This window comes from Lithobates pipiens, unplaced genomic scaffold (genome assembly GCF_037356315.1).
Source record: "Lithobates pipiens isolate NorthernLeopardFrog02 unplaced genomic scaffold, aLitPip1_a1.2 Scaffold_8, whole genome shotgun sequence".
In the NCBI taxonomy this organism is placed as follows: domain Eukaryota; kingdom Metazoa; phylum Chordata; class Amphibia; order Anura; family Ranidae; genus Lithobates; species Lithobates pipiens.
The window spans coordinates 134,973,801-135,033,907 of NW_027507903.1; the positions used below are offsets into that span (position 1 = coordinate 134,973,801).

Here is a 60,107-nt window from a genome sequence, read left to right on the forward strand (position 1 = left end):
TCTAAACACAATGTCCATGCAGTAAAAGTGGTGCCATAGGCAAATAACAGAAAATAGGATTTTTGTACTCAGCGTAAAATCCTTTTCTCTGTAATTCACCGACCGACACAGCTCCTCTCTGTAACTACATGGGTTGTATAGCCTGCCATTAGGCGAAACTAGGCAAAATTGTTACACAATACACAGAACTTTAATCCCGCCCCGGGGGGGGGGGGGGGGGCAGGCCCCAAGCCATCAACCCTCCTCCTGCTGCTGCTAGCAGCTTCAGTATGTCAACATGCAGTATAACGTAGAAAAAGGAGGGGCGGGTGCTGTGTCGGTCAGTGAATTACAGGGAAAAGGATTTTACGGTGAGTACAAAAATCCTATTTTCTCTTATATTCACCGACCGACACAGCTCCTCTCTGTAACTACGTGGGACGTCCCCAAGCAGTGCCAAACCAGGGGTGGGAAAAACAGCATTAAAAATTTCATCCACCATGGCAAGTGGGAACTAGTGAAACTAAACCCACAAAAAAAACAGCAGTGTGTGGAAACTCCATCACAAAACCGGGCATCCTCAACAGGAGTCATCCCCCAGACCGCAACCTTGCGGAAGTAATGCAGCAGTGCAATAACGAAACAGTACTGTGTTTTTATCGTAAAACCAGGCAAAAAACACAATAGCAACTACACGGCCGCCTGCAAAACTTTGCGGCCAAAACCAGCATCAGCCGATGCACTGAAGTCTACCTTGTAAAACTTGACAGACGACCAGGTCGCCGCCTTACACACCTGAGCATCAGACGCTTGGTGTCGGCAGGCCCAAGATGTCCCGATTGCTCTTGTAGAGTGGGCCGTGACTGGAAAGGGAGGCACTTGCCCCTTCAAGGCATGGGCTTGGACTACACTCTGTCTGATCCACCTGGAAATGGTGGCCGGCGAGACCGCCATACCCTTCTTAGGACCAGCCACCGAAACAGTGAGTCTGGTCTGAGTGACAGACAAATACACCTTCAGAGCCCTAATCACATCGAGAGCGTGAAGGGTCACCTCTTTGGGGTGCTTCGGCTTAGGACACAACGATGGTAATACAATGACCTCATTGATATGAAATGCCGAGACCACTTTAGATAGAAAGGACGGTTGCGGACGCAACACCACCTTATCCCTGTGGATGACCAGATAAGGCGACTTGCAGGACAATGCCGCCAGTTCCGAAACCCTCCTGGCCGATGTGATGGCCACTAGAAAGACCACCTTCTGTGAAAGGGTCAACAGAGGAAGCTCCCCGATATACTCAAACGGCGGCTTCTGAAGCGCCGACAACACCAGGTTCAAATCCCATGGAGGCAACGGAGGGACTACATGGCGCACCCCCTGAACAAAAGTACTCACTAGTGAGTGAGACGCTAGGGGTCACTGAAAAAAAAGACAGCCAAAGCTGAAATTTGCCCCTTCATGGTGCTCAACGCCAAACTCTGGTCTACACCTTGCTTAAGAAACAGCAGGATCCTGGAAATAGGGAAGGAGCGCGGATGCCACCCTTTCTCCTCACATATGGAGATATAGGCCTGGAAGAAGATTTCCACGCTCTCAGCATAGTCAGAATCACCGAGTGCGACCGACCCTGGTTCCTCAAATACCTGGCTTTCAACAGCCAGGCCGTTAAAGCCAGCGATGGTAAAGCAGGGTGAAAGATTGGACCTTGAGATAGGAAGTCCTCTCTCAACGGCAGCCGCCAGGGAGCGTCTGCCACCAGGTCTGCGTACCAGGCCCGCTGAGGCCAATCAGGATTACTGGAATCCCCTCGGCTTGCACTCTGCGAAGCAGACGTGGCAACAGTTTCAGCGGAGGAAAGGCAGTGATGACCACTTACGGTTAATCAGTAGTTTGACCGCGGATCTGAGAGTCTGCAATTTGAGGGGAGAAAGACCATCGCTTCCCTGGAATCCAATGGTAAACCCAGGTACTCCAGATGCTGGGTCGGCACAACCACCGACTTCTTTAGGTTCAACAGCCACCCAAATTCTTGCAGAGTCTGCATGGTGATTGCCACATCCTCCTCTAATTCTGAGGCGGAAGAAGCTCTCAGGAGATCGTCCAGGTAACACGCAATCGCGATCACGCCTTGTCGCAGCAACGCCAATACTGGAGCCTGTACTTTGGTAAAGACTCGGGGGGCTGATGCCAAGCCAAAGGGAAGAGCCACAAACTGGTAATGGGCTTCCCCGACTGCCAAACACAGAAATTTTTGATGCCGAAAGCATATGGGTATGTGCAGGTACGCATCCTGGATGTCCAAAGACGCCAGGGAGTCCCCTTGATGGAGTGCAGCGACTACTGAGCAGACTGATTCCATTCTGAACCTCTGCGCTTTTACAAAGTGATTGAGGGCTTTTAAGTCCAAGATTGGACGTACCCCTTCCTTCTTGGGAACCACAAACAGATTTGAATAGTACCCCTGGAAGCGTTCTCAGTCCGGAACTGGTACAATCACCAAACACCCCCTGATTCAGCAAGTCCCTTACTGCCCCTAACAGGGCCTCCCGGCGAACCGGGGATACGGGTATGCTGGAGGGGAAGAATCTGTTTGGCGGCCAAGAGAGAAACTCTATCTTGTAACCTGCGGAAATCAGATCACAGACCCATTGGTCTGATAACCGGGAGGTCCAACGGGCTGCAAACTCCCGAAGACGACCCCCCACTCGAGACACGGGTGGGGGCAAACCTTCATGTGGTAGCACTTTTGTTCGCAGGCTTGCAGTTCCTTAGCCTTCCTGGGCTGTGGGAGTAGTGTACTCTTACCACCTGTGGCGTTTTTAATAATGTCATCCAATGAGGCTCCAAAGAGCCGTTCGCCAAGAAAGGGAAGATCAGCAGGGGTCTCCAGCCGCAGCAGGGTCCGAGTCTGCATCAGAGCTCTCCCCAGAGGATGGGGGGGGGCAGGGGCCTCTTATGTGCACCTTTCCTGCCACGTGCCGCCTCTATCTTAGCAACATAGGAGTCAAGGAACGCCGTCAGGGTGTCCATGCGCACCGCACTAACCGCAGGTGACCCGGTTGCTATAGCCTGGATTTCGGGGGAAGAAACACCAGTTCCTGAAGCCATGCTGACCCTCTCCTGTCTGCCACCTGCAAGGGTACTTAGGACAGTGAAGGTCCCACCCTCCTGCTGCCGTCGCGTGGCGGGGGTGTACTTAGCGCTAGACTCACCACCCTGGGACGTTCTGTGAATGCCAACAATAGTGCCTGTAGTCCCTAGGAGGTTCCCAGATGCAGAGAGGAGAAAAAACTGTGTCAGCAGCAGCAGCTCTAACAACGATCTGCAGAACAGCTTCAGCATTCAGCACAGAGCCATCCAGTGTCCCACACACACAGTGGATATAGGAAGTAACAAGAGAAAGCATGTGTCATGCTGTCACAAGAGGCCAGCGGTGAAGAAAGCATTCAGGCTTTCACAAAATGGCCGCCAATGTAATCAATAGGAATCCTAAGGAAAATAGCTGCTGAAGCTCCCCAAGGGAATCTATAGTTATCCCAAATCCAAGATGGCCGCTGGAATGGCGCCATGCGGTGAAGAGAGCAAAAATAAAAATGAGCTGCCTGCTGACAGACAACCTCCACAAAAACTGCTTTTTTGGGACCCCCAGACCTGGACCAGGACTGACCAGCCACCGCACAGAGCCCCCACAGGTGAGAAACAGCGACCCCACACACACACACTGCCCGCATGCAGACATCCCCCTCAGAGGGGGAAGGGAGGGGTGATAGGGACTTGGGAGAGAAGATAAGGAGGTGAGGTGGCCCCCGAATCGACCCCCCAGGGAATGCCCAGCTGCTCCCCCCACCAAAGCAGGGAGAGCCGTACTTACCAGTCCTGAAGAGCTGGGAGACATTCCATCACAGACCTACACCTGCGCAGTTGCAGGGTAGCTGTTGACCTCGGTATACTGTGATCCAGACAGCAGTAGCCCTGTCATATGTATACCCCGGAGCATTGAAGCTCACCGACCACCTCTGGAGCATGAGGTATGTCGTGGCCTGCCGAGCTGTAGCTGCGCCCTGCTCCCGCTCAATGGCCGGACTGGGGAGACTACAAGGATATCATTAACCAGCCTGTCACCCAGCCGGCAGTTGATAGAAGATATCAGGATCTCTCATCTTGCGCCAAAAGCAGCAAATCTGCAGTAAAAATATGGACCGAGAAGCCTGCAGGGTTTCCTAGGTCATTCTCCTTGCTAGGCAAAATAAAAACTGAAGCTGCTAGCAGCAGGGGGAGGGTTGATAGCACGGGGCCTGCCCCCCAATCCCCCCCCCCCCCCCGGGCAGGATTAAAGTTCTGTGTATTGTGTAACAATTTTGCCTAGTTTCTCCTAATGGCAGGCTATACAACCCATGTAGTTACAGAGAGGAGCTGTGTCGGTCGGTGAATATAAGAGAAATCATGTTTAAGCCATGTATATAAGAATACCTCTTTTTAAACTGCTGTGTGCTTTTTTCTTTTTTTCTTCTTCAGGCCTGGTTCACACCTATGCAGGTTGAGGTTGATGCACTTTGCCAGTGCATTTGTTTCACACACATTTTGCATTTTTTGGGATGTATCTGTTGTCTTGCAGCAGAAATGCATGCAACAACATAAGCACCGCATTTTATAAAATGGATATAAAAAACAGTCTACACCCCTATTAAAATGTAAATTTTCTGAAAAAAAAAAAAAATGAGACAAAGTAAATCATTTAAGAATTTTTTTTTCCACATTTAATGTGACCTATAAACTGTACAACTCAATTAAACAAACTGGACGTCCCTCCAAAATTGATGAAAAGACAAGAAGAAAACTGGTCAGGGAGGCTGCCAAGAGGCCTACAGCAACATTTAAGGAGCTGCAAGGATATCTAGCAAGTATTGGCTGTGTGGTACATGTTACAACAATCTCCCATATTCTTCATTTGTCTGGGCTATGGGGTATGTAGACGGAAGCCTTTTTTTTTTTTAACGAAGAAAAACATCCAAGCCCGGCTAAATTTTGCAAACCTACCTCTGAAGTCTCTCAAAAGCATGTGGGAAAATGCGTTCGGAGCTGATGAAGCCAAGGTTAAACATTTTGGCCATAATTCCAAAAGATGTTTGGCGCAAAAAACCAACACTGCACATCCCCAAAAGAACACCATACCCATTGTGAAGCATGGTGGTGTCAGCATCATGATGCTTTCTTCAGTTGAAACAAGGGCTTTCTTCAGCTGGAGTAAGGTAGAGAGAATTATGAACCGTTCTAAATACCAGTCAATATTGGCACAAAACCTTCAGGCTTCTGCTAGAAAGCTGACCATGAAGAGGAACTTCATCTTTTAGCATGACAACGACCCAAAGCATTGATCCAGATCAACAAAAGGATGGCTTCACCTGAAGAAGATTAAAGTTTTAGAATGGCCCAGCCAGAACCCAGACCTGAATCCGATTGAAAATCTGTGGAGTGATCTGAAAAGGGCTGTGCACAGGAGATGCCCTCACAATCTGACAGATTTGGAGAGTTTTTGCAGAGAAGAGAGGGCAAATATTGCCAAGTCAAAATGTGCCATGCTGATACTCATAGCCAAAAAGACTGAGCGTTGTAATAAAATCAAAAGATGCTTCAACAAAGTATTAGTTTAAGGGTGTGCAGACTTATGCAACCATACTATTTTATTTTTAATTCCCTCCACCTAAAAGATTTAAGTTTGTTGTTCAACTGAGTTGTACAGTTTATAGGTCACATTAAAATGGTGGAACGTTCTGAAACTATTTCTTTGTCTCATTTTTATACATTACAGAAACCTGACATTTTAACAGGGGTGTGTACACTTTTTATATCCACTGTATACAGCCATAGCCAAAAGGTTTCAGAACGACACAAATATTATTTCACAAAATCTGATGCTTAAGTATTTTTTTTAGATCTTTTTGTCAGATGTCACTATGGTATACTGAAATATAATTACAAGCATTCTATAAATGTCAAAGGCTTTTATTGATAATTACATTAAGTTTATGCAAAGAGTCAATATTTGCAGTGTTGACCCTTCTTTTTCAAGAGCTCTGCAATTTGCTCTGGTATGCTGTCAATCAACTTCTGGACCAGTTCCTGACTGATGGCAGCCCATTCTTGCATAATCAATGCTTGATGTTTGTCAGAATATGTGTTGTTTTTTTTCCCTTTGTTCACCAGTCTCTTGAGGATTGACCACAAGTTCTCAATGGGATTAAGGTCTGCAATGTTTCCTGGCCATGGACCAAAAATATTGACAGTATGTTCCCCAAATTACTTATCACTTTTGCCTTATGGCAAGGTGCTCCATCATTTGTCAGCAAACTGTTCTTGGATGGTTGGGAAAAGTTGCTCTCGGGGGATGTTTTTGTACCATTCTTTATTCATGGCAAAATTGTGAGTGAGCCCACTCCCTCGGCTGAGAAGCAACCCCACACATGAATGGTCACAAGATGCTTTACTGTTGGCATGACACAGAACAGATGGTAGCGATCACCCTTTCTGCCAGAGGTTTTTACCGGATGCTCCAAACAATCAGAAAGGGGATTCATCAGAAAAATAATTACTTTACCCCAGTCCTCAGCAGTCCAATCCCTGTACCTTTTGCAGACTATCTGTCCGTCCCTGATGTTTTTCCTGGAGAGAAGTGGCTTGTCTGCCACCCTTCTTGACACCAGGCCATCCTCCAAGTCTTTTCCTCACTATGCGTGCAGATGCACTCACAACTGCCATTCCTGAGCAAGCTCTGCACTGGTGGTGTCCCGATGCGGCAGCTGAATCAACTATAGCAGGGATATGCAATTAGCGGACCTTCAGATGTTGAAAAACTACAAGTCCCATCATGCCTCTGCCTCTGGGTGTCATGCTTGTGGCTGTCAGAGTCTTGTTATGCCTCATGGGACTTGTAGTTCTGCAACAGCTGGAGGTCCGCTAATTGCATATCCCTGAACTATAGGATACGGTCCTGGTACTTGCTGGACTTTCTTGTCTTCTGCACAAGTGCAGTGGAAATGTTTTTATGGGATTAATTTAATTTTCATGGCAGAGAGACTATGCAATTAATTGCAATTCATCAAATTACTCTTCATAATATTCTGGAGCATATACAAATTGGCATTACATTGAGGCAGCAGACTGTGAAAATTAATATTTGTGTCATTCTCAAAACTTTTGGCCACGGCTGTAATAGGACACTACAAGTGCAACAAAAAATGCTGCAGCATTTAATACCAAAAAGGAAGGTGGCATTTACAGGGGAACAGTTAATATAACATGTTCAGAAAAGAGGGCAGGGCAAGCTCATTTGACCTTTGTATCAATTTATACATTTCAAATTAATATATAAAATTACAACAGATCCTCTGTTAAAAGTTACAACAGGGCCAGTAAGTACAAAACATTTTTTATTTATATAAAAAGACACAATCTTGCTGTACAGCATGGTCATCAGGAATCTTCCTTCTCCTGGAAGCTGTAAAAGGAATAAAAAAAAATAAAAAAAAGGAAGATATGAGAATTTAAGTTCATACAAACTTCTTCATGAAGGCCTTGTTCATACCATGAGCAGAGAACTGAGTTTTTCTGCACCAAGAAAAAACCCTCACATGACATCAAAACTGTGGTGTGAGCACAGACCATAGAAAAAACTGTTTACTTGTGTCTTTGCAGAGATCTATGTAAAAAAAATATGCATGTCTCTGTACATGGCATGAACAAGCCCAATATATTCTATACAAATGTAATCTGCACATTTTTCCATCAGTTTTTTGTACATATGGTGTGAACAAGGTCTAAGGAAAAGGATAGTAACCTGCAGCAGATGTTTTCCATGAAATGAAATAGTATTGGATGCTGAAAGTTATTGTACTTTTTTTTTTTTTTTTTTTAACCACTTCAATACAGGGCGTTTATACACCTTCCTACCCAGACGAATTTTGAGATTTCAGCGCTGTCGCACTTTGAATGACAATTGCACGTTCATGCTACACCGTACTCAAACTACATTTTTATCATTTTTTTTTACACAAATAGAGCTTTCTTTTGGTGAGATTTGATCACCTCTGGGATTTTTATTTTCTGCTAAACAAATAAAAAATTTTGAAAAAAAAAAAAAAGTTTTTTTTTGTTTCAGTTAGTTACAAAAATAAAGTAAGTTTTCTCCTTCACTGATGGGCACTGACAGGGCTGCAGTGACAGGCACTGATGGGCATCAATGAAGTGGCACTGATATGCGACACAGATTGACATGGATAGGCGGCACGGATGGGCACTGATAGGCGGCACGGATGGGCATTGTAGTGTACAGTATTGTAGGGATGGATGCCAATCAGTGCCAAACAATAATGCATGGTAATCAGTGATGCCCATTGTGGGCACTGATTGGCATCCATTATGGGCACTGACTGGAATCCCTGGTGGTCTAGGCATACCTGGTGCTGCGCATCCCTGGTGGTCCAGTGAGGGCATCCTCGGGGGTCAGAAGAGCAGCCGATCGGCTCTCCTCTACTCACGTCTGACAGACGCGAGTGAGGAAAAGCCAATCACCGGCTCTTCCTATTTGGACACGGCTGATCACATGGTAAAGAGTCTCTGTTAGAGATCGTAGTTGCAGTGTGTCAGACTGACACCCCGCAACAACGCTCGCCGCAATGCGCGCCCCCATAGCCTGATCACGTCATATGACGTCCGGTCAGGATATTAAAACCATTTTGTCACCGTCATTTTGCTATATGGCAGGCGGCAAGTGGTTAAATAACATTTTCTCAACCCATCAAAAATGCAAAAACAAAAGAAACTAGGACTAAATTTCCCAAAAAAATATACAAATATAGATGACTACCATCAGAGACCTAAATACAGTACTAATGAACAATTTCAAGTCAATTATTCAAGTATGGATTTCAAGGGGAACCCCCACGACAAAAAAAAAACAAAAAAAAAAAAAAACGGTGTGGGGATTCCCCTCGCCCCCAGATCTATATCAGACCCTTATCCGAGCTCACAGCCCAGCAGGTCAGGAAACGGAGTGGGGGGGGATGAGCAAGAAACCCCCCCCCAGAACCGTACCAGACCGCATGCCCTCAACATGGGAGGTGGGTGCTTTGGGGCAGGGTGGCCCTGCGCCCCCCCACCCCAAAGCACCTTGTCCCCATGTTGATTAGGACAAGGGCCTCTTCCTGACAACCCTGGCCGTTGGTTGTTGAGGTGTGGGGGGCTTATCAGAATCTGGAAGCCCCTTTTAACATAGGGTGGGGGTGGCAGGATCTGGAGTCCCCTATCTGAATGAGTATGGGGTACACTGTACCCCTAACCATTCAACCAAAAAAAAAATAAAGAAGCAGGACACAGGTTTTTAAATTAATTTATTAAAGGCAGCTCCAGCGTCTCTTCCGATTTCTTCTCCCCTCTCCGGCCTTTCTGCCTCCTCCGCTGCCATCCTCTGCTGCTTCTTCTCCACTCTCCACTGATGTCTTCTGCCTCTGTCAGGTCTTCTCCGCTGTCTTTTCGCTCTTTACCTCCATCTTTTTTCAGGGCATGATGGGGCAGTGACGTCATAAGGCAGGGCCTCTGGGTGACGTCACCCAGTGGCCCTGCTCCATGCTACTATAAGTAGTAGCACACCCAGAATTAAAGCAGGAGAGAGCGTTGAGTCAACATCAGAAGACGACAACAGAAAAGACCCAGCAAAAGAGCCAAAAGACAGCAGAGAAGACCCGGCAGAAGCAGAAGACATCTAAGAGAGGGAGAGGGAGAAGACCCGGAGAGGGCTAGAAGATATCAGCGGAGAAGAACCAGCAGAGGCAGAAGAGCTGGAGAGGAGAGAAGAAATCGTAAGACGCCGGAGCTGCCTTAATTACTTTAAAACCTGTGACCTGTGTTTTATTTTTGACACTTGTACCCCATACTCATTCACATAGGGTGGGGAGCCAGGATCTGGGAGCCCCCTTGCTCATCCACACCCAGTTTCCTGATCTGCCAGGCTGTGTGGTCGCATAAAGGTCTGGTATGGATTTTGCAGGGACCCTACGGCGTTTTTCAGCGTGGAGGTTCCCCTTAAAATCTATGCCAGACCGAAGGGTCTGGTATGGTCATGGAGGGGTAACTCATGCCGTCTTTTGAGTTATTTGCCGTGGAGTTTTCCCTAAAAATTCATACCAGACACCGTGCCTGGTATTGTTAGGGATTAAAGTCGGATCCCTGTTAACTGAAGTCGGATGGATGACGGACTTCAAGTCGCATCCACAATCGTACAACTGTCGTGTCATACCAATGTGAACCCGGCCTAAAAACTAAAAAAAGCCGATTGTTTTCTATGCACAACTGTACCAGATTCCATGTGCTCCTGTTTTAGTAAACCTCTCCTCTGTGTCCAGACAGGATCTGTTTTCCTCAAACAAAATGCTAAGAAAATGCATATTGTGTATACTGGAAAGGGGGAGAACTGATTTTTTTTTTTTGTAAACCACTAGAGTGCAGCAAAGGAAAAGTAATCTAACCAAATTTGTATCTGACAAATGTAGTCGTCCTTATCTGGAATTGAAGATTACAACACAAAATATCTGACATATGTACAAAAAGAACAGCATAAGCAGAACTGCACAGGAGGAAGTTGCCTTTGTGTGAAAACAAGAAGAGGAAGTCAATTCAGAAGAATGTTTGGCGAGTGGCAATCTTAAATGGGCAGGACAGAGAAATCTGTTACAGGCCAATACAGCTAAAAAGATAAGTTCACTTTCAGGAGCATGTTACATGTTGCACTCATATTTAGAGTGTGTAATGTATAACATGCTCCAGCTAATGATCAGGGGTGCAACGTTTTCCAGGCTCCTGCTGAAAAAATAAATAAATGCACTTTTTTCCCTGTAGAAATATTTGCATTTATAATTTTTCTTAAAAATGCGAACTTGGCTTTTAACCACTTGTCAACCACATACTTGTAAATATATGGCAGCAAGGTGGCTCTCCTACCCAGTAGGTGATACAGCACTTTCAGGTCTGGGGCACGTGCTGCTGAGTGGCAGGTACAGCGGACTCGATATCCGACAGCACCCGCCGATGCTTCGACACAGAGACAGAACAATGGTCTGCCTATGTAAACAAGGCAAACCGTCGTTCTGTCCGTAAAGAATACATTGATCCTGCATCTCTGCTAAGTAGGGGCACAGATCCATGTCTTTCAATAGTACAAGCACCTCCCCACAGTAGTAAATCACTGATCAGGCACACAGGTAACCCTTTCATTGCCCCTGTTAACCCCGTCCCTCCCAATGTCAGTGCATATTTTTTTTTTTTTTAGCACTGATCACTGTATTAGGGTCACTGTTCCCCAAAAACTGTCAGTGTCCCGAATGCCCACCGCAATATCGCAGTCTCACTACAAGTTGCTGATCACCACCATTACAATAATATATATATATATATATATATATATATATATATATATACACACACACACACACACACACACACACACACACACACACACACACACACACACACTCTTATTGGGATTTTTATTACCAAAAATATGTAGCAGAAAACATATTGAACTAAATGGATGAGGAGGTGCAATTTTCTTTTTTTCAAATTTTTTTTTTATTGGATATGTTTTATAGCAGAAAGTAAAAAAAAAAAAAAAAATACATTTTAATTGTTTTGTGGTTTACAGCACAAAAATTTGAAACTGCAGAGGTGATCAAATAACACAAAAGGGAAGCTCGATTTGTGGTGTGTGTGTGTGTGTGTGTGATCCACAACTCTACCCCCAGCTACATCACTAACCTCATCTAAATAGATCATCCAAAACTGTCCTCTTGGCTCCTCCTAAGACCTCCTCCTCTCCAGCACCCTCAACACCTCGCCTCATGCTCCACTACTTCTCCAATCATCTGGAAATCATCTGAAAGGTCTCATAGGCAGGGCCCTCCTAGCCATACGTATTGTATAAAATTGTACGATCTCCGTTTATTTTCTAAAGTGCTGTGCAAACTGTTGCCGCTATATAAATCTTGTATTAGAAGATTACATTTTAGCTATTATTTCTGTGTCAATTTGTGTCTTTCCTCCTCCCCCCCAGCATGCAACATAAAAATGAAGCAAGCAGGCAGCAATATATACAATACGCAAAAATCATGTATATATGTCCCCACTTACCGACACTGCACACAGGTATAGAAGACAGTTTGACCTTCATCGGCTGAACGCATTTGTCTTGTGTAATAAACCATTTTTTCATACCCACAGCGTGAGCAACGCCTGTCAATCTGAAAAAAAAAAAAAAAAAAAAAAAGCTGAATATGTCCAAAACAGAACAGTTATGAGGACTTTACAGTATGCAGAGAGAAATTAGGGAATACTCTGAGGGTCTGGCCTAAATCTGTACGGCTCCACAGAAGCAATAGCGGTTCAAAAATACACCTGCCCCACATTTTATTTCCACAGTTCACATTTACAATGTTCTTTATTCTTCTGCCCCATATATACACAAGGGAGTTCTCTAGGTGCCTGTAAAAAGTTTTGTTCATTTCAGACACTTTTTTTTGCCAAGCACTGGGTGGTAAAGGGTTAAATACTACAGGTGCTTTCATACGGTGTAATACTTATTTCTTACTCCAGTAGGGTCCTTGCACTGGTGCAACCGGTCCCCGCAAAGCCTCCTCCCTAAAGAGCTCCTAACCACAGTCGAACGCCCATGTCCTGCATATGCAATGCAGGTCCATACGCCATACAGACCTAATAGTGGGGGAGTGTGTATATCTGAAAAGCAACTGATTGCTTCCAAACACCTGACACCAACGATTGGGTACTACTCCTCCCAGGGACGCCGCTGGATGGGGCACTACTCCTCCCCTAATGCCAAAGATGCACGATTTACTCCCAATAGACACAGTCAACCCTCTAAGTCTGTAGGATAGTAAACTTGCCCTTTGTTTACAAAGTTTGGAGACCCCTCTAGGGTGTCTGTTTTTAGAAAACCTATAAAATGTTTTTGGGGTGTTATGCATAAAATTATTATTTTTTTAATTATTTTTTAAAACGTGCAAAAAAAAATAAAAAAAAAATAAAAAAAAAAAACAGGTTTGCCCGCAGGTGTGCGAAATTAGGAAGCAGCTCCCTATGGTAGAACACTGACAAGAGGAGCTGGCGGGGGACCCAAGAGGAGGATTGGAAGCGGTTCTGTGCAAAACCATAAAAAATAAAAAATAAAAAAAAAATGTATAGGTTCACAATCATTAACATATCATCCCAACTACCTAGTGTAGTGTACCCACACAAAATATAGCTTATGGTTTTTTTTCAGGGAAAGCTGGGCTTTCATTTGGTGGGCTCCTGTTTTTTTATTTTATTTTATTTGTATTCATTAATCAAAGGAAAAACAGGCACAAAACATTTTAAATGATTTATTTTTCTCTACACACGTTTACACTTTTTTGCCTCTGCAAAAGGAGAAAATATGTAATGCATAATTTTTTTATCCAATCAAAAAGGAGAAAACACAGGGGTGGGCTATACAGTGACTGATTACTATGATAGCTCTGTTTGGCTATCACAGAGATCAAGAGATCGTGAACCAGGCCTCCTGGTTCCCGATTATTAGTAGGAGACATGGAGCTCTCGGTAAGAGATCAGATCACCTGTTAAAATGTCAAGTTTCTGCGATGTAAATAAAAAATAAAAATAAAAAAAAATAATCAATAAGACAAAGAAATCATTTCAGAACTTTTTCCACCTTTAATGTGACCTATAAACTGTACAACTCAGTTGAACAACAAACTGAAATCTTTTAGTTAGAGGGAAGTAAAAATAAAACAATATGGTTGCATAAGTGTGCACACCCTTAAAACTAATACTTTTGTTGAAGCACCTTTTGATTTTATTACAGCACTCTTTTTGGGTATGAGTCTAGCAGATCTTCACTCTTTGCAAAAACACTCCTGCCAGATTATGAGGGCATCTCTTGTGCACAGCCCTCTGCAAATCACCCCACAGATTTTCAATAGGATTTAAAGCTGCCACAACGTGTCAACGTAATAGACTACGAAAATGTGTTGACATGCGTAAAAGGCGTAGACGGGTCACACTCGTCTCATCTCGCAGGTAATGGCGGCTACTGCTCCAGGGAATGGAGAAAGTTCCAGTCTAGCACGAAAAGCTTGACCATGACTTTCAAAAGTATGGGAATTCTTTAAACAGAGGCCAGATAAAATGGTCCTTTGTTCCCTTTGCAAAACCAAAATGGCGTACCACAGCAGCACAACTGCGATGCAAGAACACCTCAGAAGAAAACATCCTGCGCTCTCCGACCTCAAACGGACGAGCCATCTTTGCAAGTACTTTTTAGTTTTGGGAGTAATTACTACAATTGTGTTTTGGTCAAGATTAACCAATATGTGCTAGTAATTACAGATACATCATTTATTAGTGCACGCTCAGGGGTACCCATTTGTTGCTGTGCTGTGTGCTTTGCTAATTACTTTTTTGTAATGGCCATCTCACGTTTTTTTTAAATGTTTCACAAGGCACTTTGCAGTCCTCAGTGTCTTGCTGAGCTGGAGATCCCTCAGGGCATGGTTGACAACTGCAATCTGACCAGCACACCTGAGAGAAGAGATGCCATGCTTTTCTTCCAAAATACGCAGAGCAGTGACAACATTTGCACTGCAGCATTATGCAGTTACAACATTGGCCATGGATATCTCAAACTTTTTCTAATAGATGAAATACAATATTATAATCATTCATAATTAAACATAGTTATTAATCACATTCAGTTCATAATATTAAGCAGATTTACTACCCTACCCGTACCCTCTTTGAAATACATTACATTATTAGCATTGAGCATTCATAGATTTCATGTTGGTTAAACCTGGTTCCTACTTCCTAATGTTATTATTGTGTTTTTTCTCAGGAAGAGGCAAAGCTGTGTACAGGAGTTCTTCTTCCATAAAAAGGATGTCACTGTTTGCACACCCTAAATGGCCATTACACATACCAATAGCATACTCAACATGATTGTAAAAGATATGAGACCTCTATTGTAGACGGTCAAGGATTTCGTGAGATGATCAACACGTTTTACCCAGGATACACACTTCCCTCCAGGTCCCATTTCACTAAGCTGATGGAAAAGAAATATGAGGAGAATTTTGAAAGATTGAAAGCGTCACTCAAAGATGTGAAATCAAAAATAGCTCTCACTACAGACGCATGGACCAGCATTGCCACAGAGGCATACTTGGGTGTCACATGCCACTTCATCAATGAAGACTGGACTCTAACATCGTATAATCTGACCACTATGCCACTTGAAGATCGTCACACAGCTGAAAACATTGCTAACTGGGTGGAAAAGGCAGCTGAAAAGTTTGAGATATCCATGGCCAATGTAAATGTAGTTGTCCATGATAACGCTGCAAACGTTGTCGCTGCTCTGCGTATTTTGGAAGAAAAACATGACATCTCTTCTCTCAGGTGTGCTGGTCATACATTGCAGTTAGTTGTCAACCATGCCCTGAGGGAACCCCAGATCAGCAAGACACTGAGGGCTGCAAAGGGCCTTGTGGAACATTTTTAAAAAAGTGAGCTGGCCACTACAAAGCAACAACAAATGGGTACCCCTGAGCATGCACGAATGATGTATCCGTAAGATGGAACAGTACATTACACATGATCAGCCGCCTGCTTGAACAGAGGTGACCTGTGACTGCAACTCTTTCCGATCCTGATGTCACACCATGAGGGAAGGGCTTCCTGGATTTAAAACATGATCAGTGGAGCTTACTTGAGGAAGTGGAACAAGTCCTGAAGCCATTTGAGTGTGCTACTGTTTTCTTGAGTGGAGAGAGTCCTATGACTGCTTCCGCTCTACCTCCTCTGATAAAGGGCCTCCAAAAATCCATACAGAGCACAATTTGCGAGACAGCAGCAGTCAAAGCTTTCCAAAGTGTTGCTGCACAGGAGATGACATCAAGATGTGAGCGGGAAACTAAATTCAGAGATGATGGTTGAGAAAATATATTTATGTCTTATTGCAGCAGCCCTGGACCCCAGATTCCGCAAACTAAAATTCCTGCCAGCAGAGGACAGTTTAAAAGTTCACCTCAAGGTCCAAGCTCTTGCAGTGAAAAGAAGATATGAGGAAGAGCAAACGCAACATCGATGTGAGGAACAACGGTCAACCAGTGCAGACATGACATTTTCAGAGAAGAGGCAAGTGTCTGTTGGACACTTTGCTCGGTTCAGATTCAGATGTCAACCACAGTAATGGTGAGGATAACACGCCTGGTCACATCTAAAATCAAGAAACCCACAGTGAAGTTGTGAGGAATGAGATACACATTCATTTTATTGAGCAGGCTATTCCAAAGGAAGAAAATCCACTGAAATGGTGGAAGGAAAATGAAGAGGTTTCCCATCTTGGCCATGCTGGCAAAGAGTTACTTGTCTGTGCCTGCAACATCAACCCCATCTGAAAGGCTTTTCTCCGTGACTAAAAAAAAGAAGAAGAGCAAGCCTAACTTCAGAGCATGTCGATATGCCAACCTTCCTCAATTGTAATGCTATATAATATAGCATTGCAATGGAGTAAGTAACAGAGGCCCTCAACCTTTTGCACTGTTCATGTTGGGCTGTATTTATGTTGAGATGGCTGCCTTCAGGTAATCTTTGCACTGTATTGGCCATTATTTTTGCACAGTGTTGAGCAGTGCTTTTGTTGGGCCTGGCTCCTTGAAAACTTACCTTACAGGTATGTTTCACATTACAATTACAAGTAACACACCACAAAAATACTGCTCAACACTCTACAATAACACTATTTAATGATTACAAAGTGTTATTGTATGTTGACCAGCATTTTTGTGGTGTTACTTTATAAACAACACTTTAGGGCAACAGGCATAATGCCATATAAATTCTGCCTAAGGCCGCGTACACACGGGCGGACTGTTCACCCAACTTTGTTTGTCAAACAGTTTCGGCAAACAGTCCGCTCAAAATTAGCATGGACGGACATGGCCACACACGGCACTTTTTGAGCGGACTGTTTCAGCGAACTGTTTGCCAAACAGTTCGCTCAACTTTTGAAATGAACGGACTCGCCCACGTAAGGCGGAGGCAAATCCGCCCATTTCGAGCGCGTGTACAGGTAGGCGGGGCCCGCGAAGGAGACGTCGCGGGCTCCGCCGCCTGGAATGGACTTAAAGGGGAACCCCAACGCCGAAAAAAATCGGCGTGGGGTCCCCCCAAAGTCCACAACAGACCCTTGTCCGAGCACGCTACCCGGCCGGCCAGGAAAGGGGGGCGAGCGAGCGCGCCCCCCCTCCTGAGCCGTACCAGGCCGCGTGCCCTCAACATGGGGGGGTGCCTTGGGGAAGGGGGGCCACGCGGCCCCCCCACCCCAAAGCACCTTGTCCCCATGTTGATGAGGACAAGGGCCTCTTCCCGACAACCCTGGCCGTTGGTTGTCGGGGTCTGCGGGCAGGGGGCTTATCGGAATCCGGGAGCCCCCTTTAAGAAGGGGGCTCCCGGATACCGGCCCCCCACCCTATGTGAATGAGTATGGGGTACAATGTACCCCTACCCATTCACCTGTAAAATAAAAGTACCCAAAAAAAAAAAACACAACACACGAGAAAAAATATTTTATTGCACAGCTCCGGGGGTCTTCTCGCCGGACTCCTCCGCTATCTTCGTGTAGCTCTTTTGCTAGCGGAGGAGTCCGGCTTTCTTCCTCCCCGCCGCCGGCCTCTTCTCCCGACTTCGGGGGTCTTGTCCCCCTCTTCGGTTCTTCTGCCGGGCCACCGCGCCTTCTTGTAGCTCTTTTGCAGGCGGTGGCCCGGTCTTCTGTCGCCGCTGCCTTCCGTTCTTCTGTCGCCGCCTTCGGTTCTTCTGCCGGGCCACCGCGCCTTCTTGTAGCTCTTTTACAGGCGGTGGCCCGGTCTTCTGTCGCCGTCGCCGCCTTCCGTTCTTCTTCTTCTTCTTCTTGTTCTTCTTCTTCCCCAGGAGATGTTGACACGTCGCTCTCTCCGGCCGGAATGCCAGAGCCGCGCTGTGCGGTCACTTATATAGTGACAATGGGGCGGTGTCACATGGTATATGTCACATGGGTTGGTCACATGGGTTGATGTCACATGGGGACTATGACATCGTAAGGGGGCGGGGTCACCATGTGACCAACCCATGTGACATATACCATGTGACACCGCCCCATTGTCACTATATAAGTGACCGCACAGCGCGGCTCTGGCATTCCGGCCGGAGAGAGCGACATGTCAACATCTCCTGGGGAAGAAGAAGAAGAACAAGAAGAAGAAGAAGAACGGAAGGCGGCGACGGCGACAGCGACAGCGGCGACAGAAGACCGGGCCACCGCCTGTAAAAGAGCTACAAGAAGGCGCGGTGGCCCGGCAGAAGAACCGAAGGCGGCGACAGAAGAACGGAAGGCAGCGGCGACAGAAGACCGGGCCACCGCCTGCAAAAGAGCTACAAGAAGGCGCGGTGGCCCGGCAGAAGAACCGAAGAGGGGGACAAGACCCCCGAAGTCGGGAGAAGAGGCCGGCGGCGGGGAGGAAGAAAGCCGGCGAGAAGACCCCCGAAGACGGAAGACCCCCGGAGCTGTGCAATAAAATATTTTTTCTCTGTGTTGTGTTTTTTTTTGTACTTTATTTCACAGGTGAATGGGTAGGGGTACATTGTACCCCATACTCATTCACATAGGGTGGGGGGCCGGTATCCGGGGGCCCCCTTCTTAAAGGGGGCTCCCGGATTCCGATAAGCCCCCCGCCCGCAGACCACGACAACCAACGGCCAGGGTTGTCGGGAAGAGGCCCTTGTCCTCATCAACATGGGGACAAGGTGCTTTGGGGTGGGGGGGCCGCGCGGCCCCCCCTTCCCCAAGGCACCCCCCCATGTTGAGGGCACGCGGCCTGGTACGGCTCAGGAGGGGGGGCGCGCTCGCTCGCCCCCCTTTCCTGGCCGGCCGGGTAGCGTGCTCGGACAAGGGTCTGTTGTGGACTTTGGGGGAACCCCCACGCCGATTTTTTTCGGCGTTGGGGTTCCCCTTTAAGCCCATTCCAGGCGGCGGTTGCAACTGTGTTTGAGCGAACAGTCCGCCCGTGTGTAGGCTACTTTCGAAATGAGCAAACTGTTCCCGCTCGGAGGAAAGTCTGCTCATTTCGAGCGCGTGTGAAGGTAGGCGGGGCCCGCGACGGAGACGTCGCGGGCCCCGCCTACCTTCACACGCGCTCGAAATGAGCAGACTTTCCTCCGAGCGGGAACAGTTTGCTCATTTCGAAAGTAGCCTACACACGGGAGGACTGTTCGCTCAAACACAGTTTCAGCGGACAGTTTTTCGGAATTTCCGAAAGACTTTGTCCGTCAAACTGTCCGCTGAAACTGTCCGCTGAAAGCCCACACACGAGCGGACTGTCCGCCCAAACACTGTTCAGCGGACAAGGTTGGGCGAACAGTCCGCCCGTGTGTACGCGGCCTAACACTTTGCAAAAGATGCATTCTGAAGGCATTATGTGGTTTAAAGTAGTAAGGTTACCACATAATGCCTTTTGAATGCATCTTTTGCAAAGTTAGGCAGAATTTATATGGCATTTTCATGCCTCATGCCCTAAAGTGTTACATTTTATTTTTTGGCACTTTATTTTTGTATATGTCTTTCATGTGTTTTTGCACACAATGTTGAGCAGCAGTGCTTTTGTTGCATTTATATGGCATTTTTGAATGCTTCCGGCTCTGAATTAATGGCAATGCCATTATGGCATTATTCGTTCCTGATGCTAAAGTTTTGTTTACATTTTATTTTTGGCACCTTTGTATACTGTAAAAACTTCAACCACATTGAAGTATTTTTTGGAATTTTTTTTATAAAAGTTGAAATATTATATTAGAAGTTTTACTTATTTTTGTAACGTTATCCAAAGGATTAATTAGCTAATCACAAAAAGAACACACTAGATTAAGTAAAAATAAAATTATTGTTATAGTCGATGACTAATCAAAAAAAAAAAAAAAAAAAATTGATAGATTTGTCGACAGGCAAACTAATCGTTAGTTGCAGCTCGAATAGGATTCAGATTTGGTCTTTGGCTGGGCCATTCCAAATCTTTAATCTTTTTCTGGTGAATCCATTCCTTTGTTGATTTGGATGTATGCTTTGGGTCGTTGTCATTCTGAAAAATGAAGTTCCTCTTTATGTTCCGTTTACTAGCAGAAGCCTGAAGGTTTTGTGCCAATATTGACTAGTATTTGGAACTGTTCATAATTCCCTCTACCTTGACCAAGGCCTCTGTTCCAGCTGAAGAAAAACAGCCCTGCCACTACCATGCTTCACGGTGGGTATGGTGTTCTTTTGGTGATGTGCAATGTTGTTTTTGCGGCAAACATATCTTTTGGAATTATGGCCAAAAAGTTCAACCTTGGTTTCATCAGACCATAACACATTTTCCACATGCTTATGGGAGACTTCAGATGTGTTTTTTGCTAGGCTTGGATATTTTTTTACATCACAAAAAAAAACCTGACATTTTAACAGTGGTGTGTAGACTTTATATCCATTTTATGTGACCCCACAGAAGAACCAGTTTCGTGGGGACACATAGTGGGAAAATTATTTGATCCCCTGCAGATTTCGTTTGCCCACTTACAAAGAAATTAACGGTCTGTATTTTTTATCATAGGTGTATTTTAAAATGAGACAGAATATCAACCAGAATTCCAGAAAAACACACATGATACAAATGTTAAAAAAAATTGAGTTACAGGTCAGTGAGTAAAGTATTTGATCCCCATGCAACCAACAAGTAATCTGGCTCCCAGACTGCTTACAGTATGTGCTCATGTGGTACACAGATTAGTCCTGTCAATGTAAGAAGGTGCTCCTAACAACAACTCATTATGTGTATAAAAAAAAAAAAAACCCACACATACACACAACCTGTCCACAGAATCTTTCTTCCATTCAAACCTCAACACCATGGGCAAGACCAAAGAGCAGAAGAAAAAAAAAAAAAAAAAATATGAAAAAAAATAATTATACAATGTTAAAAAATGGAGTTGCAGTTCAGCACGTAAAATAAGTATTTGATCCCCAAGCAAAACATGTACTTAGTACTTGGTGGAGAAACCCTTGTTGGCAAGCACAGGAGGCAAGACGTTTGTGGTAGTTGGTTACCAGATTTGCACACATCTCAGGAGGGATTTTGGTCCACTCTTTTACAAATCGTCTCTAAATTCTTAAGTTTTCTTGGCTGACGCTTGGCACCTCGAAGTTTTTGCTCCCTTCATACATTTTATAGGATTACCGTATATACTCGAGTATAAGCCGAGATTTTCAGCCCCTTTTTTTTTAGGGCTGAAAGTGCCCCCCTCGGCTTATACTCGAGTCACCGCCGTCTGCCTACACGATCAGCATGTCGTGCAGACAGACGGCGGCCATTCCACTATTCAAAAGCCGCGCCTCCCTGTCTGATAGGCGGAACACTCAATTTCCCAGCAGTCAGTGGTCCGCCTATCACGGACATCCGCTCATCCTCATACTACGGACGAGGATGAGAGGATGTCCGTGATAGGCGGAACACTGACTGCTGGGAAATTGAGTGTTCCGCCTATCACAGACGGAGGCGCGGCTTTTGAACAGTGGAATGGCCGCCGTCTGTTACAGACGAGAAGAGGTGCGGCGATCCTGGCATGTTTTTACATGCAGATCGCTGCAGAAGGACAAAGGCACAGGACACAGGTAGGACGGACACACAGGGATGGACGGACACACATGTCTCACCCTCGGCTTATACACGAGTCAATACGTTTTCTCATTTTTTTTGTGGTAAATTAGGGGCCTCGGCTTATATTCGGATCGACCTATACTCGAGTATATACGGTAAGATCTGGAGACTGGCTAAGCCACTCTGATCTTATTGTGATTCTTAAGCCACTCCTTTGTTGCCTAGGTGGTATGTTTTGGGTCATTTTCATGCTGGAAGACACATCATCAGTGTTCTGACTGCGGGAAGAAGGTTCTCATCCAAGAATTTACAATACATGGCCCCATCCATTGGCTCCTCAATGTGGCAAAGTCAGCCTGTACCTTTAGCAGAGAAACAGCCCCAAAGCATAATGTTTACACCCATGCTTGACTGTAGGGATGGTGTTCTTAGTGTTATTGTCAGCATTATTATACCTCCAAACACGGCGAGTCAAGTTAATGCCAAAGAGCTCAATTTTGGTCTCATCTGACCACAGCACTTTCTCCCAATCCTGCTCTGAATCATTTAGATGTGTTCATTGGCAAACTTCAGACGGGCCTTTACACGTGCCTTCTCAGAGAGGGGGACCTTGTGGGTGCTGCAGAAACTCAATCCATGGCGGCATATTGCATTACCAATGGTTTATTTGCGGACTGTAGTCCAAACTGCCTTGAGGCCATTCACAAGCTCCTCCTGTAGTTCTCGGTTGATCCCTCACTTTTCTCATGATCATCCTTACCCCATGAGGCAAAATCTTGTCTGGAGCTCCAGACCAAGGGCGATTGATGGTCATTTTGCATTTCTTTCATTTGTGAAAAATTGTACCAACAGTTGTCTCCTTCTCAACAAACTTCTTGCTGATGGTCTGAAAGCCCATTCCAGCCTTATGCTGGTCTACAGTCATCCCTGACATCCTTTGACAGCCCTTTGGCCTTGCTCATGATGGTGAGGTTTGAATGGAAGAAAGATTCTGTGGGCACGTGTCTTTTATACACATAACCAGTTGTCGTTAGGAGCACCTTACATTGACAGCACTAATCTGTATACCACATACTGCAAGCAGTCTGTGGGAGCCAGAATTATTGTTGGTTGCTTGGGGATCAAATACTTATTTTACTCACTGAACTGCAACTCAATTTATAACATTTGTATCATGTGTTTTTTCTGGATTTTTGGTTGATGTTCTGTCCCTATCATTTAAAATACACCTATGACAAAAAATTATAGACCATTCACGTCTTTGTAAGTGGGAAAACTTACAAAATCTGCAGTTGATCAAATAATTATTTTCCCCATTGTGTGTGTATACGCGAAGGCGTTAAGCTTACATAAAATAATTGAGTGATAAAATGTGGGACTGATTATTTCTACTTCTTTTAATAGATTGATGATTGTATCCATGGTATGTGCACAGTGAGAAAAAAATAAAAAGTGTGAAAGGATGGAAAAAGTGAATCACACAGATCATCGTATATATCCCTTCTGTACCGAGCACCTTGACAATTATGGCCCCAGTGGCATTTGTAAACTGGGAGTGCTGCTGCTAATTAAACACTTGAAGACTACAAAGATCTACAATCTGTAGTGGGCAGTATAGCATGCGTGTACATGAGCAGAGTTGTGCATTAAGCACTCAGGGTGATCGTCTTACCAGGGGTCCATTTAAGGCTCCAGTCTCTTCCGTCTCACTTGACAGTGCAATGGTGTCCAGTTTGTTAAACATTACAGATGTCTGAACATACTTTCCCAGGAAATCTATAGGAGAAATGGTGTATTGTTGTCAGATTACAAAAATAAAGTTTCAGGTCTGTAGAGGACTACAGTGATGTAAAGTGAAAGGAAATCTTTTGAAAGAGAAGCACCACTATGCAAGGGTCAAATGCTCATTATTTCTGGGGGGTAGAGGAACTGGGCTCAATTACTTACTCTATTCCCTGTTCCAGCTTTGTCCTCCCAAAACGGGGCGTTTAACAGAACAGAAACGAAGGTCAGTCTCTCAACGTGGACACCTTTTCTGGTGACAAGAGTGGAATTCCTTTTTTTTTTTTTTTAAAGAGATTTCCTTACATTTTCAGGACAAGTAGTAAAGAGAAACCTCCGAAACAGGACACAGACAGGAAATAATAGACTTTTGACCAATCAGGAATTTTTTATTTTATTTTTTTTTAAATAGACTCCCCACCCCAACAGCAATAAACATGCAGCACAGGCTGCAGGGCTCAAGTTTGCTGTCCCTCACAGTACTACCTTTCACCACAAGATGTCCTCAGTCTTCATTCACTCTGGCAGACTGAGGGTATGAGAGGAAAAAGAGCAAGGGGATGAGATTTGATATAAAGTAAAAGGTAATTATAAAATTAGTTGGTAAATATATAAGGGTTTAGATCAGGGGTCTCAAACTGGTGGCCCTCCAGTACATACATAAAAAGGAGATACAGAAATGTAACATTGGTAACAAAAAATAAGGATTTTTAGGGACTTTATTGAAATCATGTCCTGGTAAAGGTACATGTAATTCCATCCCTAGGGACTTTGAGTGAAACCATGGCCTGGTAAGGTCCTGCGTTTCCATCCCAGTTCATTGAGAAAAAAGAGAGGAGAAAAAGGGGGCGGGACTTCGTATGGAGTAAGAAATAGTTGTAAAGTTAATTGGTGAGTATATAGGAATTGAATTGATTGTAACAATAAAATACACATAGAAACCAGGTACAGAGCTCCTGATGAGTGGCTCAAAAGCCACGAAACGCGTAGAGCTACAAACTGCCGTGTCCCTACCATCACTTATTTGAGTCTCAATTTATTATTGTATCATTTTTAATTACTGACCCAGGGAGGCAATAGGTCTTGCAGGTTTTACTGTGTCAAACATTTTATTTAATTCTTTCTTTGGTGAATTTTGGAATTTGATTGTTAATTCAGTATGAGTAATTGATGTTATCAATAAGCTTAAATATTGTACCTTATGATATTGATGTTACATCTCTGTACCTGGTTTCTATGTGTATTTTATTGTTACAATCAATTAAATTCCTATATACTCACCAATTAACTTTACAACTATTTCTTACTCCATACGAAGTCCCGCCCCCTTTTTCTCCTCTCTTTTTTCTCAGACTGAGGGTATACTATGATTTCAAGGTGTCATGGGGACATCACCACAGCACCTTTCATTCACAATGTACTGATTATTATTAGACAGGATTTATATAGCACCAACAGTTTGCGCAATGATTTACAATATAAAGGGAGACAGTACAGCAACAATACAAATAAATACAATAGGGTAGGGAGGGCCCTGATCCTGGGAGCTTACAATTATTAGTATTATACAGGATAGAACCAAACAGTTTGCTCAGCACTTTACAATCTAATGGGGAGGGACAAGGGGTACAAAGGGTTAATAATGGTGAGGGAAGAACTGATGGCAGAAATAAAAGATTCAGTTGTTAGCTGAAGGCAGGATAGGCTTCCTTGAAAAAGATGAGTTTTTGGGGACTGCCTAAAAGTGGACAGAGTAGGAGATAGCCAAATAGATTGGGGTAGGGAGTTCCAGAGGATGGGAGAGGCTCAGGAGAAGCCAGGGAGATGAGCATGGGAGGAGACAATTACTGCGCAAATACTGTGCGGGATAAAGAATTGCAACGACCACTGTTTTATTTCCTAGGTTCTCTGCTAAAAAAAGAAAAAACAAAAAAAACAAAACACAATGTTTGGGGGTTCTGAGTAATTTTCTAGCAAAAAAATATGATTTTAGCAAGTGGATAAAGGCAGAGTTATAAATGGCTTTGTAAGTTGTTGTTAGCCACTTACCTACAGGGCACTTACACCCCCTTCCTGCCCAGGCCATTTTTCAGCGGTCGCAATTTATATTGGAAATTGCGCAGTCATGCTACACTGTACCCAGATGAAATTTTTATCATTTTCTTCACACAAATAGCGCTTGGTGGTGTTTAATCACTGCTGGGTTTTTTATTTTTTACAAAACTTAGTTTCTGTCAGTAAATTTTGTAATTAAGTAATTTTTCTCCTTCACCGATGTGCACTGATGAGGTGGCACTGATAGGCTGAACTGGTGGGCATTCATGAGGTGTAGGGCTGAAACAACTAATCGATTAATCGACAACTAATCGATTATGAAATTAATCGATTACCATTTTCATAATCGAATAATCGGCCACTAACATAATGGGGTTAACAAACTATAATTAGCACTTTATAGTACAAAAAGAGCAAATCGCTACTGTAAATATTACTTTCACTGTCCCATAGTACAACATTAACCCCTTACAGTAGCGATTATTTGCTCTTTTTGTACTACCGTGTTTCCCCGATAGTAAGACACCCCCGATTGTAAGACGTATCGGGAGTTTCAGAGGGGTCGGCTAATATAAGCCGTACCCCGAAAGTAAGACATATGTCTTACTTTCGGGGAAACACTGGGGTATTGCCGCCTCCAGTGGCATACTAAGAGTGGGGCGGGGGGTGCGGGCCGCACCGGGTGCCACACCCTGGGGGGGGGGGGTGCCAGGCCAGCGCCCTCCCCCTCCGACTGAAGAGACAGCGCCGTTCTAATCAGTCTCGGGCAGCGGCTGTCACTCACAGCCGAGCAGAGTGAAGCCGCCTCCCCCTCCTCTTGTATGGCTACACAGTGCTGTCCATGAAGGAGAAGGAGGGGGAGGCGGCTTCACTGAAGCCGCCTCCCCCTCCTCCTCCATACACAGCACTGTGTAGCCATACAAGAGGAGGGGGAGGTGGCTTCACTCTGCTCGGCTGTGAGTGACAGCCGCTGCCCGAGACTGATCAGAACGGTGCGACGCAACCACAGAGAAGGGGATTATTGCGCCAGGTCCCGGATCACTGCCGACAGGTGTCACTGGCTCTGTGTCCTCCCGGTACAGGTCAGTGCTGGTCATACAGAGAGAGACCAAGGAGGGGGAGGGGGAGGGGGGGTGTGAAGAGATTCTCTGCAGCTCTTATTATGTAACCGCAAGATGCAGCTGAGGAGGACTACAAGTCCCAACATACCGGGCTGTGTGGGCTTACAGTTCTCCTCTGCTGAGCATAGCAGCTTTGTATGCTTGGACTTGTAGTCCTCCATAGTGCAGCCTTGCATGCTGGGACTTGTAGGCCTCCTCTGTAGTACAGTGCAGCCTTGCATGCTGGGACTTGTAGTCCTCTGTAATGCAGTGCAGCCTTGCTTGCTGGGACTTGTAGTCCTCTTCTGTAGCGCAGTGCAGCTCTGCATGCTGGGATTTTTTTCCAATACAAGACATACCCCGAAAGTAAGACATAGTGGGGCTTTTGGGGATAAAAAGAAAGTAAGACACTGTCTTACTTTCGGGGAAACACGGTAATTTTAGTTTAACCCCATTATGTTACTAAACATATCAGACCTGGGTCACACCTCTGTTTTTTGGTGCTTTTTTTTTTTCAGAAACACAATACAGTTCATTTACATGGTTTCCTATGGGACACATTCACATCCATGATTTTTTCAGATGCTGCGTATTTGGAAAAGACAAGGACTTTTTTTTTTTTTAACGCAAAATGGTGCTATTTTGTTTTTTTTGGTTCAATATATTTCAATGGAGAAGCTGCAGAAAAGCATGCAATAATGAGTTTTTGTGGCAATTTGTGTTTTTTAATCTGCCCAACAACAAATTGGCCAAAAAAATATGTAAAAATGCAAATTGCAGCAAAAAAAATTTTTTTTTTAAGGTTATTAACCAATTATTTGATTAATCGAAACCATAATCGGCCAACTAATCGATTATGAAAATAATCGTTAGTTGCAGCCCTAATGAGGTGGCACTGATGGGCATTGCTGGGTGGCACTGATGGGCATGACTGATAGCCAGCACAGACTGGCATCACTAATGGGCACTGATTGGTGGCACTTATGGGCAGTGGTGGGCACCAATTGCTGGCACTGGTGGGCCCTGATTTGTGGCACTGGTGTCAGATCAGTGGTGATGATCAGTACCCCGATTACATGTATAGATGTCTCCTGTGAGGATATGCCGATTACCGGCATCTCCGTGTTTACAATGTGACCAGCTGTGATTGGACACAACTGATCACATGGTTAAAGAGCCGCAGACGTGGCTCTTTACAGAGATCGAGGTCACACTGTGTCCTAGCAACATGGCGCGGCTGCTGTGGGATGTCGTCATAGGACGTCGTACCAGAACGAGAGCCGCACTGCCCCGCCGCCATTTGACCGACTGCTGCTGTTATACGTCGGCTGTTTCAAGATATCGTTGTGGCAGCAACTAGCTGTCATAATCCCCTTCTTCAGCGGGCAGTCCGCGATTAAAGCAGTCTCTGTGGCGGAATCGCTGCAAAGTCACTTTTATCGGCGGCGGGGTGATCGGGTCCTGCCACCCTGTTAGGTATGGAGATGAGTGAGGGGAAGATGGCCCCCACCCATTTCCATACTGCAGGGTGGAAGCGACGTCAAAACGTCACTACCGCTCATAGCTCTTAAAGCAATGTTTTTGTTTTTTTCCAAATGACATTTAATTTTTTTTTTTTTTATTATTGCTTTTTGCCCCCAGATCTCATATTTAAGAGGACCTCTCATGCCTTTTTTCTATTACAAGGGATGTTTACATTCCTTGTATTAGGAATAAAAAGGGACACTTATTTTATTTTTTAAAGAGCAGTGTAAAAATAAAAAGGTAAAATAAATAAGAAAACAACATTTTAAACGATCCCCGTCCCACAAGCTTGCGTGCAGAAGTGAAAGCATATATGAATAGCACCCCCGCAAATGAAAACGGTGTTCAAACCACACATGTGAGGTATTTCTGTAATCGTAAGCACAAGAGCAATAATTCTAGCTCTAGACCTCCTCTAACTCAAAACATGCAACTGGTAGGCCGCGTACACACGCACGGACTGTTCGCCCAACTTTGTCCGTCCAACAGTTTCGGCAAACAGTCCGCTCAAAATTAGCATGGACGGACATGGCCACACACGACGAACGAACAGTTTGCTGAAACCGTGCGCGATGACGTGAACGGCACGTACGACGGGACGAAAAATACGACGTCCTATACACTGCATTATAGCTTTCGGCGTGAAAATCCTTTCTGAGCATGCGCGCAACTTTGTTTGACGAACAAGCCTACACACGGGCGGACTGTTCGCTCAAACAAGGTTTCAGCGGACAGTTTTTCGGAATTTCCGAAAAACCTTGTCCGTCCAACTGTCCGCTGAAACTGTCCGCTGAAAGCCCACACACGAGCGGACTGTCCGCCCAAACACTGTTCAGCGGACAAAGTTGGGCGAACAGTCCGCCCGTGTGTACGCGGCCGTAGAATTTTTTTTAAACGTCGCCTATGGAGATTTTTAAGGGTAAGTTTGTCGCAATTCCACGAGTGGGCGCAGCTTTGAAGCGTGATATGTTGGGTATCAATTTACTCAGCATAACATTTTTCACAATATTAAATATATATATATATATATATAAATAATGGGCTAACATTACAGTTGTCTTATTTTATTCATTAAAAAAATAATTTTTCCCCAAAAAAGTGACAAAAATTAATGCAACGAGCGCCATTTTATTCTCTAGGGTGTTAGAAAAAAATATATATAAATTAATGTTTGGGGGCTCTAAGTAATTTTCTAGAAAAAAAAAAAAAATTTATATAATATATATATATAGATAGATAGATAGATAGATAGATAGATAGATAGATAGATAGATAGATAGATAGATAGATAGATAGATAGATAGATAGATAGATAGATAGATAGATTTTAACTTCTAAACAAGTTTAAAAAACAAAGGCCCAGTCCTTAAGTGGTTAATGTGCTTCTTGAGCCACTCCTTTGTTGCCTTGGCCGTGTGTTTTGGGTTATTATGCTGGAATACCCATCCACAACCCAATTTCAATGCCCTGGCTGAGGGAAGGAGGTTCTCACCCAATATTTGATGGTACACTGCCCCGTCCCTTGTCCCTTTGATGTGGTGAAGTTGTCCTGTCCCCTTAGCAGAAAAATACCCCCAAAGCATAATGTTTCCACCTCCATGTTTGACGGTGGTGATGGTGTTCCTGGGGTCATAGGCAGCATTCATCCTCCTAGCAGAGCGAGTTGAGTTGACTATCCAAAATAAAATAAGAAAAAGTTTTTCTACTTTAAGCATAGAGTTTTTTTTGACCATTAGACCCATATAGGACCTGTAGCAGACTGTGCATGTGAGGGATCAAAGGAGCGGCATCAGGAGCTGGCTGTGCAGACAAGGAAGACACAGCCAGGTCCCCATATCAAGAGGGTGGTGCATGATGGGTCATGTGGTAGGTAGGAAAAGGGCAACGCAGGACTCACTAGGCTTGTAGGCATGTTTATCCCGCATACAGCATCCAAGGCAAAACGGGCCATACAATATTCAATTTTATTTCCTTTAGCCAGGGGTTAAAGGAAAGAAAATCACTCAATTCCCCCATTAACACAGACATTGTTGATGGGGGAAATTGCTCCCGTTGATAGGGTTGCCACCTCATCCTTTTAACCTGGAACACATATCATTTACACAGGTTCTGAGGCTAATTTAATGCAGATAAAGCAGAAGAGTTTAACCACTTGTTTACTGGCCACATTTAGCCCATTTCTACCCAGGCCAATTTTCAACATTCAGCCCTGTCCCTCTTTGAATGACAATTGCACGGTCATGCTACGCTGTACCCATATGAAATTTTTATCATTTTTTTTTCACACAAATAGAGCTTTCTTTTGGTGGTATTTAATCACCACTGGGTCGTTTTTATTTTTTGCTAAAAAGACTAGAAATTGAGGAAAATAAATAAAACTGTTTTCATAGTTATAAAATTTTGCAAACAGAAAATTTTTCTCCTTTAATGTGTGCTCATGAGGCAGCACTGATAGGCTGCACTGATGTGTACCAATAAGGCGGCACTGATCAGGAGACACCGATGAGGCCTGGTCACTGAGCACTGAGAGGTGGCACTGGTGGGACCGATGTCCCTTTTACAGAAGCTGGTAATCGGCTTTATTTTTTTTTCTCCTCAAAAAGAAAAACCGATTACCGCCTCGTGTTTACATCATGTGGTAAATGGCCAGGAATGCCCCTTTACCTCGATCTGTGATCAGCAACGTCCCAAAGACTCTGATCACAGAGGGTTCGCGGGCAGCAGGAGGACGTCCAGGAAAGACCCTCCTGGCAATCTATTCCCACGCTGTAGCCGTCTTTCGGCTATAGCACGGGTGCTCAACCTGTGGCCCTCAGCTTTTGCAGAACTACAAGTCCCATGAGGCATTACGAACCACTGACAGTTACAAGTATGACTCCCAAGAGGCATGATGGGACTTGTAGTTCCACAACAGCTGGAGGGCAATAGGTTGAGCACCCATGGGCTATAGCAAGAACACCATGTGGTTAAAAAAATTAAAAAAAATGGAACTTCCACTTTAAGCACTCCTCGCCCCCTTACATGCCATATAATTTTTTTGGGGGGGTGAAACGGGTACCTAGTTTTGACAGGTACCCAGCTCCCACATGCGCTCTCTCTCCACCTAGGCGACCACAGGTCCCAGAAGATTGCCCAGCTACTGAGAAGGCACATGTAAGCTGTCACAGCCAGGTGCCCACATTTGCCATGCCGGCGCGGAGAGGGGGGGGGGGGGAGAGGAGCGAGGTGGCCGCATCGCTGGATCGTGGGACAGGCGAGTGCTTATTAAAATCAGCTGCTACACTTTTTGTAGCTGCTGACTTTTAATAAACTTAAAAATTTGTGGAACTGCACTTTAAACACTTCAATACCAGGCACTTTTACCCCCTTCCTGACCAGGTCAATTTTCAGCTTTTAGCGCTGTCGCACTTTGAGGGACAATTGCACGGTCATGCAACGCTGCACCCAGATGAAATTTGTATATTTTGAGACAGATAGAGCTTTCTTTTGGTGGTATTTAATCACCTCTGGGTTTTTTATTCTTTGCTAAACAAATGAAAAAAATAAAAAAAAAAGTTTCTTAGTTTCTGTTATAACATTTTGTAAATAAGTATTTTTTCTCCTTCACTGACTGCCATCTCCCCTGTGAGGAAACCAGGCTTATCTGCTCTTCTCACTCACTGCCAGTTTGAGGAGAGAAAAGCTGATAAGAAACCGCCATTTTCTATTTACACAGTTGATCACATGGTAACGAGCCTGTGTCACAGGCTCTTTACCGAGATCGGTGATGTGGTGCGTCCGAGGGACACACTGCAACACGGATCGGCGTGCACGAGGGGCCTGTTCTAAAGGATGTCATATGATGTTCAGTCAGAAAGGTAAAGCCCCCACTCTGCCTATAGCAGAATCATGGCCGCACGAGGGCTTTTACACCTTAATAAGCCACAGAACCTGTGTAATTAATACGTGTTCAGTGGCAACCTACCCATTGCATTATTGTGCTCTGAAAGCAGCAGGTTTCCCAGCTGTCAGAATGCAATGATTGCTGCTGCTATGGAAATGAAAGCTCATGATTCCTCTTTCAGGTGGACTTTGGATAAAGGATGAGTGAGGAAGAGAGATGAGCAGACATCCCAATCCTTCCGCGAGGTACGAGTCTCCCGCATTTCGGCTTCGGCTCCCTCACACCCGCAAGTGTCACGCGATGTCCTGGCTGCAATCCTGGGTGGGTGAGTGCAGGGTGCCCACATGTCCTGGATTGCCCGGGACTGTCCTGCAATAGAGATGTCTGTCCTGGGTCTCGGGCGCCTTCATTCCAGGACAATACAGTGTCCAGGAATGACATAGCGGACACAGCCAGTGCAGCCATTGGGCATCATACACTGACACAGACCTACCTGCAGATACAGACTGGGATGGGGTGGGCAGAGGAGGGACTGCGGCTAGGGGTCTCTCTCTTATCTGCCCCCCGTGTCAGCACTCCCCTCTCTATCATCTCCACCCAGCTGTCAGCCGTCCTCTGTCAGTCGCTTTCTCTCAGCCACCATCTGTCAGTCCCCCCCATCTCTGTCAGTCCTCTCTCTCTCCACACCACCCTCTCTCAGCCCCCCTGCCTGTCCACCACCCTATCGCTGAGCCCCCTCTATCAGTCCCCTCCCTCTCTCAGCCCCCCCGTCAGTCGCCCCCCCCCCTCTCTCAGCCCCACTTACTAGTTTCAAGCAGAAACACTGCACATACTGACACCTACCACCATGAACACTTCAAATCACTGAAGTGGTCATGGTGGTTAGAGTGTTCCTTTAATATCTTTAAGTAAAGCTGTGTATACTGATTGCATTTCATTTGATTATCACCTAGTTGTGTTAAATTGGTGGGGGTTAAAACTCCCTGAAATGAGGTCGGGATGAGTGAGGAAGGTGAGACGAGGGGGGAAGAGGGGGAGGGTTTGAGCAAAAAGAGGGAGGGAGTTTGAGTTTAGAGAGGGAGGATGGGCAGCGAAGAAAGGGGAGAGTGATGAGTTTGGGGGGGGGGGGGGAAGGACGAGGGAAGAAAGGTGAGTGAAGAAGGGTGGGTGGTTGAAAAAGGGCGATGAGTTTGGGGGGGGGGGGGGGCGAGTAAGGAAGAAAGAGGAGAAGAAGGGGCGAGATGGGTGGAGAAGAAGGGTGAGATGAGTGAAGAAAGGAGGAGGAGGAGAGAAGAAGAAAGGAGGAGGAGGAGAGAAGAAGAAAGGAGGAGGAGGAGAGAAGAAGAAAGGAGGAGGAGGAGAGAAGAAGAAAGGAGGAGGAGGAGAGAAGAAGAAAGGAGGAGGAGGAGAGAAGAAGAAAGGAGGAGGAGGAGAGAAGAAGAAAGGAGGAGGAGGAGAGAAGAAGAAAGGAGGAGGAGGAGAGAAGAAGAAAGGAGGAGGGAGGAGAGAAGAAGAAAGGAGGAGGAGGAGAGAAGAAGAAAGGAGGAGGGAGGAGAGAAGAAGAAAGGAGGAGGAGGAGAGAAGAAGAAAGGAGGAGGAGGAGAGAAGAAGAAAGGAGGAGGAGGAGAGAAGAAGAAAGGAGGAGGAGGAGAGAAGAAGAAAGGAGGAGGAGGAGAGAAGAAGAAAGGAGGAGGAGGAGAGAAGAAGAAAGGAGGAGAGAAGAAGAAAGGAGGAGGAGAGAAGAAGAAAGGAGGAGGAGAGAAGAAGAAAGGAGGAGGAGAGAAGAAGAAAGGAGGAGGAGAGAAGAAGAAAGGAGGAGGAGAGAAGAAGAAAGGAGGAGGAGAGAAGAAGAAAGGAGGAGAGAAGAAGAAAGGAGGAGGAGAGAAGAAGGGTGAGATGAGTGAAGAAGAAAGAGGAGAGAAGAAGGGTGAGATGAGTGAAGAAGAAAGAGGAGAGAAGAAGGGTGAGATGAGTGAAGAAGAAAGAGGAGAGAAGAAGGGTGAGATGAGTGAAGAAGAAAGAGGAGAGAAGAAGGGTGAGATGAGTGAAGAAGAAAGAGGAGAGAAGAAGGGTGAGATGAGTGAAGAAGAAAGAGGAGAGAAGAAGGGTGAGATGAGTGAAGAAGAAAGAGGAGAGAAGAAGGGTGAGATGAGTGAAGAAGAAAGAGGAGAGAAGAAGGGTGAGATGAGTGAAGAAGAAAGAGGAGAGAAGAAGGGTGAGATGAGTGAAGAAGAAAGAGGAGAGAAGAAGGGTGAGATGAGTGAAGAAGAAAGAGGAGAGAAGAAGGGTGAGATGAGTGAAGAAGAAAGAGGAGAGAAGAAGGGTGAGATGAGTGAAGAAGAAAGAGGAGTGAAGAAGGGTGAGATGAGTGAAGAAGGGTGAGATGAGTGAAGAAGGGTGAGATGAGTGAAGAAGAAAGAGAAGGGAGAGACGAATGAAGAAGAAGAAAGGATGAGAGAACAATGGAGAGGAGTCCAGCTTGTCCTCCTTACCTGTCACTTGTGTGCGGTGGGAACAGCAGGGACAGATGACTGTGTCCGCAATACCAGGAGGGGGCAGCACCGAGCCGCAATCCGAGCAGAAGTCAGACTCCGAGCTGAAACACGTGCGTGTTGAGTCCATCCTATGGGGGAGGGGAGAGTACAGACATGTGATCGGGGTGTGAGGACAGGACACCCGGGGAGAGAAGCGCTATAAGCGGCCTCTCCGCACCTCCTATGGCGCACACACACCCCGGACCCAGCATGACATAACATCGGACACCTCGTTGTCTCACTTGGTGGATGACATCATCTTCCATATACCGATCACTCACATTCTACTTACCCGCTGCCCTCACCTCAATAACACCCGCACTATCGCACACCACCACTTGCTGCAACTATTTCAAGTCCTGCTCTCCTACCGATAACCATAGAGTCCTACAGCCATGTGCTCACAACGCCCTCTGCTGGCTACAGCCCGCCACAACCGCCCGTGGCTGAATTCCAGTAGTAATAATACAGAAATGTGGGTGTTATCTGCAGAAGTTTTTCGTGTATTTAAAACCAAAAATATAGAGAAAGCTTTGTTTTTATTTTAGTAAGGGAGGGTTATAACCCTGTCAGTGTTTTTCCCCATCTGTATCCAATTTGTGAGATTTCCATTCACTTCCTGTCCCATAGCCAAAACAGGAAGTGAGGAAATCCTGGGGTGTCACCAGAATTAGTGTCCCTTTTCGAAGATTTTCCCTCTACTTCTGTTCTGGTGTTAACCCAAAATGTGGGATTTTCTTTTACTGTCAATGATAATAGTAAACAGGATAAATAGAGAGGGAGAATCTCTGTAATAGGAGCACAGGCAGCATTATAAACCCGACAGGGTGTTCTAATCCCTCTACACTCTATGCAAAGCTAAACAAAAAAAGTGTTGCCATTAGTTGTAGTTTCACCACTTAGTGACTGCCCACCCGCAATGTACAGCAGACAGCCGCTGTAGGCAAAGCAATGTATCCGTACATTGCTGCCTACTTTCAGGATTTAGGGCACGCGTGTGCGGACCCACTGCCCGTTGCGATTGCACACAGTGGGAGCCTGACAGCAAGTCCCAGTCAATGATTCACAGCCGGGACCTGCTGATCGGCTGTGTGCAATCACAGCCCAGAGCTCTGTGTTGACAATCAGCACAGAGGGGTTTATTTACTAAAGCTGGAGAGTGCAAAATCAGTCTCACTTCTGCATAGAAACCAATCAGCTTCCAGGTTTTATTGCCAAACCTAATTGAACAAGCTGAGGTTAGAAGCTGATTGGTTTCTCTGCAGGAGTGAGACAGATTTTGTACTCTCCAGCTTTAGTAAATAAACCCCAGAGTTCTGTAAAGTCCATACAAAAAACAAACACACAAAAATTTCATATTATAGGAACTACCATAGACCCAAAATAAAATCATACAAAACACCTTTTTCTTTAGCATCCATTGTGGGACACAGGCGATCATAGATTGATGGGTAATACCATGGCCTGCAGGAGGTTTGGAACACTGTGGCAAACAAGGACACTGTCAGCCTGATATAACCCCATCCCACTCACAGCATGCCCTGTTTTTTTTGCTATTGTCCTAGAAGGATGGACATGGATATCTTTACTCTGTTCTGAGTGGTGTGGTTTGTGATAATTCAGATATCCTCCTCCTGTACAACACTTGCTGCAGACTACAGTTGTGCTCATAAGTTTACATACCCTGGCAGAATTTATGATTTCTTGGCCATTTTCAGAGAATTTGAATGATAACACAAAAACTTTTCTTTCACTCATGGTTAGTGTTTGGCTGAAGCCATTTATTATCAATCAACTGTGTTCACTCTTTTTAAATCATAATGGCAACAGAAACTACCCAAATTACCCTGATCAAAAGTTTACATACCCTGGTGATTTTGGCCCGATAACATGCACACAAGTTCACACAAAGGAGTTTGAATGGCAAGTAAAGGTAACTATCCTCATCTGTGATCTGTTTGCTTATAATTAGTTTGTGTGTATAAAAGGTCAGTGAGTTTCTGGACTCCCGACAGACCCTTACATCTTTCATCCAGTGCTGCACTGACGTTTCTGGATTCTGAGTCATGGGGAAAGCAAAAGAATTGTCAAAGAATCTGCGGGAAAAGGTAGTTGAACTGTATAAAACAGGAAAGGGATATAAAAAGATATCCAAGGAATCGAGAATGCCAATCAGTAGTGTTCAAACTCTAATCAAGAAGTGGAAAATGAGGGGTTCTGTTGAAACCAAACCATGGTCAGGTAGACCAACTAAAGTTGAAACCAAACCATGGTCAGGTAGACCAACTAAAATTTGAGCCACAACTGCAAAGAAAAACCCACAAATAACTTCAGATGAAATACAGGACTATCTGAAAACATGTGGTGTGGCTGTTTCAAGATCAAGAACTGGGGTATATAAACTTTTGATCAGGGTCATTTGGGTAGTTTCTGTTGTCATTATGATTTAAAAAGAGTAAACACAGTTGATTGATAATAAATGGCTTCAGCCAAACACCAACCACGAGTGAAAGAAACGTTTTTGTGTTATCATTCATATTCTCAGAAAAATGGCCAAGAAATCACAAATTCTGCTAGGGTATGTAAACTTATGAGCACAACTGTATCTCTTCTTCTCCATCCAGCACAATTCTTCAGGCGCAGCTAGCACATGGCTAGGCCCAAATCTGGTTCCATGGTGTAGCAAATAAAGTTATGGTGCTAGCTACCCTCTTTGATGGACTACTTATCCCAATTAGCCCGTTGCAGTCCCTGACAGCTCTCCCAGCTGCAGCAGCCTGACTTCACTGCCAGTAACATCACAGTCTTTTCTGCTGGCTCTGCATCCATCTCCTGACTGCACACTCCCAGCTCTCACGACTGTGCCTGCCACTTACCGACAACTGGTGAATCCCTCCTGGAGACTTGCCCGGCAGTATTTCCCGCTGTCCTCTCCTAAATTTGTCCAGGACACCCCTTGGGTTGTGTGGGGTTCCTGTTCAGCTTCGAGCCCCTGGCCCAAGGTCATCCCTCCCAGACTGGGGGAGCTTCCTCACAGGCTCCAACAGCCTAATACTCCATCTCCAGTTCTTCCACCCGAACAACTCCTCCCAGCTGGACTGACTGGGTATTTTAAGGAGACCTGACCCCTGCCAATCCAGGTTGGGGATTGGTCAGGGCTCCTCAGAACACCCCAGACAGCTCCGCCTTTCTTCCACTCCTTTCTTCTAGAATCCTCTAGAAGCAGAAGAGAGGTAACCGAAAGGTGTAGCTAGCTGTGGGTCCCCATCCTACTCTAAACCACTCCCAGCCCACAGGTCAAAACAAACAGGCCTAGCTTTCAGCTAGGCCTGCCTAAATTTACCTGCACTGACCAAAAATCTCAACTCTAGCATCTACCTAAGTAGAGGGTACTACACACGTATCTTCAGCGGTAGCTTTGAGGCAGTACCTAGGTGCCACTGGACTGGATGATAACAAGGCTAGCCTGAGATGTGACCTACAGGCACTGGGCTCTGCATTGAGGTGATTTCCAGATCTAAGTGCACTGTGGTAATTAGGAATTGAGGAAGCACCTTCCCTTTGCTGCTCCTGTTTGCAGATGACACATAGATTATACTTGGTTGGTCTCTGCTACTCACCTGCAGTGACCTGGTCACCTATGGTGCCTTGAACCACTTCTCCTACCATCAGCTGGTTTGTGAGTCTTCAACACTTAGCCCAGTACTCTGAGCTACATTGCCCTTGCCTTGAAATTCAACAAGTCTGATCCTAGGCACATGGGGAACAGTGCCATTGTACTTGGTGCCTCTTTTTGGCATAACCAGCTCTAAGTTCTATCCCGGGAGTAGGGATGAGCTTCATGTTCGAGTCGAACATACGTTCGACTCGAACATCGGCTGTTCGCCCGGTCTGCAAATTCCGAACGTTATGGGCCGTTCGCGCCAAATTCGTGTGGCGCTCACGGCCCACAATGCACTGCATCATCGCAGTGCATTGCTGGCTCATGATTGGCCAAGCATGCACTGTGACCCCGCATGCTTGGCCAATCACAGCGCCAGCAGCAAGGAGAGCCATGATTGGCCACAGGCAGGATGCCTGTGGCCAATCATAGCTCAGGCTGTGTAGTACACGCCCCACACTATATAAGGCCGCCAGCGCGGCGGCCTTGTGTAGTGTGTTGGCGTCTGAAGCAGTTAGTGGGTGTTCTGTGTACCTTCAACACAGTATACACCGATCGTTATCGGCCGATTTTCGATCTTGCTCTTCTGTAGTGGTTGTTGTCTGCGTGCCCTGACCGCAGTATACACCGCTATATTCACCTCACCTATATAGCTAGTGATCTATCTTTTATAATAGAGCTTGCAGTCAGTAGTGTTAGGAGCTTGTGCGTGCTCTGTACCCAGTACACACCGCTATATCCACCTACATAGCTCTTCTCTATTTGAGCCCACTTGCCATCTGCAGGAGTTATTGGAAGTTGTATGTGCCTCCAGCACAGCACAGTATACATCGGTATATACCCCTTTATCTCTGGTGTTCTATAATAAAGGCATCTGCAGGAGTTAGTGGGTGTTTTGTGCCTCCAGCACAATATAAACCTGTATCTACCCTTTATTGCTGTTCTCTAATAGAGCCATCTGCAGGGCTTAGTGCGTGTTTTGTGACTCCATTACAGTATACCCCTTTATCTCTGGTGTTCTATAATAAAGGCATCTGCAGGAGTTAGTGGGTGTTGTGTGCCTCCAGCACAATATACACTACCCAACTGCTGTTTTACCCAACTCCCTTCAGGCCATTACCATGTCTGGAAGGCCAGCAAGGAGAGGCAGACAGGCGCGAGCCGATAAAAGAGGGCAAGCAGGCTCTGTGTCTAGAGACAACAGTGCTGGTCCTGGACACGGTGCATTGTCATCAGCACGTGGCCATAGGACACGCTTGTCCTTCTTTTCGGCAGCTGGACATGTTGAACCGCAACATGCCAACGACTTGGTAGAGTGGATGACCAAGCCCTCTTTATCCTCCTCATCCTCTCCCACCCAGTCTCAGGGTACTAGCAAAGCAGCTGCCAATGCATCGTCTTCCCTCCTCTCAATGTCATCATCAGTGACTCCTTCCCTAGACCCACCACGTCCTCCTGAGGAGTCTCCTGAACTCTTTGAGCACAGTGTTGGGTACATGCTCCAGGAGGATGCCCAGTGTTTTGTAGGCTCTGATGATGACACTCAGCTAGAGGAAGCCAGTAGCGTGAATGCAGAGAGAGGGGATGCTCAAGAAGGACAGCAATCTGGCAGTCATGTTCCACAAGCTGCAGCATATTGCCAGGTTTGCTACTGCGATGAAGAGGGAGGGGATGATGAGGGCACTGACTCCACGTGGGTGCCTGGTAGGAGAGAGGAGGAGGAGGCACATGTCCAACGAGGCAGGATGCCCTCCGGGGGCCAGCTTAGGGGCAGCACACAGACTGAATCACACCGCAGAGCTCCGCCTGTGCAGGGCGCTGCCTCTGCGCGTTATTCTAAAAGTTCTTTGATGTGGGCCTTTTTTGAGACGAGTGCATCAGATCGCACCGCTGCTATTTGCAACATATGTCTCAAGCGTATCTCGCGTGCCCAAAACATCAGCCGCTTGGGCACCACATGCTTGACCAGACATATGTTGACCTGCCATGCAGCTCGTTGGCAAGCCTACCTCAAAGACCCACACCAAAGAACAAAGCGGACCTCTCCTTGCTCCTCATCAGCTGGCATCTCCAACCCCACTAGACCTTCAGTCCTCTCTGAAACCTGCTCTGAGAGGAATGAAGGTGTAGAATTAGGTGTGTCACAGCCAAGTGCTTCCGAGCACTCTGCTAGCGGTACACCCACGATTATAGCAGGCAAATGTCCCTGCCCCAGCTGCTGGACCGGCGAAAGAAGTTCACTCCCAGCCATCCACATGCCCAGCGGTTGAATGCTAGCTTGGCTAAATTGCTAGTACTTCAGCTGCTGCCTTTTCAGTTGGTAGACTCGGCCCCCTTCCGTGAGTTTGTACAATGTGCGGTTCCTCAGTGGCAGGTCCCCAAACGCCACTTTTTCTCACAGAAGGCGATTCCGGCTCTCTACCGGCATGTGGAAGGCAATGTCCTTGCCTCGCTGGACAGGGCGGTCAGCCGTAAGGTGCATATTACCGCTGACTCATGGTCCAGCAGGCATGGACAGGGACGTTACCTGTCTTTCACGGCCTACTGGGTCACTCTTCTGGCAGCTGGGAAGGATGCAGGACAAGGTGCAGTAGTGTTGGAGGTTGTTCCGCCGCCACGCCTCCAAAATGCTACTATTGGTTGTAACACACCTCTCTCCTCCACCCCCTCCTCTTCTTCTTCCTCCATGGCCTCTTCCAGTGCTCTGTCCTCAGAACCAGCGGTGCTCCGTAGGCGTTCCAGTGGCTACGCAAGTACGCAGGCAAAACGATGCCATGCCGTGCTTGCGCTGGTTTGTTTGGGGGACAGGAGCCACACTGGGGCGGATGTTTTGTCAGCTCTGCAGGGGCAGGCCGAGAGGTGGTTGACGCCATGCCAGCTTAAGCCAGGAATGGTGGTTTGTGACAATGGCACCAACCTCCTCTCCGCCCTCCGACAGGGACAGCTGACCCATGTGCCCTGTGTAGCTCACGTCCTTAACCTGGTGGTGCAGTGGTTCTTGGGCAGGTACCCGGGCTTACAGGATGTCCTGAAGCAGGCCAGGAAAGTATGTGTGCATTTCCGCCGATCATTTAATGCCTGTGCTCGGCTGGCTGAGCTCCAAAAGGAGTTGAACCTGCCCAAGAACCGCCTTATATGTGACATGCCCACCAGGTGGAACTCAACGTTGGCCATGCTGCAGCGGCTGCACACGCAGCAGAGGGCCATCAATGAGTACCTGTGCGACTACGGCACCAGGACAGGGTCAGGGTAGCTCGGTTTTTTCTCACACGCCAGTGGGGCATGATCAGGGATGCATGCACTGTCCTGTCACCGTTTGAGGAGGCCACAAGGATGGTGAGCAGTGACAGTGCATGCATCAGTGACACTGTACCTCTTGTCCACCTCTTGGAGCATACGCTGCGTGGAATAATGGACAGGGCACTTGAGGCAGAACAGAGGCAGGAAGAGGAGGACTTCCTTGCCTCTCAAGGCCCCCTTTATCCAGACAGTGTTCCTGCTGTGCCACCCATCACACAGGAGGAGGATGATTGTGTCAGCATGGAGGTGGAGGCTGGCACTTTGCATCAGCAGCAGCAGTCTTGTAGGGATGATTTACAGTCCCAAGAAACACGTGGACTTGTACGTGGCTGGGAGGAGGTAGCTGCGGATCATGTTGCCCTTAGTGACCCAGAGGACTCTGGACTGAATGCCTCAGCTAACCTACGCTGCATGGCCTCCCTGATCCTGCAAAGCCTGCGGAAGGATCCTCGTATTCTTCGGATCAAGGAGAGGGACCATTACTGGCTGGCCACTCTCTTTGATCCACGGTACAAGGGTAAGGTTGCCGACCTTATCTTGCCATCGCAGAGGGAGCAGAGGATGAGACATCTCCGGGAGGCCTTGCAGAAAGGTCTGTGCAACGCGTTCCCAGAGACCGGGAGGTTACAAACTCCTGGTCCTGGACAATGTGTTGCTGAGGCATCGGTCAGAAGGAGCGGTGGAGAAGGTGGCCGTCTGACTGATGCTTTCAGACAATTTTTTAGTCCGCAGCCCCAAGGTATGATCGGTTCCAGCAACCATCGCCAGCGTCTGATTTACATGGTGCAGGAATACCTAGGGGCAAGGTCAGACTTGGACACCTTTCCCACCGAAAATCCTTTGGCTTACTGGGTCTTGAGGATGGATCACTGGCCAGAGTTGCACAATTGCACAGTATGCAATTGAGCTACTGGCCTGTCCTGCATCCAGCTTTCTTTCGGAACGCACCTTCAGTGCTGCTGGTGGCTTTGTTACCGATCACAGGGTGCGCCTGTCCACTGAATCAGTTGATCAACTGACCTTCATCAAGATGAATCAGTCTTGGATCACCCACAGCTACCAAGCACCCGAAGCTGATGTAACCGAATAATTTTTTTTGAAATATCACATCCCTTCAAGACTGCCTATGCTGATGCTGAGTGACTGTCCTGTTATGTTGATTGTCTATCCTCTTCCTCCTCCGCTTATATGTTGGAAGAACATTTCTGGTTCTGGGTGATGCCATCAGCCCAATTTTTCTGCCCCTGTTTAACAGGGGCATTTAAGTACAATTTTTGATGCAATGCTTTGCAGCAGGGCTAATTCCTGCAATAAAACTAGAGTATATGGGAGAGGTTGCAGTGTGGTGGCACCAGTGCCTAAGGCCCAATTTTTCTGCCCCTGTTTAACAGGGGCGTTTAATTACAATTTTTGATGCAATGCTTTGCAGCAGGGCTAATTCCTGCAATAAAACTAGAGTATATGGGAGAGGTTGCAGTGTCGTGGCACCAGCACCAGTGCCTAAGGTCCAATTTTTCTGCCCCTGTTTAACGGGGACATGTAATTACAATTCTTGATATAATATTTCACAGGAGGGCCCATTCCTGTGCCCACCCAGAGTAACTGTGAGGACTTATAGTGTTGTGGCACCAGCACCACAACCACCAAAGGTCAATTTTTCTACCACTGTTCAACAATGGCATGTAATTACAATTCTTGATATAATCGTTCACAGCAGGGCGCTCCAGCGCCCACAAAGAGTCACTTTCAGGGCTTACAATGTTGTGGCAAAACCAACACCTTGTTCCGCCATTTCTGCAGAGCATATAGGGCAGGCCCCTACTTTCAAACATCCAACTTACAAACATCTCCTACTTGCAAACGGAAGGAGACAACAGCAAGTGAGATCAAAAAAGATGGACGACAAAACAAATTATCCAGGGGTGATAACCCTTCCCTATGTTTCCCAAAAAGCTTAAAAATAGTTTTTTTGACTGGAGATGCACTTTAAAAATGTACCAGTTGAAAATTACAAACAGATTCAACTTAACACAACAAACCTACACAGTCCCTGTCTTGTTTGCACCGCCTGTATACTGCTGTTCTGAGTATATAGGGCCTGGGGGCCACACGCATTTCCTTTTTTTAATATGGGTACGGGGTTCCCCTTAATATGCGTACAAGTCCCAAAGGGGCTGGTAATGGGCAGGGAGGGCTACCCATGCCATTTTTCTCAATGATTTTCAACCATATTGCAGGAACCAGATATAACATTAAAACCGCAAGCAGTTTTAAATGATGTTATTTCCGTTTAATGTCATTTTGTGCAGGGACTGTTCTAAACACGGGAAACACGTGGCACTTCACAGGCATACTACAGACACCCCCCAGGCACCATATTTAAAGGAATATTTCACTTTTTTTTTCACTTTAATTGTCATTAAAATCAGTGCTCCTCCCAAAACGGCCATTTTTAAAAACATTTTAGGCATTGACCCATGTCCTCTGGGGCAGGAGCCTGGTCCCCAAACCCTTTTTAGGACAGTATCTTGCATATTAGCCGTTAAAATTAGCACTTTTAATTTTGAACGTTCGAGTCCCATAGACTTCAATGGGGTTCTAAAGTTCGTACGAATTTGGGGTCCGTTCGAAAGTTCTGGTGCGAACCGAACCGGGGGGGGTGTTCGGCTCATCTCTACCCGGGAGTATTTAACCGCAGTCATGTAGGATTTTATAGGCCAAATTGCAACTTTGACCACAGAATTCATAAGTATACTTCAACACCCTTCCATCCAGAATCATTATCTGATCTGCCTGAGGCCTTAACAGCTTTTGAGCTATCAGCTGCCCTATCTGCTGTTGAGTCTCTGTCAGACTTGAGTCGGATCAAAATTTGGTGGTTCAAAAGGAACCAGCTGAATTTCAATCCATGTGTGGGCAGGCTGGTTGTACTAAACTTGGTCTGTTGATCGATTTTAGTACAACTGGCCTGTTGTGTTTATTTTGCTCGGTCACTGCTGTCAGGTATAGCGACCGGCAGTGATCATTGTATTCTGACAACAGGACCTCCTACTGTTAAAATACAATAGCGCAGCTGAGGGATTCCCACTAGCACAGTCACCTGTGGTTAAAGGAAAGAAACTTGCATATAGTGTGGCCTGCCTATGTTACACCTGAGGAATTGCAGAACACGGCTATCCATTACTCCCAGGCTAAAAGTGACCATCTTGGCTCTTACTGATGCATTTTACACCACTTTAAAACTAGAGGATTGTCAGGGCTGGCTTAGCCCTTCCTTCTCTGGGCTGGTTGCTCAGCTGTCAACTAATTGCCAGCTCCCATCTCTCTCCACAGTTACCAGCTGTTCCTTATCCAGCTCGTCTCCTCTCTGTGCAGGCATCCGCCTCGAGTACTACCTCTATAAGAGGTATGTCTGGTTCCACGCCACTTCCCCAGCGTTTTAGGGGCGATCCAGTTCAATGCAGAGGGTTTCTCAATCAGGTTGAGATATACTTTGAGTTGCTGCCCCAGGCGTTTCCCATGGATAGACGCAAAGTAGGTTTTGTGATATCTTTGCTTTCTGAGAGAGCCCTGGCCTGGGCTAACCCTCTATGGGAGATGCAAAAACCTGTTGTCTTGAGTTACCCTGAGTTTGTGGCCTCTTTTAAAAGGGTATTTGACGTTCCTGCACGGTCCGCTTCTGCTGCCAAGTGCCTCATGTCCATCAAACAGAGTACGAGAACTGTTGCCGACTACGCAATTGAATTCCGTACTCTGGCAGCAGAGGTTGCTTGGAACAATGAGGCCCTCGTGGCTGCTTTTTCTCATGGTCTCTCGGATTCCATCAAGGATGAGATAGCCGAGATATACCCACTGAGCTGGAGAACTTGATCTTGTTTGTCATCCTCATTGACTCCAGACTCAGAGAAAGAGACTTTCTCTTAAGGAGCGCTTGCGGAAGCCTCCTGTACGTTTGCCTCCAAGCTTTGTAGTCCCACCCATGCCTCCCTCACCTCCCATGCCTCCTGGTACAGAGTCGGTCAGTGAAGAGGAACCCATGCACCTGGGCTTCACGTGTCTCTCTGCGGATGAGAGAGCCTTTAGGAGGAGGGAGAGATTGTGCCTTTATTGTGGCCAGGCAGGTCACTTTATAAAGTCTTGTCCTACCCATCCAGGGAATGCCTGAACCTTGAGGTCCTGTCATGGACAGACCTTAGGTGGTGTTGTTTCGTCCCCAGTTATCCAGAAGGATAAGCCCCTGGTTTCGGTCACCCTTTCTTGGGCTAAGTCGTCCATCGTGATACAGGCTCTAATCGTCTCTGGGGCTGCAGGCCTGTTCATTGATGCTGCATTTGTTTCGCAGCACTCTATTCCGCTGCAGCTGCGTGACACTCCACTTGCCATTGAGGCTCTTGACGGGAGACCTTTACAGCCAGTCAATTTGACTCATGAGACGATTCCATTGTCCATGGCCGTAGGGGCTCTTCACCATGAGATAATCCAATTCCAAGTTATTTCCTCACCCAGGTTTCCACTGGTTATTGGTTATCCTTGGTTACAGAGGCACAACCCCTCTTTTGATTGGCTCGTGCTGAGGTTCTCTACTGGTCACCACAATGCAGTGAGACATGCTTCCTGAAGATATCCAAGGTCCTGTGCACCTCTTCACTCCCCTCCCTGCCTGAGGAGTACCGCTATTTTAGCGATGTCTTTGATAAAGGTCAAGCTGGTAGTTTCCCCCCACACCGGTCTTATGATTGCGCAATTAACCTTCAACCTGGTGCCATACCTCCTCGTGTCCAGGTTTACCCTTTGTCGGTCTTGGAGGATAAGGACATGGAGGAGTAAGTTGCTGACGCACTTTCACAAGGTTTCATCCGCAAATCCTCGTCTCCTGCTGGTGCTGGTTTCTTCTTTGTGAAGAAGAAGAGTGGTGAACTGAGAACTTGTATAGATTATAGGGGTCTCAATCGTGTCACGATTAAGAATGCCTACCCGATTCCATTGATTACAGAGCTATTTGACCACCTCAAGGGAGCAATGGTTTTCACAAAGCTTGACTTGAGAGGGGCATACAATCTCGTGCGCATTAAGGAAGGCGACGAGTGGAAAACTGCGTTTAATACCAGAACAGGCCATTATGAATACCTGGTAATGCCTTTTGGCCTTTGTAATGCCTCGGCAGTTTTTCAGGAATTTATTAACGATGTCCTCTGAGATTTGTTGCAGTTATGTGTGGTGGTTTATCTCGATGATATCCTCATATTTTCCAAGTCCCTGGAGAGCCACCACACAGATGTCTGTCGTGTGCTTCAGAAACGAAGAGAGAACAATCTCTATTGTAAACTGGAGAAGTGCGAGTTCCATCATGAACAGGTTACATTCCTGGGCTATGTAATTTCCACTGCTGGTTTTTCAATGGACCCAGGGAAACTTTCGGCAGTCCTACAGTGGTCTCGACCCATGGGTTTACATTCTCTGCAGCGTTTCCTGGGTTTCGCCAACTACTATCGAAGTTTATTCGTAACTTCTCATCTCTGGTCAAGCCCCTGACTGATATGACCGGAAAGGACGGTAACCCACAGAGTTGGTCTCCAGGTTCCATTAAGGACTCTCAAGGCTGCCTTTGTTTCTGCTCCTGTGTTGGCACATCCTGATCCTACGTTGCCTTTTATCCTAGAACTTGATGCATCTGAGACTGCGGTTGGCGCCCTTCTTTCTCAACATCCTAACTCTGAGAGTGCTATGCATCCATGTGGCTACTTTTCCAAGAAATTGTCACCTGCTGAGTGCAATTATGAGATTGGTGACAGAAAGCTGTTGATGATCATTTTAGCCCTGAAAGAATGGAGACATCTCATTGAAGGTACCACTGTGCCTGTTCTTATTCTTACTGACCATAAGAATCTTACATTCTTGTCTGAGGCTAAGCGACTCTCTTCCAGAAGGGCGCGATGGGCTCTTTTCTTGTCGAGCTTTAATTACATTGTCTCATTCTTACCCGGTACTAAGAATGTTAGGGCTGATGCCTTGTCACGACAATTTTCCTCCACTTCCAAGTCGGAGTCGGTTCGGTTCCTATGATTCCTCCTGATCGTATCTTGGCTATGGTTCGCACTAGTCTTACTTCTCCTTTGGGTGACAAAATTCTTGCTGCTCAGGTCCATGCTCCTCCTGAGAAACCTTGTGACCACTGCTTTGTCCCAGAGAGTCTCCGTACTGCTGTGCTCCAAACTTACCATTCTCGCAAGGCAGCTGGCCATCCTGGGAAGAATCAACTCTTTTGGGCCATTTCCCAACAATTCTGGTGGCCTAGTCTATGGGCTGATGTTACTGCCTTCGTAGCTGCCTGTCTTGTGTGTGCTCAGAGTAAGACTCCACGACACCTTCCAGTGGGCCTCCTACAACCCATACCCAGTGGAGAGAGGCCCTGGACTCACCTGTCAATGGATTTCATTACCTCTAAGGAACTGGCTTCCATTTTTGCTCGGGAGATCTTTTGCTTACATGGGCTACCCAAGGTGATTGTCTCAAACAGGGGCAGTCAGTTTGTTTCCCGGTTCTGGCGAGCCTTTTGTGCACAGTTGGGAATCCAGCTTGCGTTCTCTTCTGCGTATCACCCGCAGTCTAATGGGGCTGCAGAGCGAGCCAATCAGTCCTTGGAGCAATTCCTGCGTTGCTATATTTCTGACCACCATAACAACTGGTCAGACCTATTACCATGGGCAGAATTTGCTCACAACAGTGCCTTGAATTCTGCCTCCCGATTGTCTCCATTTATGGCGAATTATAGTTTCCAACCCTCCATGTTGCCTTACTCATTTGTTCCGCAGAGTATTCCTGCGTTAGAGGAGCATCTCCGTGGTGTTCTTTCCACTTGGATACAAGTCCAGGAGGCTTTGCGTCATGCTAATGATAGGTACAGACTCCATGCTGACCGCAGACGCCTGCCTGCGCCTTCCTACCAGGTTGGAGACAGGGTCTGGCTGTCATCTCGCAACCTCTGGCTTTGTTCCCTCACTGAAGTTTGCACCTCGGTTTATTGGGCCTTTCTGTATCCTTCACAGGATTAACCCAGTGGCTTATGCGTTGGACCTTCCTTCTAGTATGCGCATCTCAAATTTGTTTCATGTCTCCTTATTGAAACCGTTGGTCTGCAACTGATTTACCACCTCAGTGCCACGTCCTCACCCTATTCAGGTTGAGAACCATGAGGTACAATCCATTGTTGACTCCCGTAGGTTCCGTGGGCGCATACAGTACCTGGTGCATTGGAAGGGGTATGGTCCGGAGGAACGTTCCTGGGTTTCATTCTCGGACGTACATGCCCCTGCCCTCCTCTGCGAGTTCCATAGACGTTTACCCCTCAAGCCCGGTGGCCCTCCGAGGGAGAGGGGTCATTGAGGAGGGGGTACTGTCAGGGCTGGCTTAGCCCTTCCTTCTCTGGGCTGGCTGTTCAGCTGTCAGCTAATTGCCAGCTCCCATCTCTCTCCACAGTTACCAGCTGTTTCTTATGCAGCTTGTCTGACCTGCCTACTTAAAGCTGTCCAGCTCACTTCATATCTGCCTTCGCCTTGGTCACATCACAAAAAAACATCTCCTGTGGTTCTGTTCAAAGACTGGATTGCTGACATCCCTTCTGGCTCCTTATCCTGCTTGCTGTTGCTCTACTTGGATCCCTGACTTCTGGCCTGGCTGTTTACCTGATCTGGTTATTGCACCCTGGACTGGCTGACTACTCGATCCAGTTACTGGACTCTGGCTATGCTTTGACTACGCTTTCTCTATTTACCTTTTATATTTGTATTTAATAAACATGTGTGATTTAATTGTACTTCTGTCTCGCTCTGATTCATGGTTTCTGACAAGGATCAACATTTTACCAGTGCTGTTCCCAATCTAGACACTTTTAGGAGCCCTAAGACCCCCAAGGCCTTTGCAGTCCACCCACTGTTTTCTCTGGCAGGCCCTGCCTTTCAACCTGCCTTGGCCGTGATGAAGGTTTGCTAATTTGTAGCTGAATTGGCTAAAGTTATGAGAAGGATTTGAGTCTCATTCTAAGCTGATCTCTTGCCTAGTGAGCATTTTGGATATCATGTCTGCAGCCTTAAGCCTTATACACATGATCCAATTGTTGGCAGGGGATTGTCTGTTGACAGACTGTTGTCCTAAAATCTGACCGTTAGTACACTCCTTTTGACAATTGTTGTCCAACTTTCTGCCAAGGAATATTGGATGACATGCTAGTAAATTTTCGGCGGACAACGGTTGGCTGTCAGATTTTCTGATGGTCAGTACACAAATCTGTCACACAAAAGTTTAAAATACAAACACGCATGCTCAGGATGAATGCTCGCCAAACACAAAATTAGCAGAAGGGCTAAATTTCCTTGTAGTACGTCACTGCATTTATGTTTGTTGCAAGAAAATTGTGTACTGTTAGTATACAAGACAAGATCCAAGCACACGCCCTTAAGACAAAAATATGACACTCAGTTGGCCAACAATTGGATCGTGTGTACGAGGCTTTACTCTAGTGTATGGATAGGTTGTTCAATGTTTCTCTTTTCATTTCCCACATAAGGCTTGTGTCAGTGAACAAAAAAAAAAAAAAAAAGACCTTTTGGCTGAAGTATTGGGCTGCAGATCCAGCATTCAGAAAGAGTCTATTGCGCATGCCCTTTGAGGGACAAGTCTCTTCTGTGCTGCCCTGGAGACCCTTATCAAGGATGTCACTGGGGGTAAGAGTACCCACCTATCCCAGCAAAATAAGCTTAGGGCCCAGGTTGGGAAGAGTCACTCTTCCTCTAAGGCCAAGGATAGTTCCAACTTCCTTCCGTTACTCCCAGAACTCAACCTCCAAAGCCAAGTCCAAGCCTGGCATCTAGGCTAACCACAAACCCTGGACTCCCCAATCCTTAAATAAACCTTCAGCATGAAGAGTTACCTCCGCTTTCCAAAGTGGGTGAATGTCTGTTAGCCTTGGTAGACATCTGAAAAGCCAGCATCAATTATGCCTAGGTATGAGGTAGTTTCCAGGGACCTCAAGCTAGATCTCAGCTGTCAGCCTCCTTCTCAGTTTATGTCTTTCAATCTGCCTGTGTCACTGCAAAGATTAGCAGATCTCCATGTAGCCCTTGTGGGTCTTCTGGAACAAGCGGTCAATGTTCCCATATCTGTGGTGGAACAGTACCAGGGGTTCTACTCAAGCCTGTTCGCTATCTCCAAACTTAAAGGGGGAATCCACCCCATCTTGGATCTCAAGGTCCAAAATTTCTTCTTTCAGGCCCAGACACTGTGCACAGAATCGACCAGGTCTGTTATAGCCTCTTAACAGGAAGACTTTCTAGCCACTGTGAATATCAAGAATGTGCACCTGCATGTCCTCAGTCTTGCAGTGCTTCTGTGATTCCTTTGTTTTGCTGTGGCCCTTCAATTCTTTCAGTTTGTGCCTGACATTTTACTTGTGCTCTGCACCACAAGTGTTAACAAAGAATCTGGCCCCCATGCTAGCTTTACTGTATTCCCAGGTCATTATCATTGTGAGATATCTGGATGAACTTTTAAGGGAGCTTTAAGCACAGGTTCTGTCCAATAATGTAGCTTGAATCTTGCAAAGGTTAGCCTGGGCAGTGAACCTTTAGAAATTAGCATTCTTCCACGCCATCTGGATCTTCTGTCTCAAGGGCCAGTTTACCATCTTGCTTCATGGTTGCTGGATTTTATGACACGTCTGTGGAAGTCCAGGTTCTAAGAGACAGACCTGAATCAGTGATTCCCATGATTTTGAAGCCTAGGGAGTGTACTTTGCAAGGTCTTCCATTGTATATGGAAGGCTTATTTCACGTGGTGTGAGGCAAGAAACTCATCCCAGGAAATTCTCAGAGGGACGAAACCTGTTCTTTTTGCATGTGGGCCTGGATCAGCAACAGGCCTTAAAGCGGAGTTCCGCCAAAAAAAAAAAAAATTAAAGTCAGGAGCTACAAATACTGCAGCTGCTGACTTTTAATATTAGGACATGTACTCGACCAGAGCACCGCAGTGTCCTCACCCAAAGCCGCTCTGTCCCTTGGCTCTCATGTGCAGGCGCCGGCATCTTCAGTAAGGGAAACAGGAAGTGAAGCCTTGTGGCTTCACATCCTGGTTCCCTACTGCGCATGCGTGAGTAGCGCTGCACGTCCTTACTGGTCCCTGCTGTCTTCTGGTACCTGTGTGTCTCTCAAAAGACAGCGGGGGGGGGGGGGGGCGGAGGAAGGGCTGGACATGGCAATATTTTGCCATGGAATCTGCGGCGATCTGGAAGCCGGAAGTGGGAGCTAATTCCTGTATTACAGTTTATGAATTTCTGTGTCAAAGAATGGTAAAGATACAACTCATTAAACATAGGAAATATGGAGGGACAGGCTTCATTGATCTTTATATTGACTAGACTTGACCAAATCAAATATTGGATGAAACCTTTCCCTCATATTTTGTGGCTGAATATTGAACAGTCTCTAGTGCTCACACACAATCTTTTTAATTGCCTACTAGCTGATCTTTGAAAACCTTATACATTAAAGCCTTTTCCTCTTACGGTGCAAGTATCCTTCATTGCATGGAGAATTTTAAACACAACCTCCAAGACACAAGTCCAATTGTATCATATAGCTATACCACTTCCGATACTGGAGTTCCTTATTCCAGATTTCTCAATCTCATTCTGGCAATCCAAATGAATCTCTACTATGAAAGATCTTTATACAGATTGCTCCCTCAAAAGCTTTGAGGACCTCATGATAGAGTTTGGCCTGCCAACCCCTGAGTGTTTTAAAATATATACAAATTGTCCAACTTCTCCCCACTAATGCTAAACAATTTTGTGTCTTACCTACTCGAACTCTACATTCTATATCTTTCACAGCAAAACCTCCTTTACAAAGTCCACTCCCTTAAATAAATAGGAGTTAGATCTTCCATCTTTGTTCACAGACTCACAATAGCTCCTTGTTTTTAATTCAATATGTAAATCTAATAAATGTATTGAACACTGGGAGCTGATTCAAAAAAATCACTCGATGATAGTATGCAACCCTATACCGCTTGGCCAAATTCTACCATGCACAGTCCCCTCTATGCTGAAGAGCATGCAGTTCCAAATGAACGTTAGTTCATATATTTTGGCACTGTAAACCCATCAACAGTTTCTGAAGGAAAATATTTTTAATTATTTTTGAAGTTGCTGGTATAATTAATTCTCATCCAGCTTTGGCCATCTTAAACCTAGATATTTCCTACCCAATTTCATACAATTGTCACTCCTATTCTTCTAGTGGCTATGATTACTATTACTAGTCCGTGGAAGCAAGACCAAACTCCTAACCCTTCCAAAACTGTTTAGACAGTCAAAACACATTTTATATTTGAAAGAACGTTAGCCATCATATGAGACAAACTCTCATTTTACTCTTGGAGATCATAGGCCCAATAGACTAAACAAGATTCATGTAATCTGCTACTTTATAACGATCCTCATGTGCTGCAACCCATTACTACTCCTATTGTTAGTATACTGTACTGTATATATCTCTTCTTTTTGTTTTATTGTTTGTATTTGTCATGACCCTTCTTTTTCACCACTATGTGCTGTTTGTATTTTGCTACTTTTAAAATTCAATAAAAACTCAATGTTAAGAAAAAGAACAATAAAGACATTTTGTTCATACTGTAAAATGAATTTCTTTTGACCAGTGTCAAAATCTCACTGTAGGCAGCACTGTATCCTGACTATGAAAAATTGTGTCAGTTTATTTATACAAGTACAAAAATTGCATTATTGTTAATGAAATCAATTAAAACATCAAAACAACCCTGACTGAATGGACTAATGGGGTACCCCTACTTCACATATCAAAATATTTTTTTAAGGAAAAATCTAAGTACCGTATTGTAGTAGGAATAGTAATGCATCCATTTCTTTTCACTCTTGGCATTCACTGAAATATATATGAAAATCTCTTGCATCTACTAAACAAACTAGTTTTCAATTAGGAACACACCTGTAAACTAAAATTCCTCATTATTATTCACCTCCCATTGACTTTAATGGAGTTAGCGGCAAAATTCATTAATTTATCTTTATAGATTTGCTGAACTCTTGGAGAATCAAACTTTGCTGGATTTCCCAAATCGCCATCCCTACCCAGCGTCAGTGGGAATTTACAAAATATCAAGAGATGCCCATTTCCTAACTCATGCAGATGTCTTCCCCATGAGAATCTGTAGCAACATTTTTGCTGTCATGCCATGCTTATCCCCTGGTCCAAAAGGCCCCAGGAGCAGTCAGATTATCTGCCACCTTAGCCAAATTACCCCCTGCCACATTCCAGTGCCCCTGTTTTTCAGGGCTGTACAAAGGAAGCGGGGAAAGGCTGCATTGTGTACCAGGGTAGCATGCACACTTTTTAATACATTCCTGCCCAAACCCAAGGGTAGTGAGCTTGTCTTAGCCACAGATACTATTATCACAGGGCCCCACAGGGGCAATATCCAACTCTCCCTTGTGTGGGGACACTACTATGACAATATGGTACTGCACCAATTACAAAACAGGGGTTATTGTAAAGAACTGCTAACTAGCTAATACTTCTCTCTCCCAATCTCTCTCCCTAATCAGACTCCAGCTTGTGGCACAGCAATCAAACCATATTTTATAGGTACAAGGAAGCCGTGGCCCTTAAGCCCTTCCCACTATCATGCTTGGTCACACCCACTTTCTGCTGCAGCGTGCATAGCCACAGGTTACAGTCTCCCTGAAATGTCCCTCATTCTTGTCATGGTTATGCAGTGATCTTCCTGTGTTTGCTTACCTCCCCTCATGTCTTCAGACTAAGAGGCCAGCCACTTCCACCTGGTGGTTTTTATAACCTCTCCTCTAAGCATGGCTCCACCCCAGGCCCTATCAGGGAGCCCTATATTAACCTGTGCACTGCAGGCCATCGGTGCTGATCAACCATTGTGTATTCCTTGGTGTGTTAGCTTCCTGTTTCCTGCCGTGTGCTCTGCTACTGTTTTCCGTTAACGACTTTGGCGTGTCTTGACTATCCTTGTTTGCCTGTGATCCTGACCTTTTGGCGTGTACCCGACTATTCTTGTCTGCTTGTGGCCCCGAACTTGGCTTTGTCCCTCACCATCCCTATCCTCCTGTTGCCTACTGTGGGTGTGAGCTGGGGGACCCTGGGGGTCGCGACCTGGAGCCAGTTGCAGCCAAGTCCATCCTCACCACCAGAGGCGCTGGTGAACACCTGCTGGCTCTTAGACTCCGCGCCCCAGGGAATCTTACACTCTAACCCCAGTAGGATCTGTCCCCCGTCTGCAGCAGTCAACCGTAGGGTCCACAACCTTGCGGTGTACTCCTGATCCCTACGGTGTGCACCTGTCACCTCGCCTTAAGGTGACCTGACAGTTTGATCAGCCATGGACCCAGCTGATGTGCCGCTTCCTGCAGATGATCCATTGCAGAGCTTAGTTTGGCGACTTGAGACCCAAGAATCGCAACAGACCCAGGTGATGTTATTCCTTCAGGATTTGCCATCCCGTTTTGAACAGGTTCAGGCCTCATTAGGACCCCCAGTTCAACAACCGCAACCGCTATCTGCTGCTGCACCTATCGCATCAGTCGCAGCCACACATTCATTACTACTACCAGCTCCGGTCCGTTTCTCTGGGGACTCCAAGGCTTGCAGGGGGTTCCTTAGCCAGTGCACTATTCATTTTGAACTTCAGCCCCAAAACTTCCTGTCCGATCGGGCAAAAGTCGCATATATCATATCCCTCCTGTCCGGGGAGGCGTTAGCTTGGGCCGCCCCTCTGTGGGAACTGGATGATCCAGTGGTTTCTAGCCTGTCTGATTTCTTGAAACTTTTTCGGAATATCTTCGAGGAACCGGGTCGTGTCTCCTCAGCGGCTAGCGCTCTTTTACGTCTCTGTCAAGAGTCTGCGTCTGTGGGACAGTATGCTCTTCAGTTCCGTATCCTCACAGCTGAATTGGGCTGGAATAATGAGGCCCTAGTTGCAACCTTTTTACATGGCCTCTCTGATAGAGTGAAGGATGAATTAGCAGGAAGATCCCTTCCTGCTGATCTGGACAGTGTTATCACCTTGTGTAACCAGATCGATATTCGCTTTCAGGAGAGGGCCCTGGAAAAGAGACGCCATCACTCCCCATTCTTTAGGCAGCCTGAGCCCCCAGTCCCTTCTCTGCGATCCGAGGAACACCCCATGCCTACTGAGGAACCTATGCAGTTGGGCTGGACTAAATTATCTCCCGAAGAACGTGCTAGGCGCAGAACTCTGGGCCTATGCCTCTATTGTGGGGCCAAAGGTAATTTCCTTGACACTTGTTCTCTTCGTCCGGAAAAACGCTCAGGGCTAATACATCAGGAAGGTGGAGTATTAGACCCTGAAATATCACCTTCACCTTCTCGTCTTCTCCTTTCTGTGTTGCTTCATGTCGGTGCTTCCTCTCGTTCGGTCTCAGCACATCTGGATTCAGGAGCCGCTGCCAATTTCATGGATTGGGAAACTGCATCCTCCATGAGACTTACCCTTTTGCCCCTTACAACGCCATTGGTGGTCTTGGCGATTGATGGCACTGTTCTCCCAGGGGGCCCTATCCGCTTCCAGACTCTTCCTGTTAAGATATCAGTAGGGACACTCCACCAGGAGTGGATATCCTTCCTTGTCTTACTTAAGGCTTCATCTCCTATCATATTAGGTCTTCCTTGGTTACGGCTCCATTCTCCGCACGTTGACTGGTCTGCTGGACAGATCCTGGCTTGGGGTTCCTCCTGTTCCTCTTCCTGCCTACTCAAGGGTACCCCAAAGGAGAGACTTCCTGTTACTACCATCCCAGTATCTTCTGCTCTTTCCACTGTATATAGCGATTTCTGGGATGCATCCTGCAATAGTCGGACTGTTGCACTCTCTAGGTCATGTGGTACTCTGGATGAGGGGCCCACCTATGAACCTGAGTCGATCATTAACTCCAGTTCGCATAACCATTTACCTTTGCCTGTCCCTAATTTCCCTTGGACGCACAGCCAGACTAACTTGTCTGCAAGTTCCACAGTTGCTATGCCCTGTGATGCGATTGAGATGGTCGCTAAACCTGATGATACTAATCAGTCGACCTCTGCACCATTTATGCCAGTCCAGCCCATTCCCAATGAGCTTCCTGCTTCTTGTTTAGCACCTTCGGTGACCTGGCCTCACCCTACTGCTACTATGTCCGTTCAAACCCGTTTAAGAGGCTCAATCCATCCTTTGGATAGAATACCTCATTCGGCCAGGAGGGTTTTTCAATCTTTTTCTCAGGGTTCTCTGCATTCTGTTTGTGTTGCAGCTACCCAGCTTGACTCTTGTGACATGTCACTTTCTAACCAACATGACCTCAGGGATCCACTGACCTCTGCCCAGTCTGGTGGTCCTGTTATGGATGCCCAGCTCATTCTTAAAGTGGTTGTATACCCACTTTTTTAACTTTTACCTACAGGAAAGCCTATAATAAGGCTTACCTGTAGGTAAAAAAAATATCTCCTAAACCTGTACGGTTTAGGAGATATTCCCCTCGGTATGCGCCGCTGACTGCAGCGGCGCATGCGCACAAGGGGTTTCTCGCCGTCAAAATCCGGCAGCATGCGCGGGAGTGACGATATCGCGGCTCCGGCCACTCACAGCGCCGGAGCCGCGATACCCGGAAGAAACGCCGAGGGAGCATGTCAGCTCCCTCGGCGTGGATCGGGCCGGATGTCGGGGCCTCGTTCTAAGGTAAGTATTTCATAATGAGCTAGTATGCGGTGCATACTAGCTCATTATGCCTTTTGCTTTGCAGGTCAGAAAAAAAAAAAAAATGTGCGGGTTAACTACCGCTTTAAGGGTGTGGGGTTCCCTGCTCAGACTCCTGATCTTCTCATGCCCTTACACATTCCTAAAAAGCCTTTAGTCCTCAAGTCCTCTCGTCCTCTCCCTACCTTTGTTTCGGTCTCTGAGGATAATCTAAAATACAAGGTTAGTCAAGTTTTGGATTCCCGGCTCCGTAAAGGTATTCTTCAATACCTCGTACTTTGGAAAGGGTTGGGTCCTGAGGAGAGGTCTTGGATCACTGCATCTGAGGTCTTTGCTCCGTGTCTGTTAAGGAGGTTCCATCTGGAGTTTCCCTTTAAGCCTGGACCCAGGCGGGGGAGGGGGAGGCCTCGTAAGAGGGAGGGTACTGTCATGGTTATGCAGTGATCTTCCTGTGTTTGCTTACCTTCCCTCATGTCTTCAGACTGAGGCCAGCCACTTCCACCTGGTGGTTTTTGTAACTTCTCCTCTAAGCATGGCTCCACCCCAGGCCCTATCAGGGAGCCCTATATTAACCTGTGCACTGCAGGCCATCAGTGCTGATCAACCATTGTGTATTCCTTGGTGTGTTAGCTTCCTGTTTCCTGCCGTGTGCTCTGCTACTGTTTTCCATTACCAACTTTGGCGTGTCTTGACTATCCTTGTTTGCCTGTGATCCTGACCTTTTGGCGTGTACCCGACTAGTCTTGTCTGCTTGTGGCCCTGACCTTGGCTTTGTCCCTCACCATCCCTGTCCTCCTGTTGCCTATTGTGGGTGTGAGCTGGGGGACCCTGGGGGTCGCAACCTGGAGCCAGTTGCAGCCAAGTCCATCCTCACCACCAGAGGCGCTGGTGAACACCTGCTGGCTCTTAGAATCCGCGCCCCAGGGAATCTTACGCTCTAACCCCAGTAGGATCTGTCCCCCGTCTGCAGCAGTCAACCGTAGGGTCCACAACCTTGCAGTGCACTCCTGATCCCTACGGTGTGCACCTGTCACCTCGCCTCAAGGTGACCTGACAATTCTCAAGTTCAAAAGTTGGGAGATACGCCTGAACACTGACAGTGTGTGTCCAGGAATGTGCCTCATGTTTGAAGAAGTATCAGCAAATACCTGCTATAGCCATTGTTTTTTATGGGCCGCTATACACGACATCTGTGGCTTCTGATTTGGGAAATATACCCTAATTTTATGTCAAATGCCCCCAGGCGCACATGTGCATGAGGTCTGAAGGTAATAGCAAGTTTTTGTGTCAATGTAGGCAGTTATTTCATTTAAAAATGTAAAATGGAGAACAGATCAGCTTTAAACTGATTGTAAACCTCAGACATAAAATATGAACAAAGCATATCCCTCTACGTATAGTGTGTACTTGTCTCAATTAAGAACACTAAGTGTCACTTTTGTCTGCTGCTTCATTCCTCTATCAGCATGAATCACCTCTGAAACCATGAGAAAAATGGTAACAGGGAAAGGAGCTCCAGGTGATTGACAGCCTCAGCTCTGTTAATGTGTGTTGTGTGAAGGGGGTGTGTCTCTTGCCTCCAATCAGCTCTCAGAGCTCTCCTTACTGAGCTCTGCAGAGTGCAACTTTAGCTCTCTACCCCCTTTTTTCTGACCGCTCAGACAAGCTTTACAATTCATTACTTTGAACGGATGTAGAGAAGAGAAGACTGCAGATAAACAGGTACATCTGGTGTAGGAGGGTTTGTTTAACCACTAGACGACCAGCTGCCGCAGTTTTTTTGGAAATTCAGTGTGTTACCATTTCTTAATTTTATTTGCATTGGACGGTGATGAGCCAGGTCTGCACCTGTCATCCATTTGTACCTGAAGATTTGCCTGGAGCGGTGTGTGCTCTTTTTTTTGGTTTCTACTGCGGCAGGTTGGCTCGCCTGGGCAAATCGCCGTAGGTATATGTTGGATGCTTTAAGACCACTAGGGGGTGTGCGCGTGCTGCCAGAGGCACACTCGCACACCCGCTGCACGGCAACAAAGCCGATGCACGTGTCTGGTGGCCACAATGTTTGCCAGGCACCTGCAATCACTCCTGAGAGACACAGAATGGAGGTCTAGCAATGTAAACAGACAGATCTCCGTTCTGTCAGGGGTGAGGAGACACATCTGTTGTTCATACTAAGTATGAACAGCGATCAATCTCCTCCTTCAGGCAGTCCCATCCCCCCACAGTTAGAATCACTCCCTAGGACACACGTTTAACCCCCTGAGCCCCCCCTAGTGTTAACCCCTTCCTTGCTAGTGACATTTATATAGTAATCAGTGGCTATTTTTTAGCTCTGATCACTGTATAAATGTCAATGGTCCCAAAAAAGTGTCAAAAGTGTCAGATCTGTCTGCCGCAACGTCGCAGTCCCAATAAAATTTGCAGATCGCCGGCATTACTAGTAAAAAAAAAAATAATAATAAAAATGCCATAAATCTATCCCTACATATTGGCCTAAACAGATGAAGAAATTTGTTTTTTTATATTTTTTGGGGGATATTTATTATAGCAAAAAGTAAAAAAATATAGATTTTTTTTTCAAAATTGTTGTTCTTTTTTTGTTTACAGCGCAAAAAATAAAAGTCGCAGAGGAGATCAAATTCCAACAAAAGAAAGCTTGATTTGTGGGAAAAAAAGGTCATCAATTTTGTTTGGGTACAACTCCGCACGACCGCGCAATTG

The 60,107-nt window shown here is 46.1% G+C and overlaps 1 protein-coding gene across 2 annotated transcripts; it reads right to left on the reverse strand.

The window, feature by feature from the left end:
• Positions 1-7,392: 7,392 nt before the first annotated feature.
• Positions 7,393-35,062, reverse strand: POLR1H (RNA polymerase I subunit H). 2 transcript variants are annotated; one of them, XM_077473259.1, is made up of 5 exons: positions 34,914-35,062; positions 34,580-34,710; positions 23,416-23,519; positions 12,160-12,269; positions 7,393-7,477 (listed from the first exon to the last, which is right to left on the reverse strand). In XM_077473259.1, the coding sequence occupies exons 2-5, from the start codon at positions 34,707-34,709 to the stop codon at positions 7,453-7,455; spliced, it is 369 nt and encodes a 122-aa protein (XP_077329385.1). In that variant the 5' UTR covers position 34,710; positions 34,914-35,062; the 3' UTR covers positions 7,393-7,452. The 2 variants fall into 2 exon arrangements, with proteins under 2 accessions (XP_077329385.1, XP_077329386.1); XM_077473260.1 differs by having other exon boundaries at positions 34,927-35,046.
• Positions 35,063-60,107: the final 25,045 nt, after the last annotated feature.

Coding starts and splice junctions, on each gene's coding strand:
- POLR1H (XM_077473259.1), bottom strand. CDS start 34,709: ATGGACTCAACACGCACGTGTTTCAGCTCGGAGTCTGACTTCTGCTCG. Junction 23,520..34,579: donor CCACCGCACACAAGTGACAG/GTAAGGAGGACA, acceptor TTTCTCCTATAG/ATTTCCTGGGAAAGTATGTT. Junction 12,270..23,415: donor GAGCCTTAAATGGACCCCTG/GTAAGACGATCA, acceptor TTTTTTTTTCAG/ATTGACAGGCGTTGCTCACG.